The sequence below is a fragment of the Mustelus asterias genome, chromosome 21 (assembly GCF_964213995.1).
Source record: "Mustelus asterias chromosome 21, sMusAst1.hap1.1, whole genome shotgun sequence".
In the NCBI taxonomy this organism is placed as follows: Eukaryota; Metazoa; Chordata; class Chondrichthyes; order Carcharhiniformes; family Triakidae; genus Mustelus; species Mustelus asterias.
The window spans coordinates 51,494,327-51,566,415 of record NC_135821.1 but is presented as its reverse complement, the minus strand read 5'-3'; the positions used below and the strand labels follow the sequence as shown (position 1 = coordinate 51,566,415).

The window sequence follows — 72,089 nt, the reverse complement described above, 5'->3', positions numbered from 1 at the left end:
ATGACCAGTGGTGAATCAATCCTCTGAGCAACATGACGGTGACCTGCTGGTGACTGTCTCTGACTATCAGTGCATTGCACCTGGAAGGATTAGATTCCCATTGATTTCAGCAGAAAACTAAACAGATCACAGAATCCCTACAGTGCAGAAGGAGGCCATTCAGCCCATCGAGTCTGCACCGACCACAATCCCACCCAGGCCCTATTCATGTAAACCCTCATATTTACCCTGCCAATCTCCCTGACGCTAGGGGTAATTTAGCATGGCCAATCCACCTAACATGCACATCTTTCGATTGTGGGAGGAAACCGGAGCACCCGGAGGAAACCCACACAGACACGGGGAGAACGTGCAAACGCCACACAGACAGTGACCTGAGGCCGGACTTGAACCCGGGTCCCTGGCATTGTGAGGCAGCAGTGCTAATTACTGTGCCACCGTGCAGATGCGTCTATTGATTACCAGTGGTTATCAATTTCCATAAACCTGTTTCAAAGATCTAAGCAGACGTAAGACGCACGCGGACACACAAAACCTTTAAAAGTATTCATCATTTTATTTGGTTTGGATGTGAACATTTTTGCTGGGTTGCATTTTTTTTGCTGCTATCATAAAATATTCATTCTACAATGCCAGAGGTTTCACATTCAACTCAACAGCATCAGGAATGGAACTGAACATAGTGTAAAAAAATGTAGATTTATTTCAATATACTTGTCTAGATCGTCATATAGCCACTGATTTTCTTACAAAATACAAATGAATCTCCTATACTGTTGCTCATTATTAATTTGAGGAAATGGAATTTATGTTTGCATTGGTTTTGTCTTTTTCGCTTTGTTTCTTTAATATTTCCCCCACGGGGTGGGGTGGTGCAGGAAAGTCCCTCATCTCTGTCTCTGCCAAGCTTCACAGAGTGAGGGAATGTGCTGTGGAAACTGGACCTTTGGTGCCTAGGGAGTGGAACTCAGGTGCCTCCCCTCCCCCCCCTTACCCCCCCCCCTCGCAACTCCCACTCAAGCCCCACCTTTAGACTCGCACTGGAATTACTACAGGAGTCCCCCGGAATGGCTGCATTGCTTTGGCCCCAGTTTCTTTTAGAGGATGCAATGCCATCTGTCGAGCAGAGATGAATAGAGGGAATTACGAGGACCATTCACTGTTACCCATTGATTTCAATAGATTGGGAATGTGACAATGTTACTGACAACCAATTTAAAATTGTCAATTGGACTCACACTGTAACCTATATATATATATTAATTCACAGGGCTCTGTTCCTTGCAGACAAAAATAATACTGTGCCTGTTTCAGCAAAATAAAATAAGTGACAGCCATTTGCTGCTTCATTCCACTGGGAAATGCCACCAACGATCAGAACCAAGCTGCCTAGTTTAAATTTTGAATAATGTTTTGCAGTTAACATTAGCCACCATCAACTGGTACATTCTTGGTGGCCACGCCTCCACCAATCAGAGTCCACTTGCCAACTAACCAGCACATTCTTCTCAAGCAAGAGTCAATTATCAGGGGGCGTAGGGGCAAGGTTTAAAGGAGATGTACAAGGCATGTTTTTTACACAGTGGGTGTGGGTGCCTGGAACTCGCTGCCGGGGGAAGTAGTGGAAGTTGGTACGATAGTGACTTTTAAGGGGCGTCTGGACAAATATATGAATAGGGTGGGAACAGAGGGATATGGTCCCTGGAAGGATAGAGGGTTTTAATTCAAGCGGGCAGCCTGGTGGGTGCAGGCTTGGAGGCCGAAAGGCCTGTTCCTGCGCTGTAATTTTCTTTGTTCTTTGTTCAGTATAAATGTGTTGCCTTCCCTGACGATGGTATTCTTGTGAATTGTCCTGATGAGTGCAAGATGAAAAGCTTCGACAACAAAGTGCATCTTTTTTTTCAGCAATATTACTGACGTGAGAATGTAAAGGTTAGAAATATACTTTAGTTGAGGTAAGCGGTGAGTGCATTGCTGTCAGTGCATGGACTGAAATGTGTGACAGCCCACGATTAATATCCGAGAGGAAAGCTGAAACACCCCAGTTTAGTTATTGGCTCCCCCGATGTTAATTACACTTCATCACCCTAACGGGTTCAGCCACTCTTTGAAGTTAATATTCGTGTCAAGTTTACCAGCACCCAGTGTTTAAGTAAACAATGAACAATGGACACAGACTGAAGGAAACAAAAAAGGGTTCATTATAATTCTTCGCTTTGGTGCAGTTTATTAAGGAGCCACTGATAGAAATTACTTATTGAGGTTTTCCTGACACAGACTGAGTGCCAGGAGGTATTGAAACACCATCCCATATATCTTGTGTGCTGAGCACTTTCTGGCTTGTGAGAAATAGCAGTGGCTCTGCATTTTACACCAGTTTAATGGGAAGATCCTTCTTCACAGTCAAGGTCAAACCTAATGTCAAGAGAAGGGAATTATCACTCCGGCCAGCAACCAGGGTAAAACACGCTGAACTGGATGTATTTGGCTGCGTTGCAGCTCCAGAATTTCAGCTGCTGTATAAACGAGACCAAATTAAAATTGAAAAGGGGTGAACGGCGGCAGCAGGGTCAACTTGAGAAGCGAAAAGGCAAGATTGATTCGGGTGTATATTTTTATTCGGGCGCACGATTTGTTCCTTCATTCTGGCAGAAGAAATTTTACTAATTGAACTCTCGAGATTGCGACCAAATAAAGCCCTTTGTGGAATAACACAGGGAATGAATTCTCAAGAAACCTCATTGCTGTAAATGATAAATGGGAAACAGACTCTCATTTATCTTCTGTCATCTCCACCATATCTCAGCTCAGCAACTGTGCAAGGCTCTTCCAGGAAGTAGAGATCTCTGATAACATGGCCAGACTGTCTCAAATGTTTTGAGAAAACTGATTTCTCATATTTTCAAACACTATTTATATATTGTGACCAAACACATAATAAAGCAGCATCTGATGTCTGCAAAGACGGTGTGCATTCAGGAACAGATCTCTTGGATAAAGATATACAGGGATTAACTCTACAATCCTCTGCGGTAATGAATTCCACAGATTCACTACCCTCTGAGAGAAGAAATTCCTCCTCATCTCTGTCTTAAGCGGCAGACCCCTTACTCTAAGCGCAAAGCAATGTAGCTACAATTCCAGAGACACGGCTCCAAGTTTGTCATAACCGGGAGGCAACAGGATCTTTAGAAAGGACATGGGAATTGAGAAAGGAAGAGGATTAGCAATGTGAGTAAATGTAGTACACGTACTACAGTAGAACGAAAGTACGAGTGACCATTCAATGGAAACAATATGGGGAGAACGAAGGAACAATAAAGGATTCAAAACTATGGTCTACAAACCTACTGACAGTAAAGATATAATGAGGGCTGTATAACCATGGAGAGAAGGCAGATACAATGTGGTTATAATTTCCATTTTCTATGTTTCTAATGAGAAATTTTAGTTTTCACAATGACTGGGAAGAGCAGAATAACATTAGTCACACAGACAGCACCTTTTCTGAATGCATTTAGGACATTTTTCTGGAACAGCGAGATTTAGAATGGGCCAATGATAAAGCCTAACTAGATTGTGTGATGTGTAAAGAGACAGAGTTAGTTAACATCCTGAGAGCGAGGAAACGTCTTGCAAATGGTGCCCAGAATGGATCACATTTTGCAGACAGCAGTGACAATAAGGCACCGGTGATTCATTACACTGGGACAAGATTTAAGACGAGGAGAAGGTCATTCGGCCCCTCAAGCCTGCTCTGTGGTCTGAATTGTGAATGGCTGATCGGGTGTGGTCTCAACTGTACTTTCCTGTCTATCTTCCAAAACCCTTGATTCCCTTGTTGATCAAACATCTAGCTAACTCAGTCTTGAATATATTCAACGACCCAACCTTCACTATTCCACGGGGGAAGAGGATTTCCCAGACTAATGACCCTCCGAGAGAAAAATGCTTTCATTATCTCAGTCATAAATGGGACACCTTTAATTTTTAAACCATGTCCCCTAGTTCCAGACTCCCCCCACAAGGGAAAACATCCTTTCAACATTCACCTTTTCAAGTTCCCTCAGGGTCTTATATGTTTCAACAAGGTTACTTCTGATTCTTATAAACTCCAATGGTCCCAACTGCTGAACCTTTCCTTGTAAGATAACCCATTCATTGCAGCAATCAGTTGAGTGAACCTTCTCTGAACTGCTTCTAATAAGACTATATCCTTTCTTAAGACCAGATGTGGTCTAATGCACCAGTGGGATTTTTTGCTGGAACTTACTGTAAATTAAACGAGTTACATTGAAAAGTGCAACGTCCTCTACCAGGACTCCGGGACTTGAGTAAACAGGGCCAACCACTCTGTCTCCTTAACCAATTAGAAGAGTCATCCACTCTGAACCAAAAACAGAAAAATGCTGGGAAATCTCAGCAGGTCTGACAGCATCTGTGGAGAGAGAATAGAGCCAATGTTTCGAATCTAGATGACCCTTCGTCAGAGCTTCGCCTTGATCTCTGATGACGGGTCATCCAGACTCGAAACATTGGCTCTACTCTCTCTCCACAGATGCTGTCAGACCTGCTGAGATTTTCCAGCATTTTTCTGTTTTTGTTTCAGATTCCAGCATCTGCAGTATTTTGCACGGAGTAATTATTTCAATGTCGAATCAGACACAGAAAATAAAGTAGAGGGGGAAAGGATTAGATGAGAGGATAGTGAAATAAAAGAAAAAGAAAGAAAATTTAAAAAAAACTTTTCAAAAATCTGCAACAATAATTGAAATCTGAAGGAATGATATTCCACACTGGTAAACAATTTTCAGTACTAGAGAGGTTGTTTGGCAGTATTAAGACATAAGCTCTGTGTCCTCAGCCTGCTGCACTCTTCCAGAGGGGCTGAGTGTAAATAAAAGCAAAATATTGCAGATGCTGGAAATCTGAAATGGAAACAGAAAATGCTGGATAACCTCAGCAGGTCTGGCAGTATCTGTGGAGAGAGAGGGGAGGTGATGGCCTAGTGGTATTATCGCTAGATATTCATCCAGAAACTCAGCTAATGTTCTGGGGACCTGGGGTCAAATCCTGACATGGCAGATGGAGGAATTTGAATTGAAATAAAAAAATCTAGAATTAAGAATCTTCTGATGACCGTGAAACCATTGTTGATTGTCGGAAAAACCCATCTGGTTCACTAATGCCCTTTAGAGAAGAAAATCTGCCGCCCTTACCTGGTCTGACCTCCATTTGACTCCAGATCCATAGCAATGTGGTTGATTCTCAACTGCCTTCCAAGGATAATTAGGGATGGGCAATAAATGCTGGCCCAGCCAGCGACACCCATGTCCCATGAGTGAATTAAAAAAAAGAAACAGAGTTAATGCTTCAAATCCATAAGACTCTTCTTCAGAGCTCAATGTAAACTCATAGCACAGAACATCATTTTGCATTTCGACTTTTTACGGAAATCCTGACTCAACGTTCAGTTCATCAGTTGCAGATCATAACTTCTATCCCCATTTATTGGATGGCGGCTGTTGGTGATGATTCTACACCTCCTGTTGATCCAACTTTTGTTTCCTTACTTGTTCCATTACCATCTCCTTGAGAGGAATTTTGGAAGTGGGTTGAGTTGAGTCCCCGGAGTCTTTTCCAAACAGTACGAGGAAGAAAAGATCATCCGGAAACATGAAAACCATTCGAGAGAGCGAGAGCTACATTGCCATCTGGGAATATTGTTGACCATCCAAGCACTGTAGTACCTGGTCGTCCTGTGGCAGGCACAACCGACATCTCCATAGAAACAGATAGAACTGAACTGCCTGTGACTGAAGAGGAACCTGTCTTTGTGATTCCAGCTAAGAGAAATCCTGTGGAAGGGCCCCAGACAGAGGAGTTACATTGCTGCACAAGGATTCGGAAACCACCTGAAAGACTGATGAAGGATCATCTAGACTCGAAAGGTTGGCCCCTGATGAAGGGTCATCTAGACTCAACATTGGCTCTTGATGAAGGGTCATCCAGACTCAAAATGTTGGCTCTATTCTCTCTCCACAGATGCTGTCAGACCTGCTGAGATTTTCCAGCATTTTCTGTTTTTGTTTCAGATTCCAGCATCCGCAGTATTTTGCTTTTATAAAATAATTAATTTATAATTGACCAAATTCATTATGTTTAATTATCTTGGATGGTGTAAATTGAGTTTTGACTTTTGTATAAAAGGACTTAGAGCGGGAGGAATGTGGTGATTGCCCCTTTAAGGATCCATCAACTGGGGAATCAATTGGGCAGCAGGGTGCGGGAATCAGGCTGGTGAGCTCAGGTCTCTATTCCAGAACCTTCTCGGAGGCTGACTGGCAGCCATGAGGCTGCAAGCCTGTGTGTTATAGTTATATGTAAATAAACATTGCAGTTGTTATTTACCTAACTGGTGAACAGGAATTATTACAGCTTTGGATCAGAGCACCTCATTATTCCAGATCAGAGCAGGAAGACCGATGATGAAATGGAGAACATTTGGAAACTGTATCAAATAAGAACAAAGCCATGAGTCATTCTTAATAATGAATTAATTTGCGTGAGTATCTGGGACACATCCAGTGTCTATTTTATGTTGAGCTTTGCTTTGTGCTTTGGCAGATGATGATTTTGTAAATCCTGACTCATCCCATTGTTCATTATTGTCTAACCTCTGCCAGCTGCTTCTAAAACCCCTCATGATCCAGCATTCCGTCAGTTGCTACTGTATTATTGATCAAACGGAATGAAAAATAAATCGATATCTTCCAAAAAAGGGAAAAAAAACCTGCAAACATTGAAAATCTGAAATAAAAATGGAAATTCCGTGAAATAGAAGCTTGTCTGGGGAAATAAAGGGAGACTTTTAAACAGAAAGGAGAACTTAAGTATTTTGAGTTGGAAGCACATCAGAGTTCATTCTTTTCACCTTAATCATCCAGTCTAATTGTTAACATTAGTTGATTTAAAATCTTGTTCTCAAAGCCAGTGTTGAACATAAGAACATAAGAAATAGGAGCAGGAGTAGGCCATCTAGCCCCTCGAGCCTGCCCCGCCATTCAATAAGATCATGGCTGATCTGATAGTAGTTTAGTTCCACTTACCCGCCCGCTCCCCATAACCCTTAATTCCCTTATTGATCAGAAATCTATCTACCTGCGACTTAAACATATTTAACGAGGTAGCCTCCACTGCTTCAATGGGCAGAGAATTCCAGAGATTCACTACCCTCTGAGAGAAGAAGTTCCTCCTCAACTCTGTTCTAAACTGACTCCCCCTTATTTTGAGGCTGTGTCCTCTAGTTCTTGTTTCCTTTCTAAGTGAGAAGAATCTCTCTGCCTCTACCCTGTCTAGCCCCTTCATTATCTTATATGTCTCTATAAGATCTCCCCTCGGCCTTCTAAACTCCAACGAGTACAGGCCCAATCTACTCAATCTCTCCTCATAAGCTAACCCCCTCATAGAAATCATAGAAACCCTACAGTGCAGAAGGAGGCCATTCGGCCCATCGAGTCTGCACCGACCACAATCCCACCCAGGCCCTACCCCCACATATTTACCCGCTAATCCCACTAACCTACTCATCACAGTACTCTAAGGGGCAATTTTTAACCTGGCCAATCAACCTAACCCGCACATCTTTGGACTGTGGGAGGAAACCGGAGCACCCGGAGGAAGCCCACGCAGACACGAGGAGAATGTGCAAACTCCACACAGACAGTGACCCGAGCCGGGAATCGAACCCAGGACCCTGGAGCTGTGAAGCAGCAGTGCTAACCACTGTGCTACCGTGCCGCTCATCTCCGGTATCAACCTGGTGAACCTTCTCTGTACTCCCTCCAAGGCCAATATATCCTTCCGCAAATAAGGGGACCAAAATTGCACACACTACTCTAGTTGCGGCCTCACCAGTACCTTGTACAATTGCAGCAAGACCTCCCTGCTTTTATACTCCATCGCCTTCGCGATAAAGGCCAACATTCTTGATCACCTGCTGCACCTGCAAACTGAGTTTTTGTGATTCATGCACAAGGACCCCCAGGTCCCTTTGCACAGTAGCATGTTGTAATTTTTCACCATTTAAATAATAGTCCATTTTACAATTATTCCTTCCAAAGTGGATAACCTCACACTTGTCAACGTTATACTCCATCTGCCAGATCCTCGGCCACTCACTTAGCCTATCCAAATCTCTCTGCAGACTTTCCGCATCCTCCACGCAATTCGTTTTCCCACTCATCTTTGTGTCATCCGCAAACTTTGTTACCCTACACTTGGTCCCCTCCTCCAGATCATCTATGTATATGGTAAACAGTTGAGGCCCCAGCACCGATCCCTGCGGCACGCCACTAGTCACCAACTGCCAACCAGAAAAGCACCCATTTATTCCAACTCTCTGCTTCCTGTTAGATAGCCAATCCTCAATCCACGCTAACACTTTACCCCCAACTCCGTGTATCTTAATCTTCTGCAGCAACCTTTTGTGAGACACCTTATCGAACGCCTTCTGGAAATCCAAAAACACCACATCCACCGGTTCCCCTCTGTCAACTGCACTCGTTACATCTTCATAAAAATCCAGTAAATTCGTCAAACACGACTTTCCCTTCATGAATCCATGCTGCGTCTGCTTGATCGAACCATTTTTTTCCAGGTGTCCTGCTATTTCTTCTTTAATGATGGATTCCAGCAATTTCCCAACTACGGACGTTAAGCTAACCGGCCTTTTGTCTACCTCCTTTTTAAACAGTGGGTCACATTAGCTGTTATCCAATCAGCCGGCGCTTCCCCAGAGTCCAGCAAATTTTGATAAATTACAACCAACGCATCTGCTATTACTCCTGCCATTTCTTTCAGTACCCTGGGATGCATTCCATCCGGGCCCGGGGACTTGTCTACCTTTAGTCCCATTAGCCTACCAAGCACTACCTCTTTAGTAATAGTAATCGTTTTAAGGACCTCACCCCTTACAGTCCCACGACCGTCAATTTTCGGTAAGCTATTTGTGTCCTCTACCGTGAAGACCGACACAAAAAACTTGTTTGAGGCCTTGGCCATTTCCTCGTTTCCCATTATTAAATCCCCCTTCTCGTCTTCTAAGGGTCCAACGTTTACTTTAGCTACTCTTTTCCTTTTTATATATTTGTAAAAACTTTTACTATCAGTTTTTATATTTTGTGCTAGTTTAGTTTCATAATCTATCTTTCCTTTCTTTATCGCTTTCTTAGTAGTTCTTTGTTGTTTTTTAAAGCCTTCCCAATCTTCTAATTCCCCACTAGTTTTGACCACTCTGTACGCATCGGTTTTTAATTGAATACTCTCCTTTATTTCCTTAGTTATCAACGGCTGGTTATCCCTTTTCTTACATTCTTTCTTTTTCACAGGAATATATTTTTGCTGAGTACTGAGAAAAATCTCCTTAAAAATCCGCCACTGTTGCTCAGCTGTCCTACCAACTAGTCTGCGCTCCCGGTCTACATTAGCCAATTCTGCCCTCATCCTATTGTACTCCCCTCTGTTCAAGCAGAGGACACTGGTTTGGGACCCTACTTTCTCATCCTCCATTTGTATTAGAAATTCAACCATATTGTGATCACTCATTCCAAGAGGATCCCTCACAAGAAGATCATTAATTTTACCTGTCTCATTACACAGGACCAGATCCAAGATAACTCGCTCCCTCGTAGGTTCTGTAACATACTGTTCGAGGAAACTATCCCGACAGCATTCTAAGAACTCTTCCTCAAGTCCACCACGTACGACTCGAGTCAACCAATCAATATGCAGGTTAAAATCCCCCATGATTATTGCTGTTCCGTTTTTGCACGCATCCATTATTTGCTTGTTTATAGTCCGACCCACCTCAAAGTTATTATTTGGGGGCCTATAGACCACGCCCACCAGTGACTTTCTCCCCTTACTATTCCTTATCTCCACCCACATTGATTCCACATTATGCTCCTCAGAGCCTATATCGTCTCTCACTACCGCCCTGATGCTATCCTTAATTAACAGAGTTACCCCACCTCCTTTTCCTTCCTGTCTATCCATCCGAAATGTCTGATGCCCCTGGATATTCAGTTCCCAGTCCTGGTCACCCTGCAACCACGTTTCTGTAATGGCCACTAGATCATACCCATTTGTACTGATTTGTGCCATCAACTCATTCACTTTGTTTCGAATGCTACGTACATTCAGGTAAAGTGTCTTTATGCGAGCCTTTATATGGACCCGATTTGTTAGTGCATTCTTTTGATTGCACGCTCTATCCCTACCTGTCGCAAACTGGTTATCCTTCCCCAGACCATCTCCTTGCACTGCGTTGACCACCTCCCTTCTTGTGTTTGTCACCTTTTTTACTCTGCCTGATCCCTTGACTCCTTTAACTAGATGAATGTCCTCATCATTAACCTTCACTCATACCCTCTCCTTTACCTTTGATTTTGTAATTCCCCATACTCCTGAACCCTCCCCCCGACTATTTAGTTTAAAGCCCTATTTACAGCCCTGGTTATACGATTCACCAGGACTCCGGTCCCAGCACGATTCAGACGAAGACCATCCCATCTGAACAGGTCCCATCTTCCCCAATACTGGTGCCAATGCCCCATGAACTCAAACCCATTCCTCCCACACCAATCTTTGAGCCACGCATTTACCTCCTTAATCTTATTGACCCTGCGCCAATTTGCTTGTGGCTCGGGTAGTAATCCAGAGATTACCACCTTGTTGGTTCTGTTTTTTAATTTGGCTCCTAGCTTTTCATACTCCCTCTGCAGAACCTCTGTTCCTGTTCTGCCTATATCGTTGGCACCTACGTGGACCACTACAACTGGATTCTTACCCTCCCACTCCAAGTTCCTCTGCAGCCCAGATGAGATATCCCAAACCCGAGCACCAGGCAGGCAACACAACCTTTGGGATTCTCGATCCTGGTCACAAAGAACAGTGCCAATACCCCTAACTACACTATCCCCAATTACCACTACATTTCTTTTTTCTTCCTCCACCTGAACGGCTCCCTGTACCACGGTGCTGTGGGCAATTTGCTCGTCCTCCTTGCAGTCCCCGTTCCCGTCCACACTGGGAGCAAGAATTTCAAACCTGTTGTACAGATTCAGGGACTGAGGCTCTTGCAACTCCACCTTCTGGATCCCACTTCCTGCCTCACTCGCAGCCACACCCTCTTGTCCCTGACCCCCGGCTGAATTAGTTAGTCTAAGGGTTGTTACTGCCTCCTGAAACACAGTGTCCAGGTAACTCTTCCCTTCCCTGATATGTCGCAGTGTCTGAAGCTCAGATTCCAGCTCATCAACCCTGAGCCGGAGTTCCTCAAGTAACCAACACTTACTGCAGACATGCTCACTGGGAACCACTGTGGGGTCCACCAGCTCCCACATCATGCAGGAACAACACATCACGTGACCCTCCATCCCAATTACCTAGTTTAAGTTATTACAAACTAAGAAATAATCCTACCTGCCTCGCCCGTTTCCGCCTAAGCCCGATGAGCCAAAGCCCTTTAGCTCTCACTCCGCTGCCCGCTAACGAAGCTGCCCGCTGGATAGTGCGGCCTGCCTTTTACACTTTACGCGCTTAAAAAAAAACCTTCCCAGCTCACCCTGCGGCCGACTTCCACTTTACTTTTAAAGTAACTTTTTTAACAAAAAAGAAACCCCGCGAAAAATTAAAAATTAGCCAGTCGCTTACCTTCACTCTCCCGCCACAAATCGATCCTCCTCTCGGCTTGTTCCGACGAACAATGAGATCCATAACGTCTTTTTGTTTCATCAAGAATGGATGTCCAAATGTTGACAGGTGGGACTCAACTAGGTCACCACTGTGGAGAGCCCCTCAATAGGGCAACCATTGGCTGCATTCCCACCCCAGAAGGCAAAGAGGGTCTGGAGGCTCCCAGCCTGTCGCTCCCAGGCAGCTGAATTTCCCCCCTTCACACTGGGAAAGTGGTGGTCGACTGGAGGATTCCAACTGGCTCATTCACCCCTGTCTAATAAGGCTATAAATGAGTCTAATTGCCTGTCTGCCTCCCTGGACGCTGACACCCAGCCAAACTGGTCATCGTTAGAAACAAGGTTGGGGAATGAGGGAAGCCTCATAATTTTCGGGCCCTGTCCACTTTCATTCCCATTGTCAACAGGGCCTAAGAGTTTGACCTTTTGTTTTTATTCAGTGTTTTCTCTTTTTCCCGGAGATAAGAACATAAGAACATAAGAAATAGGAGCAGGAGTAGGCCATCTAGCCCCTCGGGCCTGCCCCGTCATTCAACAAGATCATGGCTGATCTGAGGTGAATCAGTTCCACTTACCCGCCTGCTCCCCATATCCCCTAATTCCCTTATCGATCAGAAATCTATCTACCCGTGATTTAAACATATTCAACGAGGTAGCCTCCCCCACTTCAATGGGCAGAGAATTCCAGAGATTCACTACCCTCTGAGAGAAGAAGTTCCCCTTCAACTCTGTTCTGAACCGGCCCCCACTTATTTTGAGGCTGTGCCCTCTAGTTCTGGTTTCCCTTCTAAGTGGAAAGAATCTCTCTACCTCTACCCTATCCAGCCCCTTCATTATCTTATATGTCTCTATAAGATCACCCCTCAGCCTTCTAAACTCCAACGAGTACAGACCCAATCTGTTCAATCTCTCCTCATAAGCTACACCCCTCATCTCTGGTATCAACCTGGTGAACCTTCTCTGCACTCCCTCCAAGGCCAATATATCCTTTCGCAAATAAGGGGACCAAAACTGCACACAGTACTCCAGTTGCGGCCTCACCAGTGCCTTGTATAGTTGCAGCAAGACCTCCCTGCTTTTATATTCTATCCTCCTCGCGATAAAGGGTGGATCAGTAAATTTGCTGATGACACCAATATTGGTGGAGTAGTGAATGAGGTGGAGGGCTGTTGTAGGCTGCAAAGAGATATAGATAGGATGCAGAGCTGGGCTGAAAAATGGCAAATGGAGTTTAACCCTGACAAATGCGAGGTGATTCATTTTGGTAGGACAAATTTAAATGTGGATTACAGGGTCAAAGGTAGGGTTCTGAAGAATGTGGAAGAACAGAGAGATCTTGGGGTTCATATCCACAGATCTCTGAAGGTTGCCACTCAAGTGGATAGAGCCATGAAGAAGGCCTATAGTGTGTTGGCGTTCATTAACAGGGGGTTTGAGTTTAAGAGCCGTGGGGTTATGCTGCAACTGTACAGGACCTTGGTGAGACCACATTTGGAATATTGTGTGCAGTTCTGATCACCTCACTACAAGAAGGATGTGGAGACACTGGAAAGAGTGCAAAGGAGATTTACCAGGATGCTGCCTGGTTTGGAGGGTAGGTCTTATGAGGAAAAGTTGAGGGAACTTGGGCTTTTCTCTTTGGAGCGGAGGAGGTTGAGAGGAGACTTGATAGAGGTTTATAAGATGATGAGGGGGATAGATCGAGTGAACGTTCAAAGACTATTTCCTCGGGTGAATGGAGCGGTAACTAGGGGGCATAACAATAGGGTTCATGGTGGGAGATATAGGAAGGATGTCCGAGGTAGGTTTTTTACTCAGAGAGTGGTTGGGGTGTGGAATGGACTGCCTGCAGGAATAGTGGAGTCAGAAACTTTAGGAACATTTAAGAAGCTATTGGGATGATAGGGAGGAAATAGCTTGATCTGGGTTTCAGACAAAGCTCGGCACAACATCGTGGGCCGAAGGGCCTGTTCTGTGCTGTACTGTTCTATGTAATCCAGCACGAGGGGGCATGGCTTTAAATTGAGGGGGGGTAGTTATAGAACCGATGTCAGGGGTAGGTTCTTTACCCAGAGGGTGGTGAGGGATTGGAATGCCCTGCCAGCATCAGTAGTAAATGCGCCTAGTTTGGGGGCGTTTAAGAGATCCGTAGATAGGTTCATGGACGAAAAGAAATTGGTTTAGGTTGGAGGGTCACAGTTTTTTTTTTAACTGGTCGGTGCAACATCGTGGGCCGAAGGGCCTGTTCTGCGCTGTAATGTTCTATGTTCTATGTTCTATAAAGGCCAACATTCCATTCGCCTTCTTGATCACCTGCTGCACCTGCAGACTGAGTTTTTGCAATTCATGCACAAGGACCCCCAGGTCCCTCTGCACAGTAGCATGATGTAATTTTTCTCTATTTAAATAATATTCCAATTTACTATTATTTCTTCCGAAGTGGATAACCTCACATTTGCCAACGTTATATTCCATCTGCCAGATCCTCGCCCACTCACTTAGCCTATCCAAATCTCTCTGCAGACTTTCCGCATCCTCCACGCAATTCGCTTTCCCACTCATCTTCATGTCATCAGCAAACTTTGATACCCTACACTCAGTCCCCTCCTCCAGATCACCTATGTAAATGGTAAACAGTTGAGGCCCCAGCACCGATCCCTGCGGCACGCCACTGGTCACCAGCTGCCAACCAGAAAAGCATCCATTTATTCCAACTCTCTGCTTCTGTTAGATAGCCAATCCCCAATCCACGCTAACACTTTACCCCCAACTCCGTGTACCCCAATCTTCTGCAGCAACCTTTTGTGAGGCACCTTATCGAATGCCTTCTGGAAATCTAAAAACACCACATCCACCGGTTCCCCTCTGTCAACCGCACTAGTCACATCTTCATAAAAATCCAGTAAATTCGTCAAACACGACTTTCCCTTCATGAATCCATGCTGCGTCTGCTTGATCGAACCATTCTTATCCAGGTGCTCTGCTATTTCCTCTTTAATGATGGACTCCAGCATCTTCCCAACTACGGACGTTAAGCTAACCGGCCTGTAGTTACCCGCCTTTTGTCTACTTCCTTTTTTAAACAGCGACGTAACAGTAGCTGTTTTCCAATCAGCCGGCACTACCCCAGAGTCCAGCGAATTTTGATAAATAACTACTGACGCATCTGCTATTACCTCAACCATTTCCTACAAGTATTTGCATGATTTCTGTTCCCACAAAACATCAAGAGCTCTCGGGAGCACTTTTGAAAATGGAGCCAGATTTCTGATCAACTGAAATTTGGATTTAAAGTGGTGTCTGCAGGAATGATCTTATTGTAATGGCATTTTTCCTTTGCTTCTAACTTTTATTGTAATTTATAAAATCCTTATGTCTGATCATCTCAGCCCAGCCTGAGTTTGCATTTTCGAACTGTAATTAATATCCTGTCATTGACATCAATCGCCCTTTAATTTGTCCTTGAGAAAAACCTAAAAGACAAGAAAAAAAATTCCCAGATTTTGCTGAAATGCTGGATTGCAATCAGAAACACATGGTGGTTTCTTGTACATGCCTGGATCTCCCCATTGGGAGGGAGATAGTGGATATGTGCTGAATGCTCCACTGTCAGTCTCCAGGCCCTGGATGGTAATTAGGTTCTGAGAAGTGTATTTAAGTTGGAACTGAGGAGCATTCGGTGAACGGCGTTCCTTGGGTATTAGGATTGTGAAATGGATTAAATGGTAAATTGTCTTTAACGAGCGAGATCCAAGATTTCTGAAACAGTGTATGAACAATAATCTAAGCAATGGTCGAATTGGACGATGCCAAACCAGAAGCCAAATGCGAGTAAATATTTAGCACTATAAAGAGCTCACTTGCATTCTGTGCACACATCGATGTTTCATTTTAAAACCGAAAGGCAGGAAAAGCCACAGAGTGATCGGAAGTGGGTTTACATTCATGATTCGCCATGCCTTACGTTGGAGAACTCAGCCAAGCACAAAACCTAGTTCTCACGCTTTCATGCAAGGAGGGACAGCAATGTAGAGACATGGGGTGGAATTCTCCCAGCCCGCCTGTGTTTGGTGCTGGGCGTGCATGGTGAATCCGGCAGAAGCCATCTGCCCCCGTAAACCACATTGTAATTCTCCCTATGGTAGATCAATGGCAGTCTGTCTTCCAGCTGGCTGTTGGTACAAATGCCGTTTGCATCTCATGAATGTTCGTTAAACAACTGCCCACCAGAATCTCGTTAGGCCTTTCAATCCTGCGTCATGCCAGCGGAAAATAACCTGATTGCTAAAGAGTAGCAAGACGGACCTCAGTTTGCCATACAAAGCCTACCTGCCTTAGTGTTGCACTGCTCCTGGTGTTCTGAATGCCACTCTGCCGGGGCAGGCTGGTTCCTCCCTCCGCCTCGTGCTGCCGGAGCCACGGACCCTCCTGTGTCATCAACTCCGATCAGTCATCAACTGCGCCAGGGGTTGGGGAGTAAAGGGGTCTCCTTTCCCCCCAGTGCCACACACAAGTGAATATCTGGACAACACTGTGCTAAGGGACTCATGCAGGCACTGCAACAAAGGTCTGAAGCTAGACTGGGAGTGGAGCGCGAGGTGGGGGTGGAAGGTGGGAGTGGGCAGACAAAGACAATGAGGGCCAATATGGAAGGGGGACTGTGCAAGGAGGGGGGTGGGGAAAGTTCAAGGGTTCACAATAGCAGGCAGAGGGGCAAGGAGGCGTGATCACAGTTCACTGAGAAATTCACACTTAGAAATTCACATGCACACATACTTAGCCTGAACATTATCCTGGAATGATGCTACTGTTAGAATCCATAGACTCCCTTCAGTGCAGAAGGAGGCCATTTGGCCCATTGAATTTGCACTGACTCTCTGACGGAGCATTTCACTATCCCCATAACCTCATGTATTTATTGTACTAATCTCCCTAACCTTCACACCTTGGGACACTAAGGGCAATTTAGCAGGGCCAATTCATCTAATCAATTAACCTGCACATCTTTGGATTGTGGGAGGAAACCAGAGCTCCTGGAGGAAACCCACGCAGACATGGGAAAAACGTGCAAACTCCAAACAGACATGGTAAATTGATTTATTTTTCCTAATTTGTATGTATCTGCAAAGATATAGCTGGAATGAAGGAATAGTGACTATTTGACTCATATTCTTGTGCTGGTATTGATATCATTCCAACCTTTATGTCTGGTGTAATATAGCTCATCTTTCTTATTTAGTATATGTTGTATTCTTTGTGTTAAGAGTTCATCAGCAGATTCCTGTGAATTTGTTCAGTAACTTTCCTCTGTGGTTTCTAAAAAAAAAAGTTAAGATCTATTGAGCCAGGTTTCACTCTGGGATCTGACTTATCCAGTATTAACATTAGCTGTGTGTATAGAATCATAGAATCTACAGTGCAGAAGGAGGCCATTTGGCCCATCGAGCCTGTACTGAAATCAATCCCACCCAGGTCCTATCCCCGTAAGCCCACATGTTTACCCTTATAGTCCCCCTGACACTAAGGTGCAATTTATCATGACCAATCAACCTAACCCGCACATCTTTGGAGTTTGTAACAATATATTCCACATGCAAATTGTCCATTTGTGTTTGCATGTATGCCTCTTGGACTGTGTATATGTGTGTATGTATCATATCTCAAGACTTTTGATCCATGTTTTTTTTCATGGAAAGGATTTTGGTATTGAGTTATATTTAATGCTTTTTAAAAAACAAAGCTATTTTGTTGAGGCTTGAAGAGGATGTCTACTAGCTGTAACATTGGACAATAGGAGGTAAAGTCAGATGAGCCAGTTTGGTCCGTAACTCACAGGGTGGAAACTTGTGGGGGCAATAGGGATATAACCTGCCGTCTGGAGCGCCAATGAGAGTTCCCTGTCTGACCCCTCTTCTAATCTTCACACAATTGCTTAGATTGGTCTCAAGTGTTCCCACCAGCGATTGCTTATTGGTCTAAGATCTTAGCCATCAAGGCCAAGAGATTTTAACATGCCCATGAGTTCTTCATCTTTCATCTCAATGAATGCCTTCCTTTGATCAATAAAATACATGAATACATCTTCTATCATCTCTGTGGATCATTCCTCTATCTTCTACAAAACCAAATTGCAGAGCTGAAATTTCTGGCTTTAACCTGCTCCTGACCCTATTCATCAGCACTTGAAGAAGGATCTTAGTAATAGGATTCATCAGAAGGCTGATGAAGTTCACATTCAATTGCTCTGGGATTTTTAGGGAGCAGAATAAATATAAATCTGCTGTAATCTTCTGGGATCTTTCCCTTGTCGTAAACTTCATTAATGATGAAAGTCACTTTGTTGATTCCAAAGTCTAATCTTTAAATTTTTTCAGTGAATATGATATCTGGGCTTTTGGCTTTATAGCTTTTTAAATTATTCATTCACAGGATGTCGGGGTTGTTGGCTAAGCCAGCCTTTATTGCCTTTCAGAAGGCGATGGTGAGCTGCCTTCTGCAGTCCAGGGGTTGTAGTAACAGCCACAGTGCTGTTTGGAAGGGAGTTTCAGATTTTTGACACAGAGATAGTGAAGGAATTATTGCTGTTCTTAATTTGCTTTTCAAGATCTTTTGTCTTAATTACTGGCTTTTCTTCTTCTCTGTTGTCCTCAAAAGATCTTGTATGTATTCAAGTCCATTTTGCAAGCATTTGGTCACTTTCAATTATAACTTGGGCGGCCTGGTGGCACAGTGGTTAGCACTGCTGCCTCATAGCGCCAGGGACCTGGCTTCGATTCTCGGCTTGGGTCACTATCTGTGTGGAGTTTGCACATTCTCCCCGTCTCTGCGTGGGTTTCCTCCGGGTGCTCCGGTTTCCTCTCACACTCCAAAGATGTGCGGGTTAGGTGGATTGGCCATGCTAAATTGCCCCATAGTGTCAGGGCGACTAGCTGGGTAAAATGCATGGCGTTATGGGGATAGGGCCCGGGTGGGATTGTGGTCGGTGCAGTCACGATGGGCCGAATGGTCTCCTTCTGCACTGTAAGATTCTATGATCTATGATATTTCCCTTTGATGCATCCATCAGATTCACTTTCCTGTCTCAAAGTTATTGTTGTTATGCGTTGTTCTTGAGTCTTTTTACATAATTATTTATTTATTAGTGTCACAAGTATTGGCGGCCGTGGTTTCACATTACAAATGTGTTTAAATTAAACTTGCAGATTATGGATGAAGAGGGTTCCATAGGTCCAATCTTCTTTTCTCCTTGCATCTTAGTAGTTTAGCTAATTTTTTTTCACACAGCAGAAGGAAAAAAAAAGACTTGTACTTAGATAACGACAGGACTTTCCAAAATGTTTTATAGCCAAGGATGTACTGTTGCTGTATGATTGCTGTTGCAATGTAAAAAACACGGCAGCCAATTTGCACAAAGCAAAGTTCCACAAACAGCAATGTGATCATGAGGATGATCTGATTTTTTTGTGATGCTGATTGAAAAATAAACACTAGTCATGATATCAGGGATAAATACCCTGTACTTCACAGAAATAGTGCCGTGGGATCTTTTACATTCACTCGAGAGGACAGACAGGACTTTGATTAATACCTGATCTGAAAGACGGCATCTCATTTCCTCTGCTGCACTGGAACTTCAGCCTAGATTTTTATATTTGGGTCCTTGAGTGGGACTTTCACACACTTTTTAACTCTGAGTCGGCACTGCTACAACTGAGCCACAGCTGACGTTCGCAATGCTAACGAGATAGCTTAGTGGCTGAGTAATAAGTTGAATAAAGCTCCGTGGCCAAGATTTCAGGTTGATTTTTTTTTGTTGGGATAAAATTACAGGTCAAAAATAAATGAAATGATTTCACACTTTCCATGGTTTAAACGCAATGCATATTTATTAACTCAGCAGATATTTAAACCTTCAACCATACAGAATTCAATACATTTTGAAAATTACATATGGTGCAGAATCCACAATGTATAGTTCAGTTTCTTATGGCTTTCCCACATAGTGGAGAGATTAAGTGCATTTGAATCAGAAATTACCCACTGATCAGTTGCATAGTCTACTAATAATATTTCTACATTTTCCAGTAAAGTTTCAGAACTTCTATTATATTAAACATTCCATTATATAAACTTTTTCCAAAAAGTTTTGTGTGACTCTTATCTTCTCTCTAAACAACGGTGTGAAGTACTGTTGTGCGCTTTTAATATTTCTTGATCTCAGAATGTTGTCTCTGTTCACACTGGGCAAACAAGGATGGGTTTAGTTCATTCCTAGCTGTGGACTGTTGTGTGGGAAGCAGGTATTGAAACTTGTTGCACGAAATACTGACAACTCTTGTGACTTGTCCAAGCTTAATCATTCTTTTGCTAACCGGTTTGGAGAGACAGTTCTCTTCTCTCCAGAAAACTCTGCTACTTCCTTCAAAGCTTCCCTCTCTTTGACTGCACATTTTTTCAAAGTTCCTCTATTCCTCATTTAATGTCCAAACAATAAAACCACTGGAGATGTTCTTTTACACAGAACGGTCATGTAAATATGAATTATTGCTGCTGATAACTGGGGTGTCTGTGGAAAAGACCAATCTCACTACGTGTCTGTAAGACATTCGTGACTCATTAGCAGAGGGTTAAAGTGGAAAAGTAGAAGGAAAAGCAGATGTGAAATCACTAGAACTATATGCAAAGTGCCTCAGTTTCACAGTGATATAATGAATTCAATAGTAAATTAAAATACTGTCAGTGTGCTCCAATAGGAAGCTGGAAACACTGAGACATAGAACCTTCTGTAAATCTGGGCTGTATTACTGCCACATAGATTTACAGAATTCCTACAGCGCAGAAGGAGGCCATCGTGTCTGCATCAACTCTCTCTCTGACAGAGTACCTTACCCAAGCCCTTTCTCCCAATCTGTCCCCGTAACACCACACATTTACCATGGCTAAACCATCTAACCTACACATCGTGGAATATTAAAGGGCAATTTAGCATGGCCAATCCACCTAACCTGTAAACCTTTAGTCTGTGGGAGGAAACTGGAGCACCTGGAGGAAACCCACGCAGACACAGGGGAATGTGCAAACTCCACACAGACAGTCACCTGAGGCAGGAATTGAACCTGGGCCCCTGGTGCTGTGAGGCAGCAGTGCTAGCCACTGTGCCACCCTAGGACCATCATGCTGCCCTTAAACTAGTGACAGGTAGGGATCAGAATCACTTGCCCTCTAAATATTGAAGCCCGATAACAAAGCGACAGACAACGTGCTTTTATACAAAAAGAATCCTCAATTCTTATGCAAATTTTTCTCTTAAAAGTTAAAGTTAAAGTTTATTTATTAGTCACTATTAGGCTCACATTAACACTGCAATGAAGTTACTGTGAAAATCCCCTAGTCGCCACATACCGGTGTCTGTTCGGGTACACTGAGGGAGAATTTAGCATGGCCAATCCACCTAACCAGCACATCTTTGGATAGTGGGAGGAAACTGGAGCAACCGGAGGAAACCCACGCAGACACAGGGAGAAAGTACAAACTCCACACAGACAGTGACCCAAGCCGGGAATCGAACCCGGGTCCCTGGCGCTGTGAGGCAGCAGTGCGTTTCCACATTTTGGTCTTCTCCTGCTTCGAGTTTACATTCAATTCCCTGCAGTAACCATCAGACATGCTAGGGGACTCTCAAGCATGTCACTCCTTCTGTCTCCAACTGCAGAGAGAGACTATACTCTTTAATTGACAACTCCCAAGATGATGCAACTAAGATAGGAAATGATTGGAGATTTAACCCATGTTCATCTGCACTATAGTCCATGGCTCCCAACAGCAACACTCATACTTAGCACTTGCGCTTAGCTGAAAAGAGTCTATGATTTCACACTGAAAAGCCTTCTTTCTGAAAATATGGGTTCAAATAATTAGAATTTGGGTGTTACAAATTTTAGTACAATGGATTGTTGTGCTTAGTTCTCCCTGAAGTGAAGTAATTAAACCTTTTGGGCTTTGATACTGACGTTTTCATCCAGTTTATTTTTTTAATCTCCCATGTCGGTGGTACACTGATTCATTGGGCGGGATTTTCCGGCTGCACTCGCCCCAAAACTGGAAGATCCCACCCAATGTCAACAGACCTTTGCATGGTCCCCCCCCTCCCCCATCCGCTACGATTCTCGTGGTGGGCGGGACGGGAAAATTCTGGTCATTGTTAGTTCAGTATGCAGTAGTTGTGCAGTAGTGGGCACACAAGGCATTCTGGATACTAATGTACACGTACACATGTCAATAATTCCTAAATCATTTGGGAATAATATAACAATTTAACAGCGACATTTCCCAGGTAACAGGAACAACTCTTTTACAGACAGCTGAAAAGGTCAAAACTGTATATGATAAACCACTGTTTAATGCTACAAGATAAAGGTCACGATATTCCAATTTGCTTTAGTTTTGTGTGTGTTAAATTCGTAAGATTACAAAATCAGGTTTGCCACGGAATAGAGGTAAGCTGCTTGATTTCATGAAAATGCAAAGGTTTGAATAGACATTAAGCAATACAACCTAAGTTACCATATGCCTTGATATCTTCTGCACTGACAGTCAATCACCAGAGTGAACTGCGACATTCATGTCCCAGTTAATGAGAGCTGCACTTTTACTCCAACTTGTCAGCACTTGAAAGATGTGTGGGTTAGGTTGATTGGCCATGCTAAATTGCCCTTTAGTGCCAGGGGATTAGTAGGTTAAACACGTGGGGTTATAGGGATAGGGCCTGGGTCAGAATCATAGAATGTCTACAGTGCAGAAAGAGGCCATTCGGCCCATCAAGTTTACACCAACAACAATCCCCCCCCAGGCCCTATCCCCGTAACCCCATGTATTTAATGTATACCCATATATGTACACATGTTGTTGCTGCAGGCTTGATGGGCTGAATTACCTCCTTCTGTACTGTAGGGATTCTATAATTCTATGGAAACATAACCATCACATTAAACAACAAACAATGAAATTGATTTTAGTAAATATTTGACTCCAGTTAAAAGTTGTAAAATTATTATAAAACTCAAATCATAATTAAAGGCTGTGAATCTAGAAGGAGAGGGGATGAGGAACAAGTCTTTGGGGGTGAGGGGAACGAGTATAAGGCCTGGGTGGGATTGTTGTTGTGCAGACTTGATAGGCCAAATGGCCTCTTTCTGCACTGTAGGGATTCTATGATCCTATCAGTCTATATGTGAAGGGCAGAGGAGGATCTACTGGTCTGAGGCAAGGGCCATGTCAGTAGGAGAGGAGAAGTAGATCCATATGATGGGAGAGAGATGTGTAGGTGTGGGAGGGAAGAGGGGATGATCTTGGTGGGTCTATGTGAGTGGAATCCATGGGGCACTGGAGGGGTGTGTCTAGGTGAGGGGCCAGGGGTGTTGCTGCAGAGTACAAATTTGTTTTTTTATCTTCTAAAAAATATCATTAAGATTTTATTGGGTCTAAATACTTGAAAACTTGCATGAATGATATGATCCACATACCACTCCAGAGTCCATAGAAGTAGCAACGACAGATCTATATCAGTACTATACCAAATCTGTACTATTGGAATCACTTCATACCCTGAGTAAGTTATAGATAATTAATATTGTATTGGGTCCAGTATTTATTGCATACTTTCTGGAATGACAAGAGCTGTAAAAGTCAACAGTTTTGATTCTACATTAATTTCTCATTAAGAAAAGAACACATTTCCACAGCCCGGTAGTGTTTGCAATAGAGCCTTTGAAATCTAAATCCTGAATGATTAAGTCCCATCTTGAAATGCTATTTACCATTGTGGGTCAAGTTTTACAATTTTTCCCAGACAACAGGGTGGAATGCTACAGAACAGAAACGCCCTCCGCCTTAACGAAATAACTAATCCTTCCCCTCTGCCGTATCTTGATTCATTATAAAGTAACCTGGGCCATGGTCAATAAGTATACAATGCAGAATATCTATACCCACAGCCCAAACAGCTATGGCTGAAGACAACAATTAAGAAATGAAAGTGCGGGGAATGTAAGGCAGAATTATACTTAACAAGCGCAGTACTTTCCCTTATTAGGGGCTTGAAAAACAAGTCAGCACCAGATTTGTACTGTAATGAACTGAAGGCTTTCATCTTGCAGGATGAGACCAAGAATGAAAGAAGGCTGGCAGATCACTCAAAGTTGAACACAGGTCCTGTTCTACTTATTCTATTACAGTTATATACTAGGAACAAGCCTTTTCTGAGAAATTAAAGCCCTATTGTAGCAAATTCTGGAAAAATAAAGTACTTCATTTATCAGGCTAAAGACAATTGCTTCACAGATTAGAATGTTAGAGTTTCTGCACTGTGTAACATGCATAGATATTGAACTTCAGTTATTCTTTTTCTCACGTTTAATAGGAATATAAACTGCTTATACCTGGCAGGATATTTTCTGGCACAATATATTCTTGTATCACAATATATCACAATAAAAAGCGCAGTTAAAATCTTTTTCCTAATAGGACAGGTTCAGAAAGCCCCAATCTCGGTTGTCCATGATCTCTGGGGCTTGCGAGTGCTCAGGTTGCTGGTCTGACCAGAGGGATTAAATCGGAAGTGTGGTACAGACGGAAAAAGTCCCAAAGACCCAGGCATGGATGCGGCAGTTGTATGAATGGTGCTGGAATTGGAAGCTGGTGACAGCAAGTGTGAAGTCATTTGTGGCGACACAGCAACACCAGTCAACATCTTGTTGGTTGAACCCACATTGGATAGAACACCAGGAAACGTACATGTCATGTTAGACAGGACTCTATGGATAGGAGATGCCAGGTTTGACAGGAGATTGAGGCTAGATGATGTCATGTTTGGGAGAAGGCTGTGAGTGGGCGACATCACGGAGGATGCTATTTTGTCAAGAGGGATCCCTCTCAGAGATGAGGTGGAACATGCTAGTGTAGAGCCAGTAAGGAAGGCTGGGTTATGAAGAGTGTCCCTGCATGGCAATTGTCCTCCTTCTGCTGTCTGTGGAAGCAAAGTAGTTAGATGGTGGTGGGGCCAAGTCCAGGCCCGGTGGATTAAAGAAGCTGGTGCCAATGGTGTAGGCTCTATTTCAGATACATAGTTGTTGAGATGAGACACCAGACGATCCTTTAGTGGATCAGTATTGTCATGGCCTTGAAATCGTTCAAATGAGCTGAGATATCTTATGACTTCAGCGAGACATTCTCTGAATCCCATACTTCTGTAATCCACGGCTAGCAAGTGAGGATCAAAATAGCCTGTCAGTAAAATAATTATAGTTAGCATAATGATGGAAAAGGACTCAGAAAAGCCTTGTTGATGAGTTAATTTTGTTACATTTTAATATGTACTGTAGAGGGACCATCTGCGGCATTGACTGCAGTATTCCTTCAATGGGTTTGGGCTTCACATCTGCATTTACACAACTCATAATGCAATCATTTCATTTCAAATAATTTTTATCTTTCTTCTGAAGGTTCATATTGATCAATAGGTGAAGTATAAATCCAAATTGGTTATATTGATACTCAGATAAATTTTGAGAGGTCCGGGCTATGCAGCTTCATAAATGCAGCTTTCTATAAAAGGTGACCAAGTGATATATTGGATGACTGTGAGTAGTTTTGACCAACATGTAAGAACTGCACATGACATCTAAAGGGGAGAAAAACTCTTATCCATAAAATAAAAACAGATACAAAAGTGAATTTATGGAAACTGGAAAAATACTAAAGAAACTAAGGTGTATGTTTTTAAAACCATAAATCAAACTGTTGGATGAGTTGGACTTGGAGTGAACTGGGAGTGATTTATAAATTAAGAAAATGACCTCGATTTTGCAGCTAGCAGTGGTGACAGTGCTCACCACTGACATTGCAGAAAGCTATTAAAGAGGTCTAGTAATGTCAATGAGGTGGATTTCACCAATATCAATGTTAATTTCATTCCACTAACAACGCTGGCATCTAGTGATATCATACACCAGACTAGGCAGCCAATCACGTTGAAATATTCTCACAGACAGCAAACCAGGGAAAAAAAGACTTTGATTATCCTTCAATTTTTAATCATTATACAGAGAACATAGTAAAGATTGGACATATAAATGGGATTACGGTAGAAACTATTTTTAAAAAGTATGTTAAAGATCTATGTTTTTAAAAAAAAAATCAGAATAGAGATATTTAACATTGCACAAAAATAAAATTCATTTTTTTCAGGGCCAGAGAAGTTGTTCAGAAGTAATTATGACTTAGCAAACTGTTAAAAATCCAGTTACATGCCATTCAGCAAATTGTAGCCTTTTCAAGAATTTTCAAAGCAAGACAAATAGCGTAAAAAGTGCAAGTTCATGTTAATTCAAATGATTTTTTAGATTTCTATCTACAAGGATTTCAATATTACCCCCCCCCCCCTCCGAAACTCCCCAATGGAGGAGCGGGGAATAACTGTCAGCACCTCCTGGAATTCTGTATCTAACTGTGCACGTGTGGAAGCGGAGAGGTTGCTATCCATTTCACAGTTGTAACACAAAATGCTGACAGTTTAATTGTCACTATAGCTGTAAAATCTGGGCCATCATTGAGATGGTCATAATGAAGGAATAATTATTTCATAGATTGCTCATTGATTAATTTGCCATTTAATATACTAAATGTATTTATCAAAACATTAAAATAAATAAACTCCATTTCAAGAAATAAAGGTATAAATATGGGCTCAGCACAAAGGCTGGAGGAGTGAGTCCTGTATATGAAGTTGAAATCATGAGGTGAGTGAATGAGCTAAGTGGACCTTTTGCATTCCTATGCTTGGACAATGAAAAGTGGGAACTAAATGAAGGTTTAATTGCACAGGTTTTTCTTTTTAGCTTTAAATCAATCTATTAAAACTGAGTTTAGATATGTTATATATATATATATTTACAATGAATGCTCTTCCCATAGCGACATATATTTAACATGAAAATCACTGCTGAAATTGGCTATACCTCGGTGTAATCCAATTGTACCGTGCTTAACAAGACCATTCCACGGATCTGTCAATTGAATCATGCTATGTTGCCTTAGATACAATAACTGGACACAATGTGCAAAGCACGATAAAACAGATTTAGATGAAAATTAAACCATTGACTCCTTCTCAGAAGGTCATGATCTTGGCTCCCTGATTTTTCTTGTCACTGAGTTTACATTTTCACTGGAATGAATTTAACTAGTCTGAGCCAGACCAGCTGAAGCTGGCTACTATTCGCAACTTTAATTTGCATTGACAAAAGTGCCTTAGCTTTAATCTATGAAAAACATCCACTGCTGCAAATTTTTCCATTTGCCACATTAATCATCTTTATGGTGTGTGGGATTTTCAGGCCACGTTCGCCCCAAGGCCGGAAAATCCCACCCGAAGTCAATTGACCTTTGCATGGTCCGTGTCCTGCTCGTGTGTCCGAGTAAGGTTCCCCTGGTGTGTCCGAGTGAGGTTCCTAGTTTATTGCGATTTAGTGCCAAATTATATCCAATTTTGTACTCTGTATCTACACTTGCTTGAGTCTGATCAAACCCTTACACAGTAAGGAGTTTAACAACACCAGGTTAAAGTCCAACAGGTTTATTTGGTAGCAAAAGCCACACAAGCTTTCGGAGCTCTAAGCCCCTTCTTCAGGTGAGTGGGGAATTCTGTTCACAAACAGAGCATATAAAGACACAAACTCAATTTACATGAATAATGGTTGGAATACGAATACTTACAACTAATCAAGTCTTTAAGAAACAAAACAACATGAGTGGAGAGAGCATCAAGACAGGCTAAAAAGATGTGTATTGTCTCCAGACAAGACAGCCAGTGAAACTCTGTGGGGGTTACAAATAGTGGGACATGAACCCAATATCCCGGTTGAGGCCGTCCTCGTGTGTGCGGAACTTGGCTATCAGTTTCTGCTCAGCGACTCTGCGCCGTCGTGTGTCGCGAAGGCCGCCTTGGAGAACGCTTACCCAAATATCAGAGGCCGAATGACCCCCACAGAGTTTCACTGGCTGTCTTGTCTGGAGACAATACACATCTTTTTAGCCTGTCTTGATGCTCTCTCCACTCATGTTGTTTTGTTTCTTAAAGACTTGATTAGTTGTAAGTATTCGCATTCCAACCATTATTCATGTAAATTGAATTTGTGTCTTTATATGCTCTGTTTGTGAACAGAATTCCCACTCACCTGAAGAAGGGGCTTGCAGCTCCGAAAGCTTGTGTGGCTTTTGCTACCAAATAAACCTGTTGGACTTTAACCTGGTGTTGTTAAACTTCTTACTGTGTTTACCCCAGTCCAACGCCGGCATCTCCACATCATGACAAACCCTTACAACCAGCCTTACAACCAGCAGAGGACGAAAACTTTCCCTCATTGGTCTAAGTTGGGATCCTAAACTGGATCCCAGAGATGAAAGGATAGTATTCGCACTGAGGTCCACCCAATCTCTTTTATACAAGATTCAATCATTCCAGAGACTAGGCAATTAAATAAATGATTTGATATCTTTCTTAGAGGAGTGAATGTTAAATATAAAGTACATATATGTTTATGCAATCTTCCTTGCATTAATACATCAAACATATTTACTGTTCGACAAAATCTTATAATGTAAGTAGCTTATCCAGCTCCACTATAAATATATTTACTGCCGAGGCTTTTCATTGCTCTGTACTGATGATAATCCTAATCCACATCCTAAACATCATCCAAACCATAAGAATTTGACATTGAATGGAGAATGTTTGAACAAAATACTAGTATTTAGAGGTAATGTTGGTCTACATTTATTTCATATTAAGGCTGACTATTGAATATTAATTAGATATCATCAATTTTTCAAGCATTTATTGCCCATTCCTAATTGCCCTTGAGAAGGTGGTGGTGAACTGTCTTTTTGAACCACTGCTGTGGCTGTGGTATAGGTACATCCACAGTGCTGTTAGGGAAGGAGTTCCATTAATTTATCCCAGCGACAAGTAGGAAGTAACATTCGCACCACACAAGTTCCAGGCAACAATCGCCTCCAACAAGAGAGAATCTAATCATCACCCCTTGACATTGCTGAACTCCCCACTATCAACATCCTAGGGCTTACCATTGACCAGAAACTGAACCGGACTGGCCATATAAATAATGTGGTTACAAGAGCAGGTCAGAGGTTAGGAACCCTGCAGCGAGTAACTCACCTCCTGATTCCCCAAAGCTCGTCCACCATTTACAAGGCATAAGTCATGAGTGTAATGGAATACTCTCCACTTGCCTGGATGAGTTCAGCTCCAAAAACACTCGAGAAGGAATGGCAATATATTTCCAAGTCAGGATGGTGAGTGACTTGGAGGGGAACCTCCGAGGTGGTAGTGTTTCCATGCATCTGCTGTCTTGTCCTTCTAGATGGTAGTGGTCATGGGTTTGTAAATTGTCTAAGGAGCCCTGATGAGTTTCTTCAGTGCACCTTCGCAATGGTACACGCTGGTGCCACTGTTCATTGGTGGTGGAGGAAGTGAATGTGTGTGGAAGGATAGCCAATCAAGTGGGCTACTTTGTCCTGGATGTTGTCAATTTTCTTTAGTGTTGTTGGAACTGCACTCATCCAGGCAAATGGAAAGTATGCCACGCCTGACTTGAGCCTTGTAGAAGATGAACTGGGTTTGGGGAGTCAGGAGATGAGTTACTCGCCATAGGTCCTAACCTCTGACCTGCTCTTGTAGCCACATTATTTATGTGGGTGGGCCAGTTCAGTTTCTGGTCAATGCTAGGATGTTGATAGTGGGGCATTCGGCAATGTCAAGGGGTGATGGTTAGGTTCTCTCTTGTTGTTGGAGACGGTCATTGCCTGGAACTTGTGTGGTGTGAATGTTACTTGCCACTTGTCAGCCTGGATATTGTCCAGGCCTTGCTGCATTTGGCCATGGACTGCCTCAGTATCTGTGGAGACCTGAATGGTGCTAAACATTGCACAATCATCAGAGAACATCCTACTCCTGACCTTATGATGGAGGAAAGGTAATTGTTAAAGTAGCTGAAGATGGTTGGGCCTAGGACACTACCCTGCAGAACTCATTACATAATTAATATAAGCTTTGAGATCTTCCACTAAATGTTTCGCATCAATTTCAAAAAATCCATGAGAAAGTTATTCAGAATAGTGTCCTGTACAATTCTACAAATGTGTTATGAAAGTTGGAACACAGGGACACCAATAGGCCATCTGTTAAGGTTGCTCTGTCCTTTATTGACTAGCTCAATCTGCATTATGGCAATCTGTTTCAGCACAATTCCCTTCCTATTCTCAATAGGTGAGTGATGTCAATCCTGGGGAAAGGAGTATTTTTCAGCACTTTGTACTCATCAACTGCAGCTTCAAAGTTCCTAGGTCAGGAGAAGCAATGGTTAAATAACATGTAAATATTACTCTGTCCCTGCCATTGACTTTGATCCTAATTGCAGCAGAGCACCCCTTCCTTACTGCACAAGTATGGTGTGTTATTGCCAATTGTAGGTGGCCATCCTTACAGTCTCCCCAAATCAAATTTGCAGTTGAAGTTGAATTTATATTACAACTGTAGCATTGGTGTAAAGCTAAAAGGTTTTGGGTTAAATACAGTCAGGACTGAACCTGACCCTGGAGAAAGGGGCGGTGTGGTAAACCACTGTTAAGCTTATTGCCTGTGTGTGTGTGACATGCCTGGACATGCCCCTGCCGGCCCTGCCTGAGACTCCTCCCCCCCCTGGTCCAGGTATAAAGGTGACTGCTCCCCACCTCCCGCCTCAGTCCCTGGACCAGTTCATCAGCATGGGTGTGCTCCAAGTCTTTTGCGAATAAAAGCCTATTTGTTCTTGCATACAAACTAGTCTTTGCTTGATTGATAGTGCATCAGGCAGCACGGTGGTTAGCACTGCTGCCTCACAGTGCCAGGCACCTGGGTTCGATTCCTGGCTTGGGTCACTGTCTGTGCGGAGTCTGCATGTTCTCCCCGTGTCTGCCTGGGTTTCCTCCAGGTGCTCCGATTTCCTCCCACAGTCTGGAAGACGTGTTGGTTAGGTGCATTGGCCACGCTAAATTCTCCCTCAGCGTACCCGAACAGGCGCTGGAATGTGGCGACTAAGGGATTTTCAAAGTAACTTCATTGCGACTAATAAATAAACTTTAAGATGGAATTAGCTTGGGCTTCACTCCAGGTTGTTGCATTGTTAGATCAAGTTTCAAATCTGGATTTTCATTCTAACTTTGGTGTTGCTGTAAAGCAAAACCACTTTGCATGGCCACCACAGTTGTAATGTAAATAATAAAGTCTTAATGCCAACTTATCACTAAATTGGAGGATGGTTTGTACTGAGCACGTTTAATCACCAAGAATTGGAGGCATATTTTCTTCTTTTATAGAGGAAGAGTGCATGATCTATTTTTTTTGTTGTTGATGCACACAACCTGTCCTCATCATTTAACTATTTAAGCCCGGGTATTATTCTGGTTAATCTGTCCTTTATCCCCTCCAATGTCAGTATATTTTAGCTGATGTTTGGTGCCCAAAATTGAAAACAATACCCGAGATAAGTTCTATATAATTGAAGCAGTTCCTTTCACCTTTGAATCCCAACCATTCATCAATTGAGAATGTTCAGATTCAGTACATGCTGTGTGCCACTGATCCACCACTAGTTCAAAAAGAGAGTTGAACTGAGCCCACTTTCTGAAAGGGGTTCATTTATTCCCATTCTCCTACACTCTCTCCAAATCATCTGTTACAGAAATATCATGATGTGGAGATGCCGGCATTGGACTGGGGTAAACACAGTAAGAAGTCTCACCACACCAGGTTAAAGTCCAACGGGTTTATTTGGTAGCAAAATCCACTAGCATTCGGAGCGCTGCTCCTTCGTCAGGTAAGTGGGAGTTCTGTTCACAAACAGGTTAAATCAAAATCCTAGGGCTTACCATTGACCAGAAACTGAACTGGACAATACACATCTCTTTAACCTGTGCTTAACGCTCTCTCCACTCACATTGTCTGTACCTTTAAGACTTGATTACCTGTAAAAATTCGCATTCCAATCATTATTTTGTAAATTGAGTTTGTGTCTTTATATGCCCTGTTTGTGAACAGAACTCCCACTTACCTGACGAAGGAGCAGCGCTCCGAAAGCTAGTGGATTTTGCTACCAAATAAACCTATGGACTTTAACCTGGTGTTGTGCGACTTCTTACAGAAATATCACACAGGTTCAGCGGGTTACAGGTTGCTGACAACATACATCATTTCTAAAACATAATTTCCTGCACTGTCTTTCAAAACTTGAAAAAAATTACAAAGCTGAATGTAAAATGAGCATAAACTGGGCAATCTATTTGCAGACTTTACTAACTAATTTAGTTTTGGAGCCTTGGGCGCAATCTTGTAGAAGAAACAGGGGTCTAGGCCATTGGCTGTCCAGCTGGACAGACTCTCACTTTTTGGGAAGACCCACTGCATCTTCTATCACTCAGGCACATTAGAGGGCAGCAGTGGGACATCTCCCAGGATCAGGGAAATCCTGCCCGCCGAGAGCTGTCAGCCAAACAGAGACCAGCAGCTTTTCTATTCTCAGCAGCAACACTAGGGAGGTTGCTGCTGATACTATATCCACCCAGGCCTCGGGGTCCCGAGCACAGATAAGCGATGGTGGGATGTGGGTCATGGAGTAGGTTTCCTTGATCAGGCACTTAAATATCTGAAGAAGCACCCCCTCCCCCCCCAACGCCCACCCCACCCAGTGATTTACAAGCAAACAGGCTTACTGTGTTGTCCACATGGCAAGCACTGCTACCCCACAGCGTCAGGGGCCCAGGTTCGATGTCCAGCTTGGCTCACTGTCTGTGCAGAGTCTGCATGTTCTCCCTGGGCCTGCATGAGTTTCCTCCGGGTGCTCCTCCCACAGTCTGAAAGACGTGCGGGTTAGGTGCATTGGCCATGCTAAATTCTCCCTCAGTATACCCGAACGGGTGCCAGAGTGTGGCGACTAGGGATTTTCACAATAACTTCATTGCGGTGTCAATGTAAGCCTACTTGTGACACTTATAAATAAACTTTAAACACATTTCTCAGTGTTGTAGGAGATTTAAAAGGTGATATACAATGAGGCTGCTAAGAAATGTGCAAAACAAGCCTTGAAATATTGGCATAAACAGAAAGGAATAAAGGTCAACTTTACTCTCCTCAGACACTCCCCCAGCCCCCTCCTCAGGCACTCCCCAGCCCCCTCCTCAGGCACTCCCCCAGCCCCCTCCTCAGGCACTCCCCCAGCCCCCTCCTCTGGCACTCCCCCAGCCCCCTCCTCTGGCACTCCCCCAGCCCCCTCCTCTGGCACTCCCCCAGCCCTCTCCTCAGGCACTCCCCAGCCCCCTCCTCAGGCACTCGCCCAGCCCCCTCCTCTGGCACTCCCCCAGCCCCCTCCTCTGGCACTCCCCCAGCCCCCTCCTCTGGCACTCCCCCAGCCCCCTCCTCTGGCACTCCCCCAGCCCCCTCCTCTGGCACTCCCCCAGCCCCCTCCTCAGGCACTCCCCAGCCCCCTCCTCAGGCACTCCCCCAGCACCCTCCTCTGGCACTCCCCAGCCCCCTCCTCAGGCACTTCCCAGCCCCCTCCTCAGGCACTCCCCCAGCCCCCTCCTCACTCACTCCCCCAGCCTTCTCCTCAAACACTCCCGTAGCCCGCTCCTCAGGCACTCCCCAGCCCCCTCCTCAGGCACTCCCCCAGCCCCCTCCTCAGGCACTCCCCAGCCCCCTCCTCAGGCACTCCCCCAGCCCCCTCCTCTGGCACTCCCCCAGCCCTCTCCTCAGGCACTCCCCAGCCCCCTCCTCAGGCACTCCCCCAGCCCCCTCCTCAGGCACTCCCCCAGCCCCCTCCTCTGGCACTCCCCCAGCCCCCTCCTCTGGCACTCCCCCAGCCCCCTCCTCTGGCACTCCCCCAGCCCTCTCCTCAGGCACTCCCCAGCCCCCTCCTCAGGCACTCGCCCAGCCCCCTCCTCTGGCACTCCCCCAGCCCCCTCCTCTGGCACTCCCCCAGCCCCCTCCTCTGGCACTCCCCCAGCCCCCTCCTCTGGCACTCCCCCAGCCCCCTCCTCTGGCACTCCCCCAGCCCCCTCCTCAGGCACTCCCCAGCCCCCTCCTCAGGCACTCCCCCAGCACCCTCCTCTGGCACTCCCCAGCCCCCTCCTCAGGCACTTCCCAGCCCCCTCCTCAGGCACTCCCCCAGCCCCCTCCTCACTCACTCCCCCAGCCTTCTCCTCAAACACTCCCGTAGCCCGCTCCTCAGGCACTCCCCAGCCCCCTCCTCAGGCACTCCCCCAGCCCCCTCCTCAGGCACTCCCCAGCCCCCTCCTCAGGCACTCCCCCAGCCCCCTCCTCTGGCACTCCCCCAGCCCTCTCCTCAGGCACTCCCCAGCCCCCTCCTCAGGCACTCCCCCAGCCCCCTCCTCTGGCACTCCCCCAGCCCCCTCCTCTGGCACTCCCCCAGCCCCCTCCTCTGGCACTCCCCCAGCCCCCTCCTCTGGCACTCCCCCAGCCCCCTCCTCTGGCACTCCCCCAGCCCCCTCCTCTGGCACTCCCCCAGCCCCCTCCTCTGGCACTCCCCCAGCCCCCTCCTCAGGCACTCCCCAGCCCCCTCCTCAGGCACTCCCCCAGCACCCTCCTCTGGTACTCCCCAGCCCCCTCCTCAGGCACTTCCCAGCCCCCTCCTCAGGCACTCCCCCAGCCCCCTCCTCACTCACTCCACCAGCCCTCTCCTCAAACACTCCCGTAGCCCGCTCCTCAGGCACTCCCCAGCCCCATCCTCAGGCACTCCCCCAGCCCCCTCCTCAGGCACTCCCCCAGCCCCCTCCTCAGGCACTCCCCCAGCCCCCTCCTCAGGCACTCCCCCAGCCCCCTCCTCAAACACTCCCCCAGCACCCACCCCCCGCCCAGCGACTACCTGGTCACAACCTCCTGCTGGGGAAGCTCGGTTACAGATAACTCAGGTGTGTTTTATGAAAATATTGTCAGAAAAACATAAGCACAATAATTTAATATCCATTTCAGTTTTGTCGTCCCAGGTTACAAATCTCGAGAAAAGTTCAATAATAATTTGAAGCAAATCTATAACTGAATTAATTTTAATTCCGGGCTAAGAACCCTGAAGAGGGCAATTTAGAATAAAAGACTGGATCACAGCCACACTTTAAATGATGTATAAGAACATATAATATTGCCAACTTTGTGCATTTTTCTGACAATTAATTGGTTTTAAGACTTTTTATTTGTCTTAAAGTTAATAATTTTAAGCAACTATTTTAGATATCTTCAAAGTATGGACTGCCTTCAAATGCATGGAAAAGTTTTTCAAAGCTTTAGAAATCCAGTCATATTGGGAGCCTGTTCTTTCTAATCATATCATTTAATAAATAATCATTTAATAAAATTAATTCAGTTATAGATTTGCTTCAAATTATTATTGAACTTTTCTCAAGATTTGTAACCTGGGACGACAAAGCTGAAATGGATATTAAATTATTGTGCTTATGTTTTTCTGACAATATTTTCATAAAACACACCTAAGTTATCTGTAACCGAGCTTCCCCAGTAGGAGGTTGTGACCAGGTAGTCGCTGGGGGGGGGGGGGGGGGGGGTGCTGGAGGAGTGTCTGAGGAGGGGGCTGGGGGAGTGCCTGAGGAGGGGGCTGCGAGAGTGTTTGAGGAGAGGGCTGGGGGAGTGTTTGAGGAGGGGCCTGGGGGAGTGCCTGAGGAGGGGGCTGGGAAGTGCCTGAGGAGGGGGCTGGGGAGTGCCAGAGGAGGGTGCTGGGGGAGTGCCTGAGGAGGGGGCTGGGGAGTGCCTGAGGAGGGGGCTGCGAGAGTGTTTGAGGAGAGGGCTGGGGGAGTGTTTGAGGAGGGGCCTGGGGGAGTGCCTGAGGAGGGGGCTGCGAGAGTGTTTGAGGAGAGGGCTGCGGGAGTGTCTGAGGAGGGGGCTGGGGAAGTGCCTGAGGAGGGGGCTGGGGGAGTTTTTGAGGAGAGGGCTGGGGGAGTGTCTGAGGAGGGGGCTGGGGAAGTGCCTGAGGAGGGGGCTGGGGGAGTGTCTGAGGAGAGGGCTGGGGGAGTGTCTGAGGAGAGGGCTGGGGGAGTGTCTGAGGAGAGGGCTGGGGGAGTGTCTGAGGAGAGGGCTGGGGGAGTGTCTGAGGAGAGGGCTGCGGGAGTGTTTGAGGAGAGGGCTGCGGGAGTGTATGAGGAGAGGGCTGGGGGAGTGTTTGAGGAGAGGGCTGGGGGAGTGTCTGAGGAGGGGGCTGGGGAAGTGCCTGAGGAGGGGGCTGGGGGAGTGTCTGAGGAGAGGGCTGGGGGAGTGTCTGAGGAGAGGGCTGGGGGAGTGTCTGAGGAGAGGGCTGGGGGAGTGTCTGAGGAGAGGGCTGGGGGAGTGTCTGAGGAAAGGGCTGGGGGAGCGTCTGAGGAGGGGGCTGGGGGAGTGCCAAAGGAGGGGGCTGGGGGAGTGCCACAGGAGGTTATGAGATCACAAGGATGACGTTGTTAGCTGGACCTCTCTAGGTTCTGCCTGCAATACATATTTTCTCCATTTGTGATGCTATAACCCAACTCTCACCTCTCTTGGGCTGATTCCTTCCTCTGCTCTGCCCAAAAACACAAGTTTCGTTTTACAAGCATTTTCAATACTCTGCAGTTCCAATGTGTTGTGCTCAATTAAAAAAAGATTGTTAACTTTCTGACCTGTACCTCTGCAGCAAAATTTTATTTCTGAAAATGCTCATGGGGTCTCTGCTATTATTGAGATGTAAATAAATTGCAATACATTGGTGCCCTTTCCAACTCTCCTTCAAAAACTTGGTAAAAAGTACTTTGTCCTGCATTCTGTAGCACTACGAAATATTCTTTGTGATCCTATCACCAGGGGATTTTCATAGTAACTTCATTGCAGTGACTTTGGACTGCATTGCAGTGATAATGTAAGCCTATACTAATAAATAAACCTTTTTAAAATCAAGTTCTCAGGGGACCCCTAGAAGCCTGTTTATCTTCGAGCAAATAGATAAATAGCTGCTCTTAAAAACTTGATTTGGTCTCAAAAATGATGACAAGTATCCTACAGCTTTCTGGAAAGTTTCTTTTCCACTGCTTGGATTTATGCTGTTGATTGCTTGGCATCATCTTAAATTGAAAAATGAATTAGTAATCGAACTGTCACTCATAGGCTTATAGAATCATAGAATCCTACAGTGTAGAAGGAAGCCATTTGGCCCATCGAGCCTGCACCGAACACAATCCCACCGAGGCCCTATCCCCATAACCTGTGCATTTATCCTAGCTAATCCCCCTGACACTAAGGGGCAATTTAGCATGACCAATCCACCTAACTGCACATCTTTGGGACTGATGTTTGCCCAAATATTACTTTACTTCCTTCAATGATTTCCGCACCCAAAACCTGGACAACATTCACATTCTGTTTTCTCACCTTACTTCCAGACCTGCTAAGATTTTCCAGCATTCTCTGTTTTTCTTTCAGATTCCAGCATCCGCAGTATTTTGTTTATGATACATACTCTAGTTCTGATTGCAGGGGATTGTTTATCCTGTACCTAACTCACATCCTCAGTACAAAAGGCCAGCGTAAACTGTCATAGTGACCAACATCTGCTTATGCCTCACTGGTATTATTTTGCCAGGAGCATGGTGGACATTGAGTTCTGACGCATCATTGGAGTTTCCACTGTCCTTATGGCAAAGCAATGCTTGAGAAATGGGAGCGGTCTGAGGATTTAAAAATTCTTGTCCTTTTTGTTTCAATCCTTTTGTAGCCTGGCCTCTCCCTCTCTCTGATTCCGGGGATGGCGGGACTGATGTATGAGGAGAGATTGACTAGGTTAGGATTGTTTTCGCTGGAGTTCAGATGAATGAGGGAGGGATCTCATAGAGACTTATAAAATCCTAACAGGACTAGACAGGGTAGATGCAGGGAGATGTTCCCGGTGGTGGGGGAGTCCAGAACCAGGAGTCACAGTCTGAGGACTCAGGGTAGACCACTTAGGATGGGGGTGAGGAGACATTTCTTCACCCAAAGAGTGATGAGCCTGTGGAATTCATTACCACAGGAAGTAGTTGATGCCAAAACATTGAATGTATTCAAGAAGCGGCTAGATATAGCACTTGGGGCAAATGGGATCAAAGGTTATGGGAAGAAAGCAGGATTAGGCTACTGAGTTGGACGATCAGCCATGATCGTGATGAATGCGGAGCAGCTTGAAGGGCCAAATGGCCTCCTCCTGCTCCTATCTTCAATGTTTCTATATAACTCTGTCACCTCTTCCAGCCCTAAACCCTCTGAGAGCTCTGTGTTCCTCCAACAAAGCACAGCTCTCCCCTCTTTTAATCCCAATGTTGAAGGTAAACTAAACTCTTTACTCTAGAAATACCTTCCCAAAGTCTCTCCACTCCAAGACCCTGTTTTAAACACAGCTCTTCAACCTAATATAGCTTTGGCGTAGCATCCGCCTTTGTCTGATTACTCCTCAGTCAAGGGGCCTTTGTACATTTTCCTACATTGAAGGCACGTCTTAGAAACAAGGCACTATTGTTGTTGATGTAAATACTTTCTCCAGTATTGCTTACCTGATCATTTTTTTGTTTAAATCAAGAACACCAGGAAAATATACCAATAGTTTGGGAAGGTTCAAAACTAATTCACTCAAGACTTCTGTGTGCGATCTGCCCAGTTCAAAATCTTACGAATTTTTAAATGGTATATCTTAAAATTAATTTTTAACCTGCTCACTGATGTTTTGATTCTAAAATGAATCGCTGTGGAACCTTACTGAGAGCAACTTGCTCCCACGAAGAAAAGGGACATGAGAGAGGGGAGCAAATCCACTTCCCTGGCCAGTGGGCAACTATCACTTCAAAAGGACCATTGTTTATGTGAATTGCTTCACGATGTGTGGGGAGGCATAAGGTTCACTGAGGTAAATAGAAATAATTAATATTGATCATTGGACATTTAATGGCTCATACAATAACAACAACCTGCGTTTATATAGCACATTTAATGAGGTAAGCCATCCCAAGATGCTTCACAGGACTGTTATCAAACAAAATTTGGCACCAAACCACATGTTAGGCCAGATTACCGAAAGCTAGGTTGAAGAGGAAGGTTTTAAGGAATCTCTATCTTAAAGAAGGAAATAGAGATATAGAGGAGGAAATGTTCCAGGAGGAAATTCCAGAACTCAGGGCCTCAGAAGCTGAAGGCATGGCTGCCAATGATGGAGTGATTAAAATAAGGGATGTGCAAATACCAGAATTGGAGTAGCAACTTAGGGTTGTGAGTCAGGAGGAGGTTACAGAGATAGGGAGCGGCAAGGCCATGGAGGGATTTGACAACAAGGATGTGAATTTTAAAACTGTAGTTTTGCTTAACTGGGAACCAATGTCAGTAAGCACAGATGTGATAAATGGGACTGGTTAGATAAGAATGGAACCAGGTTAGAGCATTCTGACCCAGTTAGATTATGGAGGAGCAACATTAGTGAAGTATGAAGTATGGTGAGCTTTGTCAAAGGCTGCAGACAGGTGAAGAGAGATGAGGGGGGATAGTTTAAAATTGTTTCCGTACAGTCACATAGAATGCCATTTATGACTTTTAAAAGAACAGATCTGATACTGGTGACAGGGGATGAAAATCTGATTGAAGGGATTTGAACATTGAATTCAGGGAAAGATGGGCACAGATTTGGGAAGCCACACACGTGTTCAAGGACATAAATATGAAATCTTTACAAATGTCCCAATAGCGAGCTTCTGCGGAGACTTTTATTGTTTATCTGTATCCTGAAGATTTTTAAAAATCCATTAATTCAGGAGATGTGGTTGTCGCTGGCTAGGCCAGCATTTATTGCCCATCTTAATTGCCCTTGAGAGGGTGGTGGTGAGCTGCCTTCTTGAACTGTTGCAACCCAAATGGAGTAGGTACACCCACAGTGCTGATAAAGAGGGAGTTCCTGGATTCCAGGATTTTGATACAGCGACAGTGATGGAACAGCAATATATTTCCAAGTCAGGATGGTGAATGGCTTGGACGGGAACTTCCAGGTGGTGGTGTTCCCATGTATTTGCGGCCCATGTCCTTTTTGATCATAGTAGTCATGGGTTTGTAAGATGCTGTCCAAGGAGCCTTGGTGAGTTACTGCAGTGTATTTTGTAGATGGTACACACTGTTGCTACTGTGTATCAATGATAGAGGGAGTGAATGTTTGAGACTGGGTGCCAATCAGGCTGGTTACTTTGTCTTAGATGATAAGTTTCTTGAATGTTGTTGGAGCTGCACTCATCCAGGCTAGTGGAGAGTATTCCATTACCCTTTTGTGCCTTGTAGATTGTGGACAGACTTTGGGGAGTCAGGAGATGAGTTACTCACTACGGAATTCCTAGCCTCTGACCTGTTCTTGTAGCTACAGTAATTATATGGCTAGTCCAATTTAGTTTCTAGTCAATGGTAACCCCCAGGATGTTGATCATGGGGAATTCAGCGATGGTAATGCCACTGAATGTCAAGGGGCAATAGTTAGATTTCTCTTGTTGGAGATGGTCATTGCCTGGCACTTGCATGGCACAAATGTTAGTTGTCATTTGTTAGCCCAAGCCTGGATATTTCCAGGTCTTGCTGCATTTGGACATGGATTGCATTAATTATTCATTTGGTTTCTAGAAGTTAGGCTAAAAACATTTCTGCTCCTGCAAGGAGAGTTTTTTCAATTGGTTAATTTGATGAGTTGTGAATGATTTATTCTGCAACAACTTGTTCTGTGAAAATTGGCTGCTTGTGTTTGGCTGGGTTCAGAAGTAACCCATAGATTGTGAAATGCTTTGGGATATCCTGTGGTCATGAAGGGTATTACAATAAATGCAAGTTCCTTATTTCTTTAATACGAAAGTGAAAGCGAAGGATGCAGCTGAGGACGGTCACATTTATTCAATTCCCTGCTTGATGTACCATAAGACGGGCAAAGGCTAAACAAGGAATCTGTGGAGTAGATTTCTCTTTACCAAGTACATGTGGTCCAAGCTGTTTCAAGCATTAAGCAGACTTTCTATAGGAGACAAAACAATTAACTGAAATATGCTGCCTTGCTTCAGTTAATCTTGTTTGGCTTGTTAGTAGCTTTCAGCCCAGATTTTATGTGAGTATGATATTTACCAGCAGTTGGAATAAAATAATTAAAGAGAATTCATTGTTCACTTGCTGTCCATTTTACGCAGCAAGTTGTATTTTGGTTCTTGGGAAGCGGGGCTTGCTATGAAAGCAGACTCCCTCTCCAATAACTCAATCTTCAGTCTTAAAAGCCAATATTGTAACCTTAAGCTCAGTTTGAGTGTGCAATACCAACTCTTACCCTAACTGCAACCTGGAGTCTCCCAGTTAAAAATTGATAGCAAAAGGCACGCATCGTTGAAAGGGTAGCATGCGCACCTTTTCACTCATATCAATATCTTCATTTATATTAGTGAGGACCAGAATTTCACCCTGTTTTAACATCTGCAAAAACTGATTTATGAGGCTTTTATGGCATTTTGATAAATTTCCTTGAAACTTTAACACCTACATAATAACATGAGTAAACTCAATATCTTTGATCCTATAAAGGAATGCTGGTTTAAGGTGAATAAAATACGGTGCATTAACCATTTCAGCCTTACCTTTCCCTCCTGTTGCATGGAGCAACTTCAGATGGTCCACAGTCATCTGGAGGATCTCGGCTTTCTCCAGCTTGGATGATCCCTGAGTGATAGAATAAGGAAACTTCTGTTAGAATGAATAATAATTGTAACATGCGCAAAGTAATTAATGAGAAACAGATTTGGCCATGCTTAATTACTGAATAAATGAGTCAATGTTTTAATATGTGAATGAATGAATCATTGTGTGAAGAAGTGAATTTTGTCTTTCCGTATTCATGGGTATCATTGACGCAACTTTTATCATTATGAAAGACAAAACAATTTTTCAACAACAAGAGCTCATTTTTATATAGCTCCTTTAATATAATAAAACATTCCAAGGCCCTTCATCGAGGCATTAGAAAAGAAAATACGACACAAAGCCACATAATGAGATGTTAGGATGGGGAACCAAAAACGTGTCAAAGTAACAGGTTTTAAGGAGCGTTTTAAAGAATGAAAAGAAAGTATAGAGGCAGAGAGGTTTAGGGAGAGAATTTCAGAGCATAGGGTCTAGGCAGCTGAAGGCTCGGCCACCAATGATTGAGCAATTAGGATTGGGGATGCTCAAGATGGGTGTGGGGCTGAAGGAGATTACAGACATAGGGAGGAATGAAGTCATGTTGGCATTTGAAAACAAGATGCAAATTCATAAATCAAGAGGTTGCTTAACTGGGCACTGGTGTAGATCAGTAAACACAGAGGTGATGGGTGAATGGGATTTGATACGATTTAGGACATGGGCAGCAGAGTTTTGGATGACCTCATGTTTACGGAAGATAGAAAGTCAGGAATGTGTTGAATTAGTCAAGTCTGAGGTAATAGAGACATGGCTCAGGATTTCAGCAGAAGAAGACCCGGAGGCAGGATATGGGTTGGGTGATGTTATGGAGGACAAAGCAGCCCACTTGATTGGCATCTCTTCTACATTCATTCCCTCTACCACTGACACGCAGTAGCAGCCGTCTGCACCACTTACAAGATACACTGCAGGAACTCACCAAATCTCCTTGGACAGCACCTTCCAAATGCACAATGACTGCCACCTGTAAGGTCAAGGGCAGCAGACACATGGGAGCACCACAAACTGGAAGTTCCCCTTCAAGCCATTCACCATCCTGACTTGGAAATATATTGCCATTTCTTCATTGTCGCTGGGTCAAAATCCTGGCACTTCCTCCCTAACAGCACTGTGGGTGTACCTACACCACGTGGACTGCACTGGTTCTCAATCACCACCTTCTCAAGGGCAATTAGAGATGGACAATGAATGCTAGCCTAGTCAATGAAGGCCAAATCCCAAGAATTAATTTTTTTAAATGCTGGAAATAGGTGGTCTAAATAACAGCGTAAGTATCTGATTGACAGTTCATGCCTGTCAAATATGAGACAAGATTATGAGTAGTCTGGTTCAGCCTCAGACAGTTGTAAGGGAAAAGTTTGGAGTTGGTGATTAGGGAATGGAGTTTGTGGCAGGGCTAAAGGCAATATCCTGAGTCTTCTCGATATTTAATTGGAGGAGATTTCTGCTTATCCAGTACTGGATATCAGAAAAACAGTCTGAGAATGTAGTGACTGGAGAGGTGGAGAGGTATTGCTGAGGTAGAGCAGTGTGTCTTCAGCATACCTGTAGAAACTGATGATGTGCTTCCAAATAGTCCTTGATGCAGCATTGATTGGAAATTTTAGCAGGCTCACCACAGAGAACAAGTAAGAGTTCATTGGCAGTTTTTAAAATGATAGCAAAAATTGAAGAGAAGTAAGAATTTGGAAAAGTATTTTGTAGAAAGCATAATATAAGAATCAGAGACACTGTGAACTAAATGAACCAGAGGCTTTTTGTGAAATAGCAAGCTGTACTGCTAATCTGTAGTCACCAGAAAGCATAATGCAGTTACATTTAAATCATGTCCAAAATTCTGCTATATAATGAAAAGTTTATTTCAGTCACAAGTAAGGCTTACATTAAGACTGCAATGAAGTTACTGTGAAATTCCCCTAGTCGCCACAGTCCGGTGCCTGTTCAGGTCAATGCACCTAAGCAGCACGTCTTTCAGAATGTGGGAGGAAACTGGAGGAAACCCACGCAGACACCGGAGAACATGCACTCCAACACAGACTGTGACCCAAGCCGGGAATTGATCCTGGGTCCCTGGCATTGTGAAGCAGCAGCGCTAACCACTGTGCCACCGTGCCACTCCCATTATTGTCGGTGAAAGACAGGCTGTCCTCACCAACATAGAGTGTGGTGGAACTTAACTTTAAAAGTTCGGAAAGTTCACTTTGTACAAGTTTAGTTATATTGTGCATCTGAAACTAATGCAGTGTGAGACTATCTCTTCAATATTTTCTCACACAAGAATTGAGGGCTGAACTGATGCCATTATGAAATACGGAGAATGCTCTAAACAGTGTGTTAAAATTAATACTTTTAACAATCTGCTTTCTTTGGGCGGTGGTGGGATTGAAGGGGATGAAATATTGTCGACCTTCACTCAATCGGTTATGATGTCCATTACTGCTCTTTGCTGACAGTTCAGTACAACGTGAGATTAGGGCTTTTTACTGTACTGTAACATAAAATAATTTACCATCTTGCAGCACCTTCCAAACCCGCAACCGCTACCATCTAAAAACACAGGGACAGACACATGGGAAAGGAGTTTACAGTCTCGCTCATCCTGAAACTGTAAAATCCTGCCCGAGGTCAACGGATCTTTCCATGGTCCACCCCTTGCCCACTCTGATTCCTGTGGCGGGCGGGCTGGTAAAATTCCAGCCATGGAAACACCACCGCCTGGAAGTTCCCCCTACAAGTCACTCACCATCCTAGACTTGGAAACATATTGCCGTTCCTTCACTGTCCCTGAGTCAAAATCCTGGCATTCCTTCCCTCACAGCACTATAGGTGTATCTACACCACAGGGACTGCAGAAGTTCAAGAAGGCAGCTCACCACCACCTTCTCAAGGGCAATTAGGGATGGGCAATAAATGCTGGCCCAACCAGCAACACCCACATGAGTAAAAGAATAGGAAAAAAATGTGAAGAGGAAGTTACAGTCATCAAAGTTCTTGAGAGAAATAATACGAGTCATATCTATGAACTTTCATATCATACTGCATCCGCACACATCCAAATGCTTTTGTAAAAGGTTAAACATTTCAAACCGAGATTACAATTCTGAAATTCAGATTTATCTGAGTGCATTAAGTACCTGTTTTTCAAAAGCTGTTGGAACCAAACGTCGCAGTTCAGATAGACTATTATTAATCCTGTCCCGTCTTCTTTTTTCAATAATCTATGGGGGGAAAGACATGCAAATAGCAAGTTGCATCAAATCCAGTCGGTATTTTGCCGGCCACAGATAATCATTTTCCCACTTACCCCACGGCGTTTCTTCCGTGCCAGAATATGGGAGGTGGTAATTGGTGAAGTCGATCGAGTCACTGGACTGAAAAGAGAAACAAAATGAAATGTTTGTTGATGCATATTGCTATCTGTGCGACAGTGACATCTTCAGATATCAACCCGGGGATCAGGGTTAGAATCTTTCTCACAGGATGGCAGAATGTATTAAACCTTGCACGGCTGTTGTAACATGTTAATACCGCATTACATTATCTTCTTTTTTAACCAATTGCTCTGGTTTATGTTGAAAGAAGGAGGAATATTAGTAACATCATGCTGTCATTTTCACATGATGTAATGAAGACAGCGAAAGGTGCTGTACAGCTGTTCCAGGTGTTCTTTTCTAGTTGACCAAAGCGGGTCTGTACAGATTGAACCCAAAACAAAACTGGGGTTTCTGCTGATGCGAACCTTCCAAAAGGTTAACTCCTTTTGGAAAAAAGAAACTGGGTTTAAAATCACGGATTTGTAAGGTGTCAGCAAACACTTGCCAGGTGAGGAGGGAGAGAGAGGGATTGAGGTGGGATTGCGTCCACACAGAATAGCAATGGGGATAGTAAATGGAAATAAGAACTGTACTCACCAGTAATGTTCCTCTTTTCCGACGTCTATCATCTCCTCCAGATCACTGTCGGAGGAGGTTTCATCATAGAGCCGCTTCATTTCTGAGATTTATTTGAAAGCAAATCTATATTATTAGACCCTCACTCACAGGCGTGACTGCAACTGGAAGGTTTCCCGCTGGTCTTGTCTTGACTTGGAGTTTTGATGGGACGAATGGCTGTGAATGTGCTTTTGCTGGGTTTCTGCTGGAAGCTGGGCTTCTTTCTGTGAATGTGTTGAAGGTCTCTCTGGATGTTGCTGCTTGCAGAGCAGATATTCATTCACAGAGTCAAACTGCCGATCGGTAAGAGTTCCTGCTCCCCTCAAACCCCCTCTCACCCTCTCTAACCTTGACAATGTGCCCCTGGGGCAGACTCGGGCTGTCGGTGGGATGTCCCCGGTTTCTGTCCACTCTCTGTGCCCCGTCACTGTGTTTCTGCTCTTCCCAGTTTGAGAAGCGATGACTTGGGTTTGTTTGTAGATTGCTGTTGTTCTTTCCCGGGGAGGCTCTTCCTGTTGCTGAATCTCTCTCTCTCTCTCTCATGTGGTCTGTTTGATGCTTTTTTTCTCTCTCCCTTTCTGACCAAGTCGCCTTGGCTCACTCCCAGATTCTCAGCGCCTGTCTCTCTCTGTCTCGCTCTGGCTCCAATTCCTATTCTGACCCTGTCTGGGAGTTGCAAGCTCATTCACTTTCTGGCGAGAAACTTAAATTGTCAATTTCTCTCGATTTTTACTCCATCTCCACCCTGTCACTATTTTGTTTTGTGGGGGAGAGGTTTGATTCCCAATCATGTGAGATTAGACTGGGAGTAAATGTGGGGAGCCTCCAGGTATTCAGGCAGCCCCCCCCGCTCACCTGTCTCAGTGAGCTGGTTAGTGGGTTTATACAATTTCTACAGCGGCTGAATCGTGAGAGAGGCGAGAGTTGTGAGTTAGAGGGGGAACCGGAGATCCGTGACATCCATCAACATGAAACTCCTGAGCAAACCCGGGTCCCCGGGCACTCACAGAGCACTGCACCCTCACCTGGGTTCAAACGCTTATCCCACTCTCAAAACCGCACACATCACCGCGGCTGCAGAAGTGCACCTTTTGGAAAGGCAACCTTTTTGTTCAGCAATTCGGGATTTTCTCATTTAATTTTGTTTGGGTTGCCAATTGGGCAGAGAAAATCCGAAGTGTATTTCTGGCTGGAAGAAATATCAATGATTGCATCGCCCTTCAACATAAACAATGCAAACAGCGGTCAAAAAGGTCAAAGTCACACAATGCAGGGCAGTGTAATCATTGAATCTTACAGCACTGGTGGAGGCCATTCGGCCTGTTCTGGCTCTCTGGAAGACCTGCCAATTAATGTCACAAAAACAGAAAATGTTAGAAAATCTCAGCAGGTCTGACAGCATCTTTGGAGGGAGAATAGTTTAAAGTTTATTTGTTAGTGTCACAAGTAGGCTTACATTAACACTGCAATTAAATTACTGTGAAAATCCCCTAGTCGCCACACTCTGGAACCAAAGGGAGAATTTAGCATGGCCAATGCACCGAACCAGCACGTCTTTCAGACTGTGGGAGGAAACCGGAGCACCCGGAGGAAACCCACGCAGACACGGGGAGGACGTGCAGACTCCGCATAGACAGTGACCCAAGCCGGGAATCAAACCTGGTTCGCTGGCGCTGTGAGGCAGCAGTGCTAACCAATGTGCCACTGTGCCACTCTAAGAATAAACCCAATGTTTTGCATCAGGATGATCCTTCATCAGGGATGATAATTAATGTCAGAAGTCCAACAACACCAGGTTAAAGTCCAACAGGTTTATTTGGTAGCAAACGCCACTGGCTTTCGGAGCGCTGCTCCTTCGTCAGGTGGAGTGGGAGATCTGCTCACAAACAGGGCACACAGAGACACAAACTCAATTTACAAATTGGCTGCTGCATTTCCCACATTAAAGCAGCGATTTCATCAAAATACTCCATTGGCTGGAAAGCCATTTCGGACTTTACTGAGGCTGTGAAATACGCTACACAGATGCAAACTCCTTTTTAGTACAAATCCCATGATTTTTGCTATCCTGGTCCCTATCCCTTCGATAAACATTGTGCTTTAATCGGCATCCTATTTCTCTGTCTCCTTATTGAAACTCTAATTCGTATCTCTGTATGCCCTGTTTGTGAGCAGATTTCCCACTCCACCTGACGAAGGAGCAGCGCTCCGAAAACTAGTGGCATTTGCTACCAAATAAACCTGTTGGACTTTAACCTGGTGTTGTTAGACTTCTTACTGTGTTTACCCCAGTCCAACACCGGCATCTCCACATCATGATAATTAATGCCATTGCCCTGCTCTTTCCCCAAAGTTCTGTAACACCAACACTGCCCCTGCTCCCCCCCCCTCCCGACACCCACACACAAAGCATTTCAAATATATATTGCTGCACCAATAAGAAACTCACGCTGGTAATAAAAATCTAAGGCCGGATCGAGCCAATTGGACAGTGATGCTGGAAGGTTTTTCACAAATTAGAGTTTCAATAAGGAGACAGAGAGATAGGGTGCCGATTAAAGCACAATGTTTATCAAAGGGATAGGGATCAGGATAGCAAAAATCATGGGATTTGCACTAAAAAAGAGTTTGCATCTGTGTAGCATATTTCACAGCCTTGGTTAAGTCTGAAATGGCTTTCCAGCCAATGGAGTATTTTGATGAAATCGCTGCTCTAATGTGGGAAATGCAGCAGCCAATTTGTACAGAGCAAGCTCTCACAAACAGCAATGGAATAAATGAGCAGATAATGTTTTAGTTGATTGAGGGATAATTGTTGGGCAAAGCACTGGAGAGAACTCCTTTTCAAATAATCCCCTGGAATCATTAACATAGGCTTGAGATGGTAGACTTTTCAGGTTTAAGATTTGACCAGGTGTCATCTTAGATGGGTAGCACACTGACACAATGGTTAGCACTGCTGCCTCACAGCTCCAGGGACCCGGGTTCGATTCCTGGCTTGGGTCTCTGTCTGAGTGGAGTCTGCACGTTTTCCCCGTGTCTGTGCGGACTTCCTCCAGGTGCTCCGGCTTCTTGCCACAGTCCAAAAGATGAGCTGGTTAGGTGCATTGGCTATGCTAAATTCTCCCTCAGTGTACCCGAACAGGCACTGGCATGTGGCGACTAGGGGATTTTCACAGTAACTTTATTGCAGTGTTAATGTAAGCCTGCTTGTGACACTAATAAATAAACTTTTAAGATGATGTGCTCAAGTATCAGCAGTGGACCTTGAGCCCATAACTCCTAAATTAGAGGCAAGAGTGTTATCAGTGAGCCCAGGCTGATACCTTACCAGGATATGTGTCCAGCTTGACTATCAAATCTCTAAATCAGAACTGGAAACGGATAAATGCTGCCAGTGAATTTTTTTTAAAAGTGAGAATCAAGTTGTCCAGGGATTCTCCGGGTAATTAAAAATGCACAAAAATCCTCTGATGCAATTACCTGCAGCTCAGTGTAAACACTGTAGCCCCAGCAGCTTGGAGAGCAATTTCCACTCTGTTCTCCTGAGGCGTAGGTGGACGAGACTAACATGATATTGTGCAAAAATAATGTTGGTGTCTTAATTGCCTCGAAGCCCCTATTTACATACAATCACGAGGCAACACCTTTTTGAGATGAATGCTTCAGCAAACTCTGAAAACTGTGCGAATAGGATATCAGCAGGCAGGGAACCTGTCAGTAACATAGCAGTAAGTACTCCAGTCAGTTCAGCCAGTTAAAATCAGACCTACAATTATCTTTTTGGAGAAGTAAAGAGTCTAAAAGTTAGTGCCATTATCACCAAAACACCACGAGGAAGTGGCATAATACAACATGTGTGATGTGAATAATGCAATCATACTGCTTGGTGAACAGAGAGAAATGTTTCTGTGAACCTTGAACTTTTTTTTAGTTTTTATTTATTAGTGTCACAAGTAGACTTACATTAACACTGCGTTGAAGTTACTGTGAAAATCCTACAGTCGCCACACTCCAGCGCCTGCTCGGGTACACTGAGGGAGAATGTAGCATGGCCAATGCACCGAACCAGCACACCTTTCGGACTGTGGGAGGAAACTGGAGCATCCGGAGGAAACTCATGAAGACACGGGGAGAATGTGCAGACTCCGCACAGACAGAGATCAAAGGCGGGTCCCTTTTGCTGTGAGGCAGCAGTGCTAACCCCTGTGCCACTGTGCATCCGCAAGAATAGAGCCAACGTTTCGAGTCAGGATGATCCTTCGTCAGAGCTGGCAATTAATGTCATTACCCTGCTCTCTCCCTAATGTTCTGCAAACGACCCCCCCCACAATCATTTCAAGTATATATTGCTGCACCAATAAGAAACTCATGCTGATAATAAGAAACTAAGGCCGGATCGAGCCAATTGGACAGTGATGCTGGAAGGTTTTTTATGAATTAGAGTTTCAATAAGGAGCCAGAGAGATAGGATGCCGATTAAAGCACAATGTTTATCGAAGGGATAGGGACCAGGATAGCAAAAATCATGAGATTTGTGTAAAAAAAGAGTTTGCATCTGTGTAGCATATTTCACAGCCTCAGTAAAGTCCGAAATGGCTTTCCAGCCAATGGAGTATTTTGATGAAATCGCTGCTCTAATGTGGGAAATGCAGCAGCCAATTTGTACAGAGCAAGCTCTCACAAACAGCAATGGAATAAATGAGCAGATAATGTTGTAGTTGATTGAGGGATAATTGTTGGGCAAAGCACTGGAGATCACTCCTTTTCAAATAGTCCCTGGGAATCATTAACATAGGCTTGAGAGAGTAGACTTTTCAGCTTTAAGATTTGTCCAGGTGTTACCTTAGATGGGTGGCACGCTGACACAATGGTTAACACTGCTGCCTCACAGCTCCAAGGACCTGGGTTCGATTCCTGGCTTGGGTCACTGTCTGTGTGGAGTTTGCATGTTGTCCCCGTGTCTGTGTGGGTTTCCTCCAGGTGCTCCAGTTTCCTCCCACAGTCCAAAAGATGAGCCGATTAGGTGCATTGGCCATGTTAAATTCTTCCTCAGTGTACCCGAACAGGCGCTAGTGTGTGGCGACCAGGGGATTTTCACAGTAACTTCATTGCAGCATTAATGTAAGCCTACTTGCGACATTAATAAATAAACTTTTAAAACTTTTGAGATGATGTGCTCAGGTTTCAGCAGTGGACCATGAGCCCATAACCTCCTAAATTAGAGGCAAGAGTGTTATCAGTGAGCCCAGGTGATACCTTACTCGGAAATGTGTCCAGCTTGACTATCAGATCTCTGAATCAGAACTGGAAACGGATAAAGCTGCCAGTGAATTTTTTTTTAAAGTGAAAATCAAGTTGTCCAGGGATTCTCCAGGTAATTAAAAATGCACAAAAATCCTCTGATGCAATTACCTGCAGCTCAGTAGGGAACAATCATATTATCTGCTGCAGTGAGTTGAAGATGCTATTGCCAATTTTGGAATAACTAGTTATGAACAAAATTAATTGCAATATATTTAAATCTAAAGGCCCTGTTAAAATATGATCAGAAAAATGGCTTCTTGCCATTGAGCAAAGCTGAATTTTAATCTACATTCTCACAAATCTCTGGCTAAAAAGATTTTCAAAAAATTCCCTGTTGGAATTATTAGTGATCTTTATAAACATTGTAGCCCCAGCAGCTTGGAGAGCAATTTCCACTCTGTTCTCCTGAGGCGTAGGTGGACGAGACTAACATGATATTGTGCAAAAATAATGTTGGTGTCTTAATTGTCTCGAAGCCCCTATTTACATACAATCACGAGGCAACACCTTTTTGAGATGAATGCTTCAGCAAACTCTGAAAACAGTGTGGATAGGATATGATGTGGAGATGCCGGCGTTGGACTGGAGTAAACACAGTAAGAAATCTCACAACACCAGGTTAAAGTCCAACAGGTTTATTTGGTAGCACAAGCCACTAGCTTTCGGAGCGTTGCTCCTTCATCAGGTAAGCGGGAGTTCTGTTCACAAACAGGGCATATAAAGACACAAACTCAAAGGATATCAGCAGGCAGGGAACCTGTCAGTAACATAGCAGTAAGTACTCCAGTTAGATCAGCAAGTTAAAATCAGACCTACAATTGTCTTTTTGGAGAAAAAAAGAGTCATTGTGCCATTGTCACCAAAACACCACGAGCAAGTGGCATAAAACAATATGTGTGATGTGAATATTTCAATCATGTTGCTTGGTAAACAGAGAGAAATGTTTCTGTGAACCTTGATCTTTTTTAAGTTTTTATTAATTTTTGTCACAAGTAGGTTTACATTAACACTGCAATGAAATTACTGTGAAAATTTCCTAGTTGCCACACTCTGGCACCTGTTCGGGTACACTGAAGGAGAATTTAGCATGGCCAATTCACCAGCATGTCTTTCAGACTGTGGGAGGAAACCGGAGCACCCAGAGGGGACCCATGCAGACACAGGGAGAATGTGCAAACTCCACACAGTCAGTGACCCAAGCCGGGAATCGAACCCAGGTCCTGGCGCTGTGAGGCAACAGTGCTAACCACTGTGCCACTGTGCTGCACATACTTAATTATTATGTGAGTTATCAGAGTGCCTATAAATGAAATGTGTAGAGTTAACTTTATTGTTACAATTATATATTACATCAATGCCTTATAGGGATAGAACAACTATTGACTTAATGCATTTTTACATTTAAATAACACTGTAGACCTCTTTCATCTTCTTGGCCTCTTCATAGAGATGCTAGTATCATTTCCAAACTATCGCTTCCCTGAGACATTAATAATGAAGAAAACATTCCCAATAAATGTAAATAAAACTAAGTACAGTTGACTTCATATCAACAAAATTAGGCTGAGTTTCTGAATTCCCTCCGAGAAATGGTCTTCGCTAGATGTTTTGGATCTTAAAAATAATACATATTAAAACACCAAATCAGAAATTGTCACACGGGGTACACTTGTCCCTTTAAGACATGCTACAATGTAGACCATTTTTGAATTGAGAGTATTATCAGTTGAGCAAAATGACGCTTAGAGCGGTTATTAGTAGAAGTGGAAAAGGAATCTCTAACTCCTGTTCCTGCTTCACAACCCATGACTTTACTTTCAGAAAACTATGAGCACCAGCCTGCATACTTATTGATTTACCATTAAAAGGGGAGGGGAGTAGTGGCATAGAGCTAATGTCACTGGACTTGTAATCCAGAGGTTCAGGCTAATGCTCTGGGAACATGTGGTCAAACCTCACCCCAGCAGCTGGTGGAATTTAAATTCAATTAATAAAAATCTCAGTAATAATGACCAAGAAATGATTGTTGTAAAAATCCATTTGATTCGCTTAATGTCCATTTTAGGGAAGGAAATCTGCCATCCTGACCTGGTCTGTCCTATATGTGACTTCAGACCCACAGCAATGTGGTTGACTCTTGACTACCTCTAAAATGGCCGAGCAAGCCACTCAGTGGTAATAAACTGCTACAATGTCCGAAAGAAAATAACTCCCTCCCTAACAGCACTGAGGGTGTGCCTACACCACAATGGCTTAAGAACCGCTCAAGTGCAATTAGGGGTGGGCAATAAATGGGGCGGCACGGTAGCACAGTGGTTAGCACTGCTGCTTCACAGCTCCAGGGTCCCGGGTTCGATTCCCGGCTCGGGTCACTGTCTGTGTGGAGTTTGCACATTCTCCTCGTGTCTGCGTGGGTTTCCTCCGGGTGCTCCGGTTTCCTCCCACAGTCCAAAGATGTGCGGGTTAGGTTGATTGGCCAGGTTAAAAATTGCCCCTTAGAGTCCTGAGATGCGTAGGTTAGTGGGATTAGCGGGTAAATATGTGGGGGTAGGGCCTGGGTGGGATTGTGGTCGGTGCAGACTCGATGGGCCGAATGGCCTCCTTCTGCACTGTAGGGTTTCTATGATTTCTAATAAATGTTGGTCTAGCCATATTCAGTGAATTAATAATTGGGAGACGCAATTTGTGTTCTCTCCCAACTCTTTTTATTTACAGTAAGAAGTCTCACAACACCAGGTTAAAGTCCAACAGGTTTATTTGATAGCAGGAGCTTTCGGAGTGCTGCCCCTTCATCAGGTGAGTTTTTATTTATGATAGCAGAAAAACGGTAGACTGAACTTTTCCATCACCCCACGATGGGTTAAATGGCAGATGGGGGGGGGGGGGGGGACAATGCGGCAGGAGCCAAAAAGTAGTTTTCCTGCTGGTGTAAAATAATGGTGGGACGTGTGTCCTACCCGTTATCGTGACTCGCCATTCCTATCAAAAGTGTGAGGTGATTCACTTTGGAAGGAGTAACAGGAATACAGAGTACTGGGCTAATGGTAAGATACTTGGTAGTGTGGATGAACAGAGGGATCTGGGTGTCCATGTGCATAGATCCCTGAAAGTTGGCACCCAGGTTGATAGGGTTGTTAAGAAGGCGTACGGTGTGTTAGCTTTTATTGGAAGAGGGATTGAGGTTCGGAGCCAGGAGGTCATGCTGCAACTGTACAAAACTCTGGTGCGGCCGCATTTGGAGTATTGCGTACAGTTCTGGTCGCCGCATTATAGGAAAGATGTGGAAGTGTTGGAAAGGGTGCAGAGGAGATTTACCAGGATGTTGCCTGATATGGTGGGAAAATCGTATGAGGAAAGGCTGAGGGGCTTGAGGTTGTTTTCGTTAGAGAGAAGAAGGTTAAGAGGTGACTTAATAGAGGCATACAAGATGATCAGAGGATTAGATAGGGTGGATAGTGAGAGCCTTTTTCCTCGGATGGTGATGGCTAGCATGAGGGGACATAGCTTTAAATTGAGGGGTGAGAGATATAGGACAGACGTTAGAGGTAGGTTCTTTACTCAGAGAGTAGTAAGGGCGTGGAATGCCCTGCCTGCAGCAGTGGTGGACTCGTCAACATTAAGAGCATTCAAATGGTTATTGGATAAACATATGGATGATATTGGAATAGTGTAGATTAGAGGGGCTTTAGATTGGTTCCACTGGTCGGCGCAACATCGAGGGCTGAAGGGCCTGTACTGCGCTGTAATGTTCTATGTTCTATGTTCTATCAGAGGCCGGCATGAAACTGTTTTGCATTCTGTTAATGGGATGCAGATGAAGGCCTGACTGGTATTGGCCTCCCTGCCCAATCCTCTCTGCCACCAACGGGTTTTCATGCCGGTCTGGAAAACGTATGGGAAAAAGTGGCGTGCAAATATCAGACTTAGCTGCAAGGAGGCCTGGGCAAGGAGGTCTCCAGTGTCTGGATCCCAGAATACCACATAAAACAGTGAATGAGGGGAGCATCAACTATGTGGATCTTCTTTCTTCAGGATCTTCCAGAAGGGAGATCTTCTGACTTAAATGGTGGCTCAGTTGATATCCAGGCATCTTTTAAGTATGGCGCTTGGATCTGATGGTGAGGCATGAGCCACCTAGCCTGCCTTGCTGTGCTAAATGTCGGGGAACCTCCAAATGTATAATTAATTAGACCAGTGTCATGTGATCTGGTGTGAATTTCAAGCGGTCTCCGCAGGGAATCTCTCCCCTTTCCCATCCCCACCATGGGACTTAGTCCTGGAATGGAAAATCTAACCCATCATTTCCATAGGCTGTCCCACATCTGCGATCAGAAACTGCCATCCTTGTGTATTTTCCCAACATTTAGCACAGTGGGGCAGGCGAGGTGGCCTGCCCCGCTATCCGACCCAGGCGCCATACCTAAAGAGTGAATGGAAATAATTTGCCATGGGATTAGCAGTTAGCTTTTGTTTTGAGTTTGTTGCATACTTGAGGTTGCACAGTGTATCCACTATGTATTATGCCCCATTATGTGGAGGCGGTACCATAGGTATTGTCACTGAACAGGCCTGTACTGAAAACTTGTGCACCCAGTAGCAACAAGAATCAACCTGCAGTGGGAAATGCACATAAAGTAATTTCTCATCAAGAATCAAACAGGTAGTCGAAACTGATTTCTACAGGTGAGCCCGGAATAGCTGGGCAGCACGATGGGGAAAGAGCCAAAGAAAATGAGGTGAAATCTGGAATGAGATCTTTTTAGATTAATTTTAAAAGTACAATAAAGTTTAGTCTGTAATGATCACCAGCATAGTCCCTAATAAGGGAATCATCTTTGCTGTGAAACACAACGCCTTGGGAATAGGGGGTCAATGCTAATTTCAGAACATTAACTTATCAAGTCGAATGGCCTATCATTCCCCATTGTGGTAACATTGTATGGATAATGACTGCATTGGGAAATCGCAAAGATAAGAATGACCACAGACCTAGTTCCAAAGCTATTTCAATTCCAGGGTAAAACAAATGCAAAACATTGAATTCCAAAGACTCAGATCACTTTCCGTTCACTCCCAGTATAATGAGTTCTTCATCCAGACCTAACAATTAAATATAGAGTACTGATCCAAGAAGAAAATATTTCCCAATTATTTCCATTCTCCTGGATATTGTCAGACCAGCAAGTTAGTCATATTTTGTACATAAATGCTTATAAGACAGTATATTTACTATGATAAAAGAGTTTAAATGATTTGGTTTTATAGAATCATTTTAGTGTCAGCTGCAAATTTGGCTACAATACTTACCATCCCTGCATCCAAGTCATTAATATAGATTGCAAATAGTTGAAGCCCAAGGACCAAATCCTGTGGCACCCCACCAGTTACATCTTGCCAATCCAAGGAAGACCCATTTATCCGGACTCTCTGCTTTCTGCTGGTTAGCCAACCCTCTCTCCAAGCAAATAAATTACTCCGAACACCATGTGAACTAACCTTGTGTATTAACCTTCTATGCGGCACCTTATCACACATCTTCCTGAAGTCCAGGATCCCCATTATCCACCTTGCTTGTTACATCTTCGAAGAACTCAAGCGAATTAGTCAAACATGATTTAAGAACAAAGAAAATTACAGCACAGGAACAGACCCTTCGGCCCTCCAAGCCTGCACCAATCATGCTGCCCAACTGAACTAAAACCCCCTACCCTTCCGGGGACCATATCCCTCCATTTCCATTCTATTCGTGTATTTGTCAAGACGCCCTTTAAAAGTCACTATTGTATCTGCTTCCACTATCTCTCCCGGCAGCGAGTTCCAGGCACCCATCACTCTCTGTGTAAAATATTTGCCTCGTACATCTCCTTTAAACCTTGCCCCTCGCACCTTAAACCTATGCCCCCTAGTAATTGACTCTTCCACCCTGGGGAAAAGCTTCTGACTATCCACTCTGTCCATGCCCCTCATAATCTTGTAGACTTCTATCAGGTCGCCCCTCAACCTCCGTCGTTCCAGTGAGAACAAACCAAGTTTCTCCAATCTCTCCTCATAGCTAACGTCCTCCATACCAGGCAACATCCTGGTAAGTCTTTTCTGTACCCTCTCCAAAGCCTCCACATCCTTCTGGTAGTGTGGTGACCAGAATTGAACACTATATTCTAAGTAGAACACTATATTCCAAGTGTTTTACCCTTCATAAAGCCATACTGACTCTAATGGTTTGCATTTTGACTTTCGATATGTCCGGTTATTACTTCTTTTATAATGGATTTCCAACAGCAGATGTTTAACTAATTGGTCTATAATTTCCTACATTTTGCCTCCTCCATTTTCAAATAAGGGCGTTATATTAGCATTTTTCAAATCCATTGGAACCATTCCTGCATCCAGGAATTTTGAAATATTGCAACGAGTGGATCCATTATCTCCAACGCCACTTCATTTAAGACCCTGGGATGTAGACCCTGGGGACTTGTCTGCCTTCAATTGCAACAGTTTGCTCAGTACTTTTTCTCTAGTGACACAAGAGGATAAATAATATTCCAGGTATTTCTTTAGAAGCAGTCTGCAGACACCTTAATATATTTTTTAGAATTAAACTGCACTCTATTGGTTAATAATAGAAAGATAGGATTATAGAATAGTTACAACAGAGAAGGAGTGCATTTGGCCCATCATATCTGTCCCGTACCATCTCTCTGCAAATATAAATCACCTAGTCCCATTCCCTGACCCTTTCCACGTAGCCCTGAAATATTTTCTCTCCAGATGCTTATAATTCCCTTTTGAAAGCCATGATTGAATGGGCATCCCTCACTGTCTCAGGCAGTGCATTCCAGATCCTAACCAATTGATGTGTAAAAATGTTCTTCCTTATGTTGCCATTAGCTCTTTTGCCAATCATTTTAGATTGGTGTCCTCTGGTTCTCAACTCTTCCACCAATGGGGGCCGTTTCCTTTTACCCATTCTGTACAGATCCGTCATGATTTTGAACATCTCTATCAAATCGCCAGTCAGCCTTCTCTCAGGAGAACAACTCCAGGTTTTCCAGCCTATCACATAACTGAAGTCCCTAATCCCTGTAACTATTCCCGCATTCCCCGGAACTATTCCTGCATCCTTTCCAAAATCTTCTCATGCTTCCTGAAGTGCCTTATCCATACTGGACATAATACTCCAGTTGAAGCTGAAACATTGTTTGATGACCTGACCTCCTTGTTTTTGCACTTATGCCTTTATTTATAAAGCCCAGAATCCTGTATGACTTTTTAGTTGCTTTCTCAACCTGCACTGCCACCTTCAATGTTTTCCACAAATACTCCAGGTCGCTCTGCTCCTGTGCCCCATTTAGAATTGCACTCTTTGTTTTATTTTACCTCTCCCTGTTCTTCCTCCCAAAATGTATCACTTTACATGTCTCTGCATTAAATTTCATCTGCCCAATTCAGAAGTCTACGTCCTCTTGTAATTATTCACTATCCACCTCACAGTTCACGATACTTCCAGGTTTTATGCCAACTACACATTTTGATTTTCTGTCCTGCACACCCAAGTTTCGGCCATTAATATAGATGAAGAAAATCCATGCTCTAAATACAGATCCCTGGGAAACCCCACTGCACACCTTCCTCCAGACAAAAACAAAACAACTGTTCACCGCTGATCTGTTCAGCGAACCTCATATCCATGCTGTCACTGTCACTGGAGGGCAGAGTTTCAGTCTCTGTATGTTGTGTCATTTTGACTCCACAGCATGCCACATGTTTTGACATGGTCCCACCTGGAAGAATGCCTGATTGGCTGACCTGGCTCCCAGTTGGGCAAGGGGTTCTCTGGGACAGACCTGCAACTGCTATTCGGAATGAGAAGGGGTGAGGCCAGGGGGGGAGATGGTGGTTCCAGTCCTTCATCAGGGGGTTTTTGAATGGCTTGGGGTCTTTGAATGGCATAGCAATGGGATCCAATCCCAGGAAAGCGGGTAAGCTCGAGGCTTGTGAGGAAGCACTCTTTCTCCTCTTAACCCACAAGGGCAACTATAGTAGATTATGCACTTTATTGCTCAGTTGTGTTTGTTATGCAATGTTATGGAAAACCAACCAACAGTCAGTAGAAAATGTCACATTCAAACAAAACACCCACTCTTTAAAAGCCTAAAACAGTTACTTCAATCAATCTAAAAATAGATCAATTGCTTTTACATGTGGGAGTAGTTATAGCATCTTTAAATGTCTATAAGGTGGTAATCTCAACCAAAGTTTCAGACCAACATCACAGACTACTGGAGCAAAAGACAAGTTGATTGCCACATTATATGAATTATAAAATTAAATTAATTTCACTAGATATTTTCTGTGAAATATATGATGGGACTTTATTTTTGTTCACCTGATTATTTTTTAATCGATTACAGGTGTGTGAATAAAGTATAGGATGACATTCATAAATTTGTTGAATGGGTATGTAATTATCTAATTAACTCGATGTAGGTAATTGGAAGGTAGTACACTTTGGTTGGAAGAATAAGGAAGCCACATACCTCTTGGAAAGTAAGCGTCTAAACAAAGTAGAACAGAGGAACAGAAGGATCTAGGGGTACAGGTGCACAAATCACTAGAATTACTGAAAGTGGATATTTTGTTGAAGCTTTTCATCTTGCCTGCATCAGGACAATAGCAAGAATACCAGTGCCAGGAGAAACAACAATGTTATACCATATGAGAAAAGAGTGTTGATTGGTTGACAAACGGAGTCTAATTGGTAGAGACATTGCCATGGAGAACACACCAGTTAATGGTTACTAACAATTAACTGCCAAGCATTGTTTGAAAATTTAAGCCAGATAGTTTGAGTGGATTTTCTGGCCGTGCTCGCCCCAAGACCGGAAAATCTCGGCTGAGGTCAATGGATCTTTGCATGGTCCGTGTCCCGCCTTCTATGATTCCTGTGGCAGGTGGGATGGGAAAATTCTGCCCTTTGACTCTGATTGGTCAAGGCATTATTCTGAAGAATGAACCAGTGAATGGCTATCACTCATTTTGTTTAGCGGAAGCAGGTGCAATGTATGTACATGTTCTTTTGAACTGGTTGGGTACAGTCTGTACCTTGCCCATTGTGAACAGTGGAAGAGACATGCTGTTTGATATGATCCATAGTCTTTAGGATGTAAGGTCTATGTACCTTAAACCATACTGGCACATTACTCTAGACCTGCTCCCATTGCATGAATCAGTACTGAACACAGTCTACCATAAGCCTACTTTCACTGGTCAATATACTCGTTGGGATTCTTACAGTTCCACACTCTATAAGATTGGCCTTATTACAACCTCATAAATGGGACCTGAGCCATTTGCTCACCATGCAAGCTTGATGCTGCAATACAACACCCTGCAGGATAATAGCTACCCTGATCCGATCATTTCATGCGGTATATTGTGCAGACTTATGGATGGGCCTAAGGCCATCACTTTCGGTCTCGTAAAGTCTCCAGTCTGCCTCCGATTACTCTGGAAGGGTAAGATATCTCAAAACATTTGAACAAGTGAAGCTAGCTGTTTCACACTGCTGCTATGCAATAGCAACACAAGTGGTATTCGCCACTAATTGGATGCTGCCAACAAACCAAAAAGACATTCTGCCTTTCACATAAATTAATAATATGATAAATGAATTTCAGTGCTGTGTGATGCTAGGTATGTTGACTGTACATCCCAAAGACTGACAGATCATATCAAACAGCTTTCGCTTTTTGCAACGGGCAAGGTACAGGAACCCAACCGGCCCATGTTTGCAAAACTCAAAATGCAATGTTCAATATTAGATGTGATACTGCAATTGGACAAAATTGGCTAAATAATCCTCAGTGTGTTAAAAATGATGTTGATAACAAATTTAAGATTGTCAGGCTTGCTGTGTGTTGAATTTGTTTGTTCTGGAAATATATTACCTACACAAGGACCTGTGTCTTTGCAGACAGAAATAACATGTACACACATTGGACAGGATTCTCCAGCCATGCTCGCCTGCAAACCGGAGATTCCCGCCCGACTTCGATGGACCTTTACATGGTCCTCCCCCCACCCCCACTCCACCCACTAGAATTCCAGTGGCGAGTGGAATGGGAGAATTCCGGCCATTGTGTCTGGTTTAGCTAAACAAAATAAGTGACAGCCATTTGTTGTTTCATTGCTCAGGGCAATTCCTTGATCAATTAGAGTCAAACTGCCTCATTTAAATTTTTTAACAATGCTTAGCAATTAACTGTCAGTAACCATTAACTAGTGTACTCTCCATGACAATGCCTTAACCAGAGTCCACTGGTCAATCAATCAACACTTGCCTCTCATACAATATAAAGTTGTTCCTTCTCCTGACATTGGTATTCTTACGATTGTCCTGATGAGTGCATGACAAAAAGTTTCAACAAAATGTAATTTTTCAGTAATACTTCAGTTCTGTACTATTAAACAACTGAATCATTAAAGTAGTGGTACCAGTTAATCAAAATATATAAGCAAACAAAGTACTGGGATTCATTTCGTGAGGGATAGAGTTGAAAAACAGGAGTTACGTAAAACATGTAGAGGACATAGGTTATGTTGAACTTGTGAATCGTTCTGGTCTCTGCATTATATAAAATATTATAGAAACACTAGGTAAGGTGCCAAAATGATTTACAATGATGATATCACCGCTATACCTATCAAGAAGGCAGCACGGTGGCACAGTGATTAGCACTGCTGCCTCACAGCTCCAGGGACCCGGGTTTGATTCCCGGCTTGGGTCTCTGTCTGCGTGGAGTTTGCATGTTCTCCCTGTGTCTTTGTGGGTTTCCTCAGGGTGCTCCGGTTTCTTCCCACAGTCCAAAGATGTGTGGGTTAGGTGCATTGTCCATTCTAAATTGCCCCTTATTGTCCCGGGATCTATAAGTTAGAGGGATTAGTGGGCTAACTATATCGGGTTATGAGGATAGTGCCTAGATGGATTGTTGTCGGTGCAGACCCGATGGACAAAATATCCTCCTTCTGCACTGTAGGGTTTTTATAATTTTAAGAACAATTAAGAGAAGGTGGAGGAGTAACTGATTGAATTTTTAATATTATGAAACAGGCAAAGTAAAATGTTTACACTTGCAGAGGAGGCCAGAACTAGGGGCCATAAATATAAAATAGTCACTAATAAATCCAAAAGGGAATTTAGGAAAAGCTCCTTAACCTATGGCTTGGTGAGAATGTGGAACTTGCTACCACAAGGAGCAGTGAAGTGGGTTAGCACAGATAGACTTCAGGGAAAGCTAGATGAACAAATGAGGAGGATAAGAACAGAAAGATATTTTGATTGGGTGGGCTAAAGAAGGGTGGGAGAAAGTTCTTGTGGAGTATAAACACTGGCACAGACTTGTCAACAATCCTGTTTGTGTTGGACTGTGCATAAGGAGCAGAATGGCTTGAAGGCAGAGTGTGAAGATGGAATGGTAGAATTGTAAAGGAAAGGGGTTGGAGAATTGGAGGGATTGAGGGTGGCATGGTGGCACGATGGTTAGCACTGCTGCCTCACAGTGCCAGAGATCTGTGTTCAATTCCAGCCATGGGTGTCTGTCAGCGTGGAGTCTGCACATTCTTCCTCTGTCTGCGTGGGTTTCCTCCAGATAGTCCAGTTTATTCCCACTGTCCAAAGATGTCCAGGTTAGGAGGATTGGCTGTGCTAAATTGCCTCTTAGTATCCCAGAATGTGTGGGTTAGGGGGATTAGTGGATTAAATACATCAGGATACAGAGATAAGGCCTGGGGGGAATGCTCTCTTGGAGTGTAGGTGCAGACTCAATGGGCTGAATGGCCTCCTTCTGCACTGTAGGGATTCTATGAAATTAAAGCAAGGATAGACCAACAGATAATCACGATCTGGGTGAGAGGGGTGACAGATGGGGATAAGCATAAGGAAGAGAGAACAAGCACAAATTGGGACAGTAAGAAAATGGGCTGGATTTTGATTTCAGGAACTCTGGGAGCTGATGAGCAAAGCCGGAGGTTTTGGAGAGAATGAAAGGATGAAAGAGACAGATGAAAATAGACATCAAGCCAGAACATAAAGGAAAACCGGTCTAGTTTATTCTTAGTCCAAATAATGAGGCATCTTTAGTGTTGCCAGTCTTCAAACTCTGCTATTGAGGAAGTGAATGTTCTCAGTAGTCCTGGATCTGGAATTGAGTTTGCTGTGGGAAAGTGAATTCTCATTGAACTAAACCAGAGTTGTTTTATTTATCCACGACTGCTTTGACTGTGTAATTATCTGTGAAACAAGCTTGAGACAATCATGGAATTGTAGAATGATACACCACAGAAGGATTTCAGCTCATTGTGCCTGTTGTAGAGATGTCAATTAGTCCCATAGCTCCATCAGTTCTTACCTTAAATATTTATCCAATTCTATTGAGTCTCTTCCACCACTCTTTCTGGCCATGCTTTTCAAATCACTACTATTTATGTAATAACGTAATCGAGTAAAATATCCCAAAGGCATTGCTTCACAGGAGCAGCATCAAACAAAATTTGACATCGGGAGATACGAGAGGAAATGGCTGCTCAAAGATGTAGCTTTTAGGGAGAGTCTTAAGCAAGACAGGGAGGTGAAGAAGTTTAAGGAAGGAATTTCAGAGCTCAGAGTCTTGGCAGCTGAAGGTACGCCAGCCACAATTGTGAAGCAATTAAAACCTGGGATGAGCAAGAGGCCAGAACTGGAGGAGTGCAGATATCGCAAAGGTTGTTGGGCTGGGGCAGATTACGGAGATAGGGAGGGGTGAGGCCTCTACAATCTGGAGACCTGTGACCAGCGCTTTGCCTCAGGGATCGGTGCTGGGTCCACTTATTTGTCATATATATTAACGATTTGGATGAGAATTTAGGAGGCAGTAAGTTTGCAGATGACATCAAGAGGGTGGCATAGTGGACAGTGAAGAAGGTTATCTAGGATTGCAACGGGATCTTGAGCAATTGGGTCAGTGGGCTGATGAATGGCAGATGGAATTCAATTTAGATAAATGTGAGGTGATGCATTTTAGTAGATTGAACCAGGGCAGGACTTACTCAGTTAATGGTGGGGCATTGGGGAGAGTTATAGAACAAAAAGATCTAGGGGTACAGGTTCATAACTCCTTGAAAGTGGAGTCACAGGTGGACAGGGTGATGAAGAAGGCATTCGGCATGCTTGGTTTCATTGGTCATAACATTGAATAGAGGAGTTGGGACGTTTTGTTCAAGTTGTACAAGACATTGGTAAGGCCACTCTTGGAATACTGTGTACAGTTCTGGTCACCCTAATATAGAAAGGATATTATTAAACTAGAAAGAGTGCAGAAAAGATTTACTGGGATGCTACCGGGACTTGATGGTTTGAGTTATAAGGAGAGGCTGGATAGACTGGGACTTTTTTCTCCGGAGCATAGGAGGCTGAGGGGTGATCTTATAGAGGTCTATAAAATAATGAGGGGCATAGATCAGCTAGATAGTCAATATCTTTTCCCAAAGGTAGGGGAGTCTAAAACTAGAGGGCATAGGCTTAAGGTGGGAGGGGAGAAATACAAAAGTGTGTCCTGCTGCTGATATAGTTACCATTGCTTTGTGTTTCTGCTGTGGTTTCTCTGCACATTTATCTTGATAAAATAGTCGACACAATCATGTCAAACTCTTGCGATTGTTGTCCTTGAATTCAAATGCTTGAGTTAACTAAATTTAATCACCCTCACCTACTGTTTGATAATCAGGTTATCACTTCCACAGTCCTTGTGCCACAAGATTGTACAGCCAAGGGTCACCCATTAACCTGTTACAGGAATGGTTTACTGGTTGGGAAAATGGTTGAGAAAAAGACGCAAAAGTCTGAGGTCACATACCAACCAACTCAAGACCAGCTTCTTCACTGCTGCTCTCAAACGTTTGAATGGACCTACCTTTTATTAAGTTTATCTTTCCCTATACCCTAGCTGTGACTGTAACACTAATTCTGCACCCTCTCCTTTCCTTCTCCCCTATGTACTCTATGAACAGTATGTTTTGTCTGTATAGTGCACAAGGAACAATACTTTTCACTGTAGCCCAATACATGTAACAATAATAAATCAAATCACACTGAACTCTTCATTTTTCCAATATTGTCTATTTTCTCATCATGCTGATCAGCCTCTTTGGTCTGTTGTCTTCCACTACCCTTTGCAAACTTTGCACACACAATTCCCAAGTATGCAGAATACATTTTAACAAGTGCACTTAGCAATTTGATAAACAGTTAATACATAAACTGAAATTTAGCAAAACTGTACCAAACAAATAGCTGAAGAAACATTGTTCCCCCTTACAAAAAAACGAAATGTTGGTTTGTTTTGTCAGAAGAACAAAACAGCTTTCAGATGTGGTTTTAAAATTCATTCATAGGATGTGAGAGTCGCTGGCTGGGCTCGCACCAACTGCCCATTCCTAATTGCCCTTGAGAAGGTTGTGAGCTGCTTTCTTGAACCGCTGCAGTCCATCTGTTGTAGCTTCACCCACAGTGCTGTTAGGGAGAGAATTCCAGGATTTTGACCCAGTGACAGTTTTAAGCTTAGTTTTAAATTTATTTATTAATGTCACAAGTAGATTTACATTAACACTGCAATGAAGTCACTGCGAAAATCCCCTAGTCGCCACACTCTGGCACCTGTTCGGGTACACTAAGGGAGAATTTAGCATGGCCAATGCACCTAACCAGCACATCTTTCGGACTGTGGGAGGAAACTGGAGCACCCGGAGGAAACCCATGCAGACACGGGGAGAACGTGCAAACTCCACACAGACAATGACCCAAGACAGGAATCGAACCTGGCTCCCTGCCGCTGTGAGGCAGCAATGCTAACCACTGTGCCACCGTGCGGACACTGAAGGAATGGCGATGTATTTCCAAATGGGGATGGTGAGTGGCTTGTTTCATCTGCCTTGGGATGTTTTAGTAAATTAAAGGCATTATATAAATGCAAATTGTTGTAGTGAACAGCTTAAATGGTGAAATTGCACACAATGTGACGTAAATACAAGAATCAAAATGGTAATCTGTGGTCGCGACAGTTGACTGGCTCCAGATGTTTCTCGAGTTTATTGACCTTCAGACAAATTCCTCTTTGTTTTACATTCGTAGACAGAATGAAACAGAATTGTTTGCTTGCCACCAGTAATTATAACCATGCAGGTGTGGTTAACACGAACATAAAAATGTGGAAGTGAAATAAGAGATGAACACTTAGGCCCGGATTTTGGCTTGGTGAAAATGGCAGAAAAAAAGGCTAAATTTGGAAGTCCCACCCCCGAACATGACACCTACCATTTTCATGGGGGTGGGAATGGGCCCGAGTTGGGATTCGTACTTGTGAATTTCATGGAAACTGCTGCCCAGAGAAATCAACAGCTGCATCTACTTGTGTGACTTTGCTCTGAGGGGTGTCTGGAATCCACAGATTATACCTGGTAGGAGCTGATCTGATATCATGTACTTTTAAAATTCATTTATGGGATGTGAGCATCGCTGGCTAGACCAGCATTTATTGCCCATCGTTAAATGTGTTTGGGTAGGCAGGCTATCCTTTCAGAGAGGTACCTCTTTGGATATGGCTCTGGGAAACCTATGGGAGAGGTCAGGTGCCCTTTAAGATTACTAAAAGTAGGCATGAATGTGCGTAAAAAGTGTATTAACGCATTGGAACTGTGAAGCTCAATGGAACTGTCAAAAAAACTTACAAACGTGTCAAGCTGAACTGTCAAAGGGAGCTGTCGAGGCATTTAAAACTCATGCCCTTTAACCCTGTTAAAAAATTGCTTGCTATTTCTCTTTGTCTATTGATATAAGCCTTAGGGTTTCCCCTACTGGATTAGTGCTGCATGACTGATTTTACAACAGTCCATTATCACAGTACAGTGTTTGCCACTTCACATTTTGATTGACAGCTCCAAGTAGTTCTGGACTTTCTGAATTTCAATATTTGTTTTTGTACGGGATTATGCACCTGAATGAAATGTTTGTTGCTGTGAGGGATAATGTAGCTGAAGGAATATAAATGTAGTAAATGGTTCTAAATGAATGAGTTTTAAAAGGATAAAGTTTGCAATTGATACTTGGAACTTTGTTTCATTTAATCTCAGCACTGAAATCTGCCCATGGTGGATGCTGGGTGAGTTGGCAGAGTAGTTGTAAGGGCAAAGGATAATGGACATGGGCTGGCATGAGCTGGCAATAGGTTAACATAGTAGCTAAATTCTCCAATGTCGGATATTCTGCCAGTGCTGCCAGCAAGAACAGAGAATTTGGCACTCAGCCAAATCTCCATTCCCAGCAGTGGGACTGGAAAATCCGAGCCGGGAGCGAGGTCGGAGAATTCCAGCCAGTGGCTATAAAAGGGCCATGGGGGGTGGGAATGTTTGCATTGAGACTACAAAGGACCCAAGGCTGGGCAGAGGGGCATAAGTTGGCATAGCGAGTATGCTGAGCCATGGATGGTAGGCAGAGGGACATAGGTTAACATAGGGGCTATAAAGGATCATTACAGTAGCTAGAGGGGCTATAAAGGGCTCGGTGGGTGGGAGGGGGATGGGAAGAGGGGCATTGGTTCACAAGGAGAATGGAATGGAACATAGTGATTACCCAAAGGGCATGAGGTGGTATGGATTGGCATGGTTAGGGTGTGGCAAGTGAGATGTTTAAGTGCTGGGGGGCTGTTCTTTGTTTTAATTGAATTCAACAAAATGGCAGAGCATGGAGGCAAGCTTTCCACCCAGCCCACCTCCGCATTCAGCAGACTCCGGAATTGTCCTGGGGGTGGTGGGCCTGGCTTCTAATCTAGCCTGGCCCCAGAATGCAAATTGGAATTTTGGGCGGCCATTTTTAAAGGTAAGTTTCATAGAAATGTGAATTCACCTGGCTCTGTGCACTCGACCCAGGAGTGAAAATCTTGGCCATGGTGTTATTCTGAACCGTACACTAAACATCTGAGCTACAATATATGAATACCCTCAAATTTAAGTACAGACAACCATGTCATAAGTAAATTCACATCACGACCATACATTATCATGTTCTATTGTGTTGAGTTTTGAGAATTGTACACCACATTGTTTTAGCATAGTGTAATGACTTCAATCAGGTCATTGAGGTTGGCCTATTGGAGTATGAGCTCCCTAATTAAGGATCCAATTGATGGGCCAATCAGGGAGTCTTTGCCTTGTACTTAACCAAGAGTGTCAGTTCCTCTGACACTCCTGGATATAGACTGCTAACTGCTAGCACTTTGTGCACTGTTGTTAGAGTTTGTAAATGAAGGGATTTTGGTGAAGGGACTTCTGCCTCCAACGACTTATTGCACATACCAAAACATTTTAAATGCACCGGGTCAAATCTGCAATCAAAGTTATTGTCCGAGTGGTCACAAAGTTTGGAAAGTAATATTTTAATGTTTTGCTAAGAATTTTCATTTGAAGGAGATGTGAGAATATGTTTGCAATTAGCAAGTCGTCAAGAATATAATGGAGCTTTGTCTGAGGAGTTAATTGGGGTATCGGTCTGGGTATTGAGTCAAATGTTGTGGGTTCAAACCCCACCTCAGAGACTTAAACAGAATGTAGCCCAAACTGAACACTGCATGTTTGAATGAGAAGTTAAAAGAGTTTACATTTGCTGTTTCAGATGGATGTGAAAGGTCAATTGACACTATTCAAAGAGCAAAGGAATCACTGGGTTCATTGGCTGACTTGTATCCCTCAACTAACCGTGAAACAATGACTACACTTCAGAATTGTTTTACTGCCTGTGAACATCCTATGGTCGTGAAAGGTGCTGTGTTAATGCAAGTTCCTTCTTTCATTCTAACTTGTTTAAATTGAATTCAGTATTTTCAATGGAAGAAAAAGATACAGACAAGTTAAAACATAGCAGAGGAAATTGATAGGAATTAAAATGGGCCCTTTAAAGATCCAAGACATTTCATTCCGCGCTTGGTTCAATAATATAACAATCAATGATGGAACAGTTTATGTGATGTGTGGGTTAGGTTGATTGGCCATGCTAAATTGCCCCTTGGTGTCAGGGGGACTACATGGGGTAAATACATGGGGTTACGGGGATAGGGCCTAGGTGGGATTGATATCAGTGCAGACTCAGTGGGCTGAATGGCCTCCTTCAGCTCTGCAGGAATTCTATGGTTCTACGAACTTTGTCTGAATGATATAATTTTTTTTTACCTCTAATTAGAGAAAGCAAATCACTGACCTTTTCCAAGTATATTTGATTTCACTCAGTGTGAGACATTGGGCTGGAATTTTGGCAATAATGGGCATAAAGAGTAACAGTGATGTGAGGAATAAAAACTTTCACCCAGAGGCTGGTTGGAGTCTAGATCAAACTTCCTGAGAGGGTGATGGAGGCAGATTTGATTGAGGTATTGTTAGGGACCAGATCAGAAACCCCAAGGTATAATGAAGCCAGACTAGACTCCAACAATTTTCTATTTTGGCATTGGTGTGGGGATAAGAGGTTTCACTCCAGTTGCGATTCTACTGACAAACTAGTAAGCTTTTATCAAACTAACTTTGTTTAACAACACAGTTTAATTATAACAAATGAATTACTTAATGTTTAACAATTAAACAATACTTAAACATGACAAGATACGATTCTTAACTGCTAACCTATCTCTATGAGTTCCAATCAAGCAAACATTTCCTTCATAGACTTCAACTCCTCTTTATAATTAGTTAGCAAAACACAGAAATACTTCCTTGTGACTTAGGTTAACAATCCTGGAGCTTTCAGAACACTTCTGCAGAGAGACACTGTTTTCTTCTGGCAGCCCAGGCAGCAACTGTTTATATTTTAAAATGAAACTGAAACTCTTTCTTACCTGCAAGCTTAGTTCTTCCCATTAATCACACAACTCTGTTTCTGTCAATCAGCCTAATCAAAACACTACTTTTAAACCCAAGTAAACACAAATGCAATAGTTCTCCTTAAACAATCACTCCGGGCCCGATTTTACGATCACGTTGCGCCCACTTTCAGGTGCAAAAACTTGGTAAAGTCAGGTGTGAGGTGAGAAGTGTGTTCCACACCCACCTCTGTCCAGTTCCCTCTTTACCAAGGCCTGAAAATGGCCGCAATAGGGACCGCACCCGAAATGGGTGCAACGGCCATATAAATGCATTTGCATGTATTTAAATTGATTTATGGATTACACACCCAATCTTACTGGCACTTCCCCCTTCACCACCGTGTTCGCCCATCCAGAATCAGCACGAAACAGACACGCTCCACAAAAGTCTGATTCGGGCGCTCCAGTTAGTGAGGAGATAGGTGCCTAGCATCCGATAGTTCTCTGCTTGAGATCGGTGGGCGGGGAAGGGGGCCTGCTGCCGCTCTGCCTGTGATCAGTGAGGGGGAAGGGGGGTCCACTGCCACTCTGCCTGAGATCAGTGAGGGGGAAGGGGTGGTCCACTGCCACTCTACCCGAGATTGGTGGGGGGAAGGGGGTAGGGGCCCGCAATCGATCTGGGTGGGGGGATAAGGGGTCAGTAATGTTGTGGTTGAGGGGCAATGTCTGTGGGGGACAGGGGGAGGCATTGTCCGGCCCGGGAGGGATGTGGCAGGGGAGCCACATTTCTATCATTTGTTTTTTTCTGCACATGCGCAGTTGGAGGCATCGGTCGGAGCTGCAGGGTTTCGGGCGCATTAAGCCTGGCCCACAGGCCTGTGCAGCACGATTTGGAATTGCTGCTATTTTTGCAGGCAGAGTTCATTTGGGGGCTTCTGAGAACAGGTCTAAAAGTCGGATCTGAAAAACTCCCATATTCAAGTCTGCCCAGCATTTCGAATCAAATTGGTAAAATAGTGCCCTCCATGTCTAAAATGAGTACTTATCTTGTTCTCCCAGCTATTAATTTAAAAGTTTTCCTAGACAAGCCATCACCCTGCAGAACAGATCTGAATTCTAAACATGCCCCTTACAAGAAACATGATATAAATATATTTCTTAAAATCACAATACCATCACAGTAGTCAGAAGGGATTTGGATTGCTATCTAAAAAGAATGTTCAACATTATGGGAATAAGGTGAGGGAGTAGGACGATGGAGAATGAGAGAGCCAGTGCAGATTAGATGGGCTGACTGGCCTTCTTCTGCACTGTAAAGATTCTGTGATTTTCCCTCTGAAAATGGGAAACGGACATCAGGGCAGCTTTCATGTTCTGAATCTGCCCCTGGGGGAATTCACAGTAAGAGTTTTAACAACACCAGGTTAAAGTCCAATAGGTTTATTTGGTAGCAAATGCCATTAGCTTGTGGAGCGCTGCTCCTTCGTCAGATGGAGTGGATATCCACTCCACTTGCCAAAGACCAAGCAGGCTAGGTTGATTGGTCAAGCGGGTTAGGTTGATTGGCCATGTTAAAATGCCCCTTAGTGCCAGGGTAAATAGTTGGGGTTACAAGGATAGGGCCTGGGTGGGATTGTTGTCAGTGCAGGCTCGATGGGCTGAATGGCCTCCCTCTGCACTGTAGGGATTCTATGAAAAATCCTACCCATTCAGTCGTTTGCATAGCAAATAAATATTATTTACTTGAATTCAATAGGGGATAAATCATCATTTATCATCTGCTCAAAAATGGTGGGAAATGCAATGTTGTAGAATGTGAGTTAGAACAAGTGAAACCACAGCCTAAAAATGTGCATCTGAAATGATGATATTTTAACTCTGATTTAACAACGAACAGGCAGTGGGGGATCCTGTTCAGTTGAACCACACTCGGAGACCTGTGTGCTCACAGAATGACATTGACAATAGGGACAGGTTGACTATGGCACTCTTTCCCATGAAAAGCAACGGGTGTTGAAAAAAATAATAATGTGAAAATATTGTTTTGGTAATTGAAATGTGAGTTTATTCTGCAGGGAGAGTACAGGATCATTTAGCTTTTGAAAGTTTTGTCGGTCAGTGAACCCATGGCTGATCTGCAGTCATATTTTACCTACTGAAAGCAAAGTAGTGGGCGGAATTTTCCAATTTATTTTCTAAGTGTTGTTTTGGGGGGAAAAAGAGGAGGGTTGCCCTCAGGGGGCAGTGCCAGGGGACAGTTCCAGGTCTCTGAGGATGGTCTGAATATCCAGTGCCTCTGTATCACCGGGTTAATTTTCACTGCGACCTGGTCTGGGGCCTCCTGATGGGACACCCTGCCATTTTG

The 72,089-nt window shown here is 43.8% G+C and overlaps 1 protein-coding gene across 1 annotated transcript; it reads right to left on the bottom strand.

The window, feature by feature from the left end:
• Nucleotides 1–24,160: 24,160 nt before the first annotated feature.
• On the bottom strand, nt 24,161–46,020 carry LOC144508961 (hairy/enhancer-of-split related with YRPW motif protein 1-like). Its single transcript, XM_078237180.1, has 5 exons — nt 45,519–46,020; nt 44,912–44,978; nt 44,742–44,825; nt 41,505–41,586; nt 24,161–25,037 (listed from the first exon to the last, which is right to left on the bottom strand). Exons 1-5 carry the CDS (start codon nt 45,596–45,598, stop codon nt 24,286–24,288), a joined length of 1,065 nt encoding a protein of 354 aa, XP_078093306.1. The 5' UTR covers nt 45,599–46,020; the 3' UTR covers nt 24,161–24,285.
• Between the last annotated feature and the right edge of the window lie 26,069 nt (nt 46,021–72,089).

Excerpts from the sequence above, each read along its gene's own strand:
- LOC144508961 (XM_078237180.1), bottom strand. The coding sequence starts at position 45,598 with ATGAAGCGGCTCTATGATGAAACCTCCTCCGACAGTGATCTGGAGGAG. Across the intron at positions 44,979-45,518 it reads GGAAAAGAGGAACATTACTG|TCCAGTGACTCGATCGACTT; the intron begins GTGAGTACAGTT and ends TTCTCTTTTCAG. Across the intron at positions 25,038-41,504 it reads CCATGCAACAGGAGGGAAAG|GCTATTTTGATCCTCACTTG; the intron begins GTAAGGCTGAAA and ends TTTTACTGACAG.